The following is a 72,089-nucleotide window of genomic DNA, read 5'->3' on the forward strand; positions in this document are numbered from 1 at the left end:
GATAAAAACAGCAGCAGCAGCAGCAGCAGCAGCAGCAGCAGCAGTAGCAATCAACAAGGTAACGAGAGCGTACAGGCGGCCGTGGTGCTGGAAGCTTATAATTAGTCACGAACAACAGAATAAAGTTAATGAATGTAAATTAAAAAGACTAATTAGAAGTTGACGCAACTAGCATGACGAGCTTACTTGTTTACATGTGTTTTACGACTTGTTTACGAGGTTTACAGGAGAGACGAGGGAGGAGGTGGTGGTGGTGGCAGGGAAGGGGAGGCAGCGCTGACTTAAGGTGTCACAGGGAGACGTCAAGATAATGTGTCAGCTGCGCGTCGCCAAACACTCAGTGAGTCGCAGGCTATGGAGAGACAAGGCGGCGAGGCGCTGTGGATGAAGGGGCGCTGGATGTTGGTGTGGGTGATGCAGAGGAGCATACGGAGGATACTTCAGGCCCTCTTGTATATCCCGTATCACGCTGTGTTGTGATGGGTGAGGAACAGACGGTAGGAATAGGTGTGCTAACATGTAGACGAAAGGGTGACTCTGGCAGGTATTCGGAAGGAGGACTTGTTAAATTCAGACTACAGAGAATCCTAAGGCTGCTAGCACAAGTTGATACCAATACTGACGTGTCATTTTCAAGAACGACATTGGAACAGATACTTGTGGTGATATAGCCATTGAAGGATGAAAAGTAGGTACTGGAAAGGAAGACTTATTAAATTCAGACTCCGGATGGGAATAAAGTAGTGGCAACAGGCTGATGGCACTACTGACTCGGCTTCTTCAGGTGATATGCGGCTACTTGAGATGAAATAGCCATTAAAGGTGATGCAAAGCAACCTACACTACTTGATGCTTCAGGGCTGCAACTTGATCACGGAGAAGCGAGGTGGTTTACATAAGGCTGATCCTTATGTTGATCCTGATCCTTACATCCTACGCTCATGATACCACCCTGCACTTTTCCACGTCTTTTCATAGACGTCCAACCCTTCAGGAGGTAAACATATCACGCAGGGAAGCCACCGAACGCTTGAGTTCTGATCTTTCTAAAATTTCTGATTGGGGCAGAGCAAACTTGGTATTGTTCAATGCCTCAAAAACTCAATTCCTCCATCTATCAACTCGACACAACCTTCCAGACAACTATCCCCTCTTCGTCAATGACACTCAACTGTCCCTCTCTTCTACACTGAACATCCTCGGTCTGTACTTTACTTATAATCTGAACTGGAAACTTCACATCTCATCTCTAGCTAAAACAGCTTCTATGAAGTTAGGTGTTCTGAGACGTCTCCGCCAGTTTTTCTCACCACCCCCCCCAGCTGCTAACTCTGTACAAGGGCCTTATCCGTCCATGTATGGAGTATGCTTTACATGTCTGGGGGGGGGGTTCTACTCATACTGCTCTTCTAGACAGGGTGGAATCAAAAGCTTTTCGTCTCATCAACTCCTCTCCTCTAACTGACTGTCTTCAGCCTCTCTCTCACCGCCGCAATGTTGCATATCTAGCTGTCTTCTACCGCTATTTTCATGCTAACTGCTCTTCTGATCTTGCTAACTGCATGCCTCCCCTCCTTCCGCGGCCTCACTGCACAAGACTTTCTTCTTTCTCTCACCCCTATTCTGTCCACCTCTCTAACGCAAGAGTTAACAAGTATTCTCAATCATTCATCCCTTTCTCTGGTAAACTCTGGAACTCCCTGCCTGCTTCTGTATTTCCACCTTCCTATGACTTGAATTCCTTCAAGAGGGAAGTTTCAAGACACTTATCCACCAATTTTTGACCACTGCTTTGACCCTTTTATGGGACTGGCATTTAAGTGGGCTTTTTTTTATTAGATTTTTGTTGCCCTTGGCCAGTGTCCTTCCTACATAAAAAAAAAAAAAAAGGCGCTGCGCTCTTAAAACTGGTGATGGTAATGCTGGTGGCCGTATTACGTTCCCGCTAACTTGGTGATGTACTGCTCTGAAGTTGGTGAAGTCTTGGAGCCCAGTGTTGATCTTGGCGCGAGGTTGTAAGGTTGTTAGTGTAATTTCAAAGGTAAAGTGTATCTTAAAGGGTGAGTGTACTAGGTGATAATGATGATGTATGTATGTTGTGATGTTGGTGGTGGTGGTATCATTATTATTATAATTAGTAGTAGTAGTAGTAGTAGTAGAAAAATTATGATGGTGTGTGTGTGTGTGTGTGTGTGTGTGTGTGTGTGTGTGTGTGTGTGTGTGTGTGTGTGTGTGTGTGTGTTTGTGTGTGTGTGTGTGTGTGTGTGTGTGTGTGTGTGTGTTTACGTTGTACTGTTCAGTGTCTTCTTTTCGATACAAATTTGCAAAGATGTTGGAAGAAAGTGTTAAGACATTACTTGGCCGCACACACACACACACACACACACACACACACACACACACACACCAAGGATTTGACCACGTAAGTCGTTCAAGCCGATTGTATTGTACTTTTCTTCCAGATTCTACATCTCTCTCTCTCTCTCTCTCTCTCTCTCTCTCTCTCTCTCTCTCTCTCTCTCTCTCTCTCTCTCTCTCTCAGACCACGCCGCCGCCTTCGTCAGCCCAGCGTTGTTCCCAGTGCCTGCCTCTCTCCCTCTTGTTTACTTGACACACCTTTCTTGCCACTTCTCTCACTTGCCTCTTATTCCCCTCTCCACTTCTCCATCCGGCACCCTCACGCCGCTCCTCTCCACTCTTTCCCTCCCTCCTCGACCCTTAGCAGATTACGTCAGGGCTAAAATCTCTCGTACTGTAAGACGAGTGGACCGTAGAAGAAGGCGTGGAAAATATTAAGTCTTCTAATGCTCCCGCCCCGTCCCCACCCCTACCCCCTCTCCCCATACAGTGGTATAAAGAGATGCATCTGCACGTGTGGCGTGAATGGAGTTGCTGACTAGGCAGTGGTTTTGTGTGTATGTGTGAGAGAGAGAGAGAGAGAGAGAGAGAGAGAGAGAGAGAGAGAGAGAGAGAGAGAGAGAGAGAGAGAGAGAGAGAGAGAGAGAGAGTTGGTTAGTCAGGCAGAAAGATAGATAAAAGATAAAGAAAGTGAGAAGGAACTAAGAAAGTCTGTCTATCAATTAGAAAGATTAATAAGACATACATAAAGTGAGAAGGAAGTGACAACGAACAAAGAAAGGCGGACAGTCAGTCAGAAAGACGTATTAAACGTACAGAATGTGGAAACGAATCAAAAGTCAGGAGGCCAGTCATTCAGAAAGATAGAAAACGTACAGAAGCTTAAAACTAAAACTCCGTAGTGCCTCCTCATAGTCAAGTTGTCTGGTGCTCGGGGCGTTTAACCTCGGCCGGTGAGAGAAACCGAACCACCGCGATACAGTTTCCCATCCTTAATTAGTTTAGTGTGTTAAATTTCATGGCCATTGGGATGAGGCTGCCGGTGAGAGAAACCGAACCACCGCGATACAGTTTCCCATCCTTAATTAGTTTAGTGTGTTAAATTTCATGGCCATTGGGGTGAGGCTGATGCACGCGTCACTGCCGTCACTCTTACCGGAAAAATACTGGAGCTTTAAACACACACACAACGAAGTATGTCCTGTATAACTACTACTACCTACACCACAAGCTGAACTGTAGAATAATGTAGGGTCATTTTCGAACAGGGAAGACAGAGGAACGTAGCAATCTCCTGAGAAATTCCGCTCGAAGCTCTTCATTGAACCAGAATAGCTCCCGTCAGGAAAGTGAAGCCTGGTAGTGGATGTGATGAAGCACTGTTACATCAAAGAGAAACGAAAATAGATTTTATGATAACAGACAATGAATGACTCGGTGAAAAATAAAAGTGTTATTGACGGAGTAAGTGCAGAAAACGGCCGTCGTGGTATTAGACAAAGGCAGAGTGAGAGTTAAAAATAAACTTTTTTTTTTTTATTATGTACATTAATAGAAAGTAAATAGGAAGAAAGAAGTACATGATATCTACAGTGGTCATAGAATTGATGCGGGATAGTGAACTGTCATTACATGTATGTGATTTTTTTTTTTTTTTGTGTGTGTGTAAGTTAAAATAAGTCAGTTTAATTTCAGAAAAACAAACCAGAAGTTATAACCAAAATAAACTCAGGTATTCTCACCGATAGTAACAAACAGAAAGGCTGAATCACTAACAAACAAATAAATTAATCCCGCAGGCTTCACAAATTGCTTCGAAACTCGTCCAGAACCAGAGGCAGTGAACACAGACTCGATGAACCCTTGTCGGCCATGCAGGTGACCACTGGGACTGTGCCGCGTGTTTGTTTGCATGTTTGTTGGCCTGCATCATTAATGAGGCATAAGAAAAGATCATTTTTTTTTCGCCAAACTGTTGATACTGAGAGAGATTTGCTCTTTCATTGCCTCGTTCTTCCATGTGATGAACGACGGTTTTGTGTTTCAGAAGCAAACGACCGAGCTCATTGTGACCCTCGTGTTTGTGCCTCTCTGTGTGCTGGCCTGGCATTCTGTGTGGACGTGGCGGTGTTGTCTACACCGGTGGTGGTGATGGTGATAGCGATGGTGAATGTGCGGGACTGTGGTGGTGATGATGATGGTATTTGCGTTTGCAGCATCTAGAAATCGTGGTGGTGTTGGTGGTTGTTATGGTGGTAAGTGAATTTTTGAAAGTTTTAATTGTTATTTCTTTTACGTATACTTTTCCCCCGTGATTGTTATTCAAAGTGAGTGCAAATTTTTAAAATCAGAGGAAGACACATACACACCATTGTGAACCTAGATGAATGCAGCGTTAGGTTATTGATGATGAACAATTTCCTTCCCGTTTGCGCTAATTAACTTATACCTGCCTCTCTCTCTCTCTCTCTCTCTCTCTCTCTCTCTCTCTCTCTCTCTCTCATGATGAATAAGAGGATTTTACCGGATTTAATCGAGTTTTAAGTTTCATCTTCACTGCAATATTTCTGGTTAACCTCGTGACCACCTTTCAACCTGAGATCAGTAACCTTTGTTGGTTGTGGATGAATAGTCGGTGTAATGAAGTGGTGGACGTGAGGCCTCACTTTAAAATCGAACTGACGCCTGGGTGGTTTTTGAATGCTCTAAATCATCTACATTTTTTGGCTAGATGCTTCAGCTTCCTTGGTTGTGTGTCTAAGTCGTAGAATATAACGTGTGTGTGTGTGTGTGTGTGTTTCTCGTCTTCGTAAGTTTTGGGTTCCCTTCGTGGTCATGATGAAACAGATTCCTGGACTTACAATCTTCTTACCTGCAGGCGACACCCTTAGGAAATTAGTGCACATTTTTTTTGCTTAGTTTGTATATTTTCACAGTAAGAGAAATTATATTGTATACACTTCATTGAAACCTGAAAATGTGCAAGTCTGATCAGTGGGTATATATTCTCAGTTTTGTCTTTATATTGATAGCCGATTTTTTCCTTCACAGAATAGCCTCTCGTGTACCGAGGCTTCGTGGCCTAGAGGAGGCACAGCGTACAGCGGATGGCATATTTGTGATATTTACTTGTAGCCCTTGACCTTTATCCTTGTGCTGTCAGAGAAACACGTAAAACATGATAGATTACCATGACACACACACACACACACACACTCACTCACACTCACAGAAGCCACTGCTAGGACTCCCACAGCAACTTTCCCAGTCAGTCTTCAGGGACGAGACAAAGCTTTTGGTTGTGTGCCTCTGAGATGCTTCCTGACGTCCTGGTTTCCGGCGGAGAGTGGTGTAGGGAAGGCCCTTAGGAATGTCACCATATGTGTGTGTGTGTGTGTGTGTGTGACTGAGCAAGAGAGAGAGAGAGCAGTTTCAGTAGCGTAAATGCAATGGTAAGTGTTAGCCACGTAGTTCAGTTAACAGCTATTAAGATGAATACTCCCATCACACCTTTATTAAGTTGTCGGGCTTGAATGAAACCAATCACGGAGTTTGCAATAAGCTGTATGTGAGCCGCGCTATCGAACGCTGTTTCAGGAAAAGATTTCGACTTTTTTTTTATATTCTGCATTAATTATTTGATACCGTATATTTAATGGTGCTCTTACTAATCATGTTTTTTCTTTGGATTCTTTCATCTTTGCACATCACCTAAATATTCCTGGATTACTTTCTAGTTAATGGTATCTAGTTCTTTTTAACGACAAATAGTTTTTTTTTCTATTTTTTTTTTTCTTTACCATTTATCTTTTGTTGTATAATAACCTGATTTGCTGCGGCGTATATAAACTTGTGGTTCACGTTCTTCCCGTCTCTGCCTCCTTACCTTGCTGATCTGCACACCGCCCACACGCAGGAGCGTTGTATTGACGCACCTTCTCGCCAGTAAAATTCATTCATGTTTGCTTTCTTGCGTGACATCAAAGGAGAGACAGGACTAGCTAGATTCGCCTGGGATTTACATAGCGTGCGTTCCTTACTCCTGACCTGCATTACCACACTTTCACTCCCGTACTCATCTCCATTACGTTCTTGGTGTACCTCATGTCTTTTCCTGGAATCTCGGGTTGACAAGTCGTCACGCAGCCCACGACCCAGCCTCACCCTTGCTACATATTTCAGTCCCTCCCAACTTTATTTTTCGTTTATCCCTCAGTTATTGATCAGTGCTGGATGACTCCCGTTGTGCGATAGTGCCTTGGTACTTCTAGGAGAGGGAAGTAGCCCTTATGTAGACGAAATTGCAGACAGGTAGGTAGGTAAGCAGGACAGTTGTATGTATGTATATAGGAAAGTTAATAGGCTTTGTAGCTGGGCAGTAGAATAAACAGGCTATAATTAGGTAGGTGGATAGGTGGTAAGTAGGGTAGGTTGATAAGTAAATAGGAAATGAAGTAAGTAACTAGTAGCAAAGAGTGGGAATCGCTTGTCTGGAATAAGTTTCATCCGTAACCTACCAAGATTAAGGGAGTAGATACGCTTCGATGCTCCGCAGACTTGTTTTACGGATCACTTGTCGTCCTGCTGGATGTGGCAGAACAGTCATGGAACACTTACAGCTGTTAATTGTTCGTCTGATATTGGTTTATTGTTGGTTTTAGTAGTTTACATTCGCTTAAAATTATTTCACATTCTACTATTCATTTAAAAAGATATCTGGCGACTACCAACTATTACTTTCTTGTTCATTGTGGAAATCTTAATAAAAAACAGGTCGTTAGGTCACGTACTAACTGGTATTTGAGATTTAGATCACTAATACATCACTTTGGGTAAATTAACTTGTTCTTACCTAAGCATGTAGATAATTAAAGTAAGTGGGGGCTGTAAATAATATGTCATCACGGGTTTCCATCTGTCTGTCACGAAAAGTAAGGAAGAGAACATGCCTCGGTGTTCTCAGAAAGGTGTTGTGGCTCAGATGCCAGTAAGGGAGTGCTGCAGGACAGTAAGGAACAGAACATACCTCGGTGTTCTCAGACCGTTGTTGTGGCTCAGCTACCAGTAGGGGAGTGTTGCAGGACAGTAAGGAAGAGAACATGTCTCAGTGTTCTCAGACCGGTGTTGTGGATCAGCTAACAGTAGGGGAGTGTTGCAGGACAGTAAGGAACAGAACATGCCTCGGTGTTCTAGGACCGGTATTGTGGCTCAGCTACCAGTAAGGGAGTGTTCCAGGACAATAAGTAAGAGAACATGCCTCGGTGTTCTCAGACCGTTGTTGTGGCTCAGCTACCAGTAAGGGAGTGTTGCAGGACAGTGAGGAACAGAACATGAATCGGTGTTCTCAGACCGGTGTTGTTGCTCAGCTGCCATTAAGGGAGTGTTGCAGGACAGTAAAGAAGAGAACATGCCTCGGTGTTCTCAGACCGGTAGTGTGGGTCAGGTACCAGTATAGGAGTGGTTCAGGACAGTAAGGAACAAAACATGTCCCGGTATTCTCAGATCGGTGATCTGGCTCAGCTACCAGTAGGGGAGTGTTGCAGGACAGTAAGGAACAAAATATGACTCGGTGATCTCAGACCGGTGTTGTGGCTCAGCTGCTGGTGAAGGAATGTTGCAGGAAAGTAAGGAATAGAACATGTTTCGATGTTCTCAGACCGGTGTTGTGGTTTAGCTATCAGTAAAGGAGTGTTGCAGGACAGTAAGGAACAGAACATGCCTCGGTGTTCTCACACCGGTGTTGTATCTCAGCTACCAGTAGGGGAGTGTTGCAGGACAGTAAGGAAGAGAACATGACTCGATGTTCTCAGACCGGTGTTGTGGCTCAGCTGCCAGTAAGAGTGTGTTGCAGGAAAAAAAGGAACAGAACATGCCTCGGTGTTCTCAGACCGATGTTGTGGCTCAGCTACCAGTAGAGGAGGGTTTCAGGACAGTAAGGAATAGAACATGCCTCGTTGTTCTCAGACCGGTAATGTGGCTTATCTACAAGTAAGGGAGTGTTGCAGGACAGTAAGGAACAGAATATGCCTCGGTGTTCTCAGACCGGTGTTGTGGCTCAGCTACCAGTAGAGGAGTGTTGCAGGAAAGTAAAGAAGAGAACGTGCCTCGGTGTTCTCAGACCGGTGTTTTGGCTCAGCTACCAGTAGAGAAGGGTTGCAGGACAGTACGGAATAGAAGATGCCTCGTTGTTCTCAGACCGGTAATGCGGCTTATCTACAAGTAAGGGAGTGTTGAAGGACAGTAAGGAAGAAAACATGCCTCGGTGTTCTCAGACCAGTGTTGTGGCTCAGCTACCAGTAGGGGAGTGTTGCAGGACAGTAACGAAGAGAACATGCCTCGGTGTTCCCTGACCGGTATTGTGGCTCAGCTACCAGTAGGGGAGTGTTGCAGGACAGTAAGAAAGAGAACATGCCTCGTTGTTCTCAGACCGGTAATGTGGCCAATCTACAAGTAGGGGAGTGTTGCAGAACAGTAAGGAACAGAACATGCCTCGGTGTTCTCAGACCGGTGTTCTGGCTCAGCTACAGGTAAAGGAGTGTTGCATAACAGTAAGGAACAGTACATGCCTCCGTGTTCTCAAACCTGTGTTGTGGCTCAGCTAGCAGTAGGGGAGTGTTCCAGGACAGTAAGGAACAGAAGATGCCTCGGTGTTCTCAGACCGGTGTTGTGGCTAAGCTGCTATTAGGGGAGTGTTGCAGGACAGTAAGGAACAGAACATGAATCGGTGTTCTCAGACCGATGTTGTGGCTCAGCTACCAGTAGGGGAGTGTTGCAGGAGAGTAAGGAAGATAAAATGCCTCGGTGTTCTCAGACCGGTGTTGTAGCTCAGCTACCAGAAGGGGAGTGTTGCAGGACAGTAAGGAACAAAACATATCTCAGTGTTCTAGGACCGGTGTTGTGGCTCAGCTACCAGTAGGGGAGTGCTGCAGGACAGTAAGGAACAGAACATGCCTCGGTGTTCTAAAACTGGTGTTGTGGCTCAGCTACCAGTAGCTGAGTGTTGAAGAACAGTAAGGAAGAAAACATGCCTCGGTGTTCTCTGACCGGTATTGTGGCTCAGCTACCAGTAGGGAAGTCAAGCAGGACAGTCAGGAAGAGAACATGCCTCGGTGTTTTCAGACCGTTGTTGTGGCTAACCTACCAGTAGGGGAGTGTTGCAGGACAGTAAGGAACAAAACATGCCTCAGTGTTCTCAGACCGGTGTTGTGGCTCAGCTACCAGTAGGGGAGTGTTGCAGGACAGTAAGGAACAGAACATGCCTCGGAATTCTCAGACCGATGTTGTGGCTCAGCTACCAGCAGATGAATGTTGCAGGACAGTAAGGAAGAGAACATGCCTCGGTGTTCTCTGACCGGTGTTGTGGCTCAGCTAGCAGTATGGGAGTGAGGCAGGAGAGTAAGGAAGAGAACATGCCTCGGTTTTCTCAGACCGGTGTTGTGGCTAACCTACCAGTAGGGGAGTTCTGCAGGACAGTAAGGAACAGAACATGCCTCGGTGTTTTCAGACCGGTGTTGTGACTCAGCTACCAGCAGGGAAGTGTTGCAAAACATTAAGGAATAGGACATGCCTCGGTGTTCTAGGATCGGTGTAGTGGCTCAGCTACCAGTAGGGGAGAGTGGAAGAACAGTAAGGAAGAAAACATGCCTCGGTGTTCACACAAAAGTGTTGTGGCTCAGTTACCAGTAGGGGAGTGTTGCAGGACAGTAAGGAAGAGAACATGCCTCGGTGTTCTCAGACCGGTGTTGTGGATCAGTTACCAGTAGGAAAGTGTTGAAGGACAGTAAGGAGGGGAATATGCCTCGGTGTTTTCAGACCGGTGTTGTGGCTCAGCTACCAGTAGGGAAGTGTTGAAGGACAGTAAGGAAGAGAACATGCCTCGGTGTTCTCAGACCAGTGTTGTGGCTCAGCTACCAGTAAAGGAGTGTTGCAGGACAGTAACGAACAGAACATGCCTCGGTGTTCTCAGACCAGTATTGTGGCTCAGCTAACAGTAGGGGAGTGTTGCAGGACAGTAAGAAAGAGAACATGTCCCGGTGTTCTCAGACCGGTGTTGTGGCTCAGCTACCAGTAGGAGAGTGTTGCAGGACAGTAAGGAACAGATTATACCTCGGTGTTCTCAGACCGGTGTTGTGTCTCAGCTACCAGTAGGATAGTGTTGCAAGACAGTAAGGAACGGAACATGCCTCGGTGTTCTCAGACCGGTGTTGTGGCTCAGCTACCAGTAGGGGACTATTGCAGAACAGTAAGGAACAGAACATTTCTCGGTGTTCTAAGACCGGTGTTGTAGCTCAGCTGCTAGTAGGAGAGTGTTGCAGGACAGTAAGGAAGAGAACATGCCTCGGTGTTCTCAGACCAGTGTTGTGGCTCAGCTACCAGTAGGGAAGTGTTGCAGGACAGTAAGGAAGAGAACATGCCTCGGTGTTCTCAGACCGGTGTTATGGCTCAGCTACCAGTAAGGGAGTGTTGCAGGACAGTAATGAAAAGAACATGCCTCGGTGTTCTCAGACCGGTGATGTGGCTCAGCTACCAGTAGGGGAGTCTTGCAGGACAGTAAGGAAAAGAACATGCCTTGGTGTTCTCAGACTGGTGTTGTGGCTGAACTACCAGTAGAGGAATGTTGCAGAAAAGAAAGGAAGAAAACATGCCTCAGTGTTCTGAGACCGGTGTTGTAGCTCAGCTTCCATTATGGAAGTGTTGCAGGACAGAAAGGAACAGAACATGCCTCAGTGTTCTCTGACCGGTGTTGTGGCTCAGTTACCAGTAGGGGAGTGATGCAGGACAGTAAGGAAGAGAACATGCCTCGGTGTTCTGAGACCGGTGTTGTGGCTCAGCTACCAGTAAGGGAGTGAGGCAGGACAGTTAGGAACAGAACATTTTTCGGTGTTCTCAGACTGGTGTTGTGGCTGAGTTACCAGTAAGGAATTGTTGCAGGACAGTAAGGAAGAGAACATGCCTCGGTGTTCTCAGACCTGTGTTGTGGCTCAGCTACCAGTAGGGGAGTGTTGCAGGATAGTAAGGAAAAGAACATGCTTTGGTGTTCTCTGACCGGTATTGTGGCTCAGCTACCAGTAGGGGAGTGAGGCAGGACAGTGTGGAAGAGAACATGCCTCGGTGTTCTCAGACCGGTGTTGTGGCTAACCTACCAGTAAGGGAGGTCTGAATGACAGTAAGGAACAGAACATGCTTCGGTGTTCTCAGACCGTTGTTGTGGTTCAGTTACCAATAAGGGAGTGTTGCAGGACAGTAAAGAACAGAACATTCCTCGGTGTTCTCAGACCGGTGTTGTGGCTCGGCTAAAACTAGGGGAGTGTTGCAGGACAGTAATAAAAAGAACATACCTCGGTGTTCTTAGGCCGGTGTTGTGGCTTAGTTACCAAGAGGGGAGTGTTGCAGGATAGTAAGAAAGAGAACATGCCTCGGTGTTCTCAGACCGGTGTTGTGTCTCAGCTACCAGTAGGGAAGTGTTGCAGGACAGTAAGGAAGAGAACATGCCTCGGTTTTCTCAGACCGGTGTTGTGGCTCAGCTACCAGTAAGGGAGTGAGGCAGGACAGTTAGGAACAGAACATTTTTCGGTGTTCTCAGACTGGTGTTGTGGCTGAGTTACCAGTAAGGAATTGTTGCAGGACAGTAAGGAAGAGAACATGCCTCGGTGTTCTCAGACCTGTGTTGTGGCTCAGCTACCAGTAGGGGAGTGTTGCAGGATAGTAAGGAAAAGAACATGCTTTGGTGTTCTCTGACCGGTATTGTGGCTCAGCTACCAGTAGGGGAGTGAGGCAGGACAGTGTGGAAGAGAACATGCCTCGGTGTTCTCAGACCGGTGTTGTGGCTAACCTACCAGTAAGGGAGGTCTGAATGACAGTAAGGAACAGAACATGCTTCGATGTTCTCAGACCGTTGTTGTGGTTCAGTTACCAATAAGGGAGTGTTGCAGGACAGTAAAGAACAGAACATTCCTCGGTGTTCTCAGACCGGTGTTGTGGCTCGGCTAAAACTAGGGGAGTGTTGCAGGACAGTAATAAAAAGAACATACCTCGGTGTTCTTAGGCCGGTGTTGTGGCTTAGTTACCAAGAGGGGAGTGTTGCAGGATAGTAAGAAAGAGAACATGCCTCGGTGTTCTCAGACCGGTGTTGTGTCTCAGCTACCAGTAGGGAAGTGTTGCAGGACAGTAAGGAAGAGAACATGCCTCGGTTTTCTCAGACCGGTGTTGTGGCTCAGCTAACAGTAGAAGAGTGTTGCAGGACAGTAAGGAACAGAACATGCCTCGGTGTTCTCAGACCTGTGTTGTGGCTGAGCTATCAGTAGAGGAGTGTTGCAGAACAGTAAGGAACAGAACATGCCTCGGGTGTTCTCAGACCGGTGTTGTGGCTCAGCTACCAGTAGGGGAGTGTGTCAGGACAAGTAAGGAAGAGAATATGCCTCGTTGTTCTCAGACCAGTGTTGTGGCACAGCTATCAGTAGGTTAGTGTTGCAGGACAGTAAGGAACAGAACATTTCTCGGTGTTCTTACACCAGTATTGTTGCTCAGTTGCCAGTAGGGAAGTGTTGCAGGACAGTAAAGAACGAAACATGCCTCGGTGTTGTGGCTTAGCTACCAGTAGAGGAGTGTTGTAGGACAGTAAGGAAGAGATTATGCCTCGGTGTTCTCAGACCGGTGTTGTGGCTCAGTTACCAGTAGGGGAGTGCTGCTGGACAGTAAGGAACAGAACATGCCTCGGTGTTCTGGGACCGGTGTTGTTGCTCAGTTACCAGTAGGGGAGTGGTGCATGACAGTCAGGAAGAGAACATGCCTAGGATTTCTCAGACCGGTGTTGTGACTCATCCTCTAGTAGGGGAGTGTTGCAGGAAAGTAAGGAACAGAACTTGCCTCGGTGTTCTCAGACCGGTGTTGTGGCTACGCTAGCAGTAGGGGAGTGTTGCAGGACAGTAAGGAAGAGAACATGCCTCGGTGTTCTGAGACCGGTGTTGTGGTTCAGCTACCAGTAGGGGAGTGTTGCAGGACATTAAGGAACAGAATATGCCTCGGTGTTCTCAGACCGGTGTTGTGGCTCAGCTACCACTAGGGGAGTGTTGCAGGACAGTAATGAAGAGAACATGCCTTGGTGTTCTCAGACCGGTGTTGTGGCTTAGTTACCAAGAGGGGAGTGTTGCAGGACAGTAAGAAAGAGAACATGCTTCGGTTTTCTTAGACAAATGTGTTGTGTCTCAGCTACCAGTAGGGAAGTGTTGCAGGACAGTAAAAAAGAGAATATGCCTCGGTGTTTTGAGAACGGTGTTGTGGCTCAGCTAACAGTAGGGGAGTGTTGCAGGACAGTAAGGAACAGATTATTTCTCGGTGTTCTCAGACCAGTGTTGTCCGACCAGTGTTGTGTCTCAGCTACCTGTAGGGGAGTATTGCAGGACAGTAAGGAAGAGAACATGCCTCGGTGTTCTTAGACAGGTGTTGTTGCTCAGCTACCATTAGGGGAGTGTTGCAGGATAGTAAGGAAGAGAACATTCCTCGGTGTTCTCAGACCGGTGTTGTGGGTCAGCTTCCAGTAGGGGAGTGTTACAGGTCAGTAAGAAAGAGAACATGCCTTGGTGTTCTTAGACAGATGTTGAGTCTCAGCTACCAGTGGGGAAGTGTTGCAGGGCAGTAAGGAAGAGAACATGCCTCGGTGTTCTCAGACCGGTGTTGTGGCTGAGCTACCAGTAGGGGAGTGTTGCAGGAAAGGAAGGAACAGATTATGTATCGGTGTTCGCAGACCTTTATTGTTGCTCATCTACCAGTAGGGGAGTGTTGCAGGACAGTAAGGAACAGTACATGCCTTGGTGCTCTCAGACCTGTTTTGTTGCTCAGCTACCAGTAGGGGAGTGTTGTATGACAGTAAGGAACAGAAAATGCTTCGGTGTTCTCAGACTGGTGTTGTGGCTTAGCTACCAGTAGGGTAGTGTTGTAGGACAGTAAGGAAGAAAACATGCCTCGGTATTCTCGGATCGTTAATGTTACTTAGCTATCAGTAGGCGAGTGTTGCAGGACAGTAAGGAACAGAACATGCCTTGGTGTTTTCAGACCGTTGTTGTGGCTCAGCTTCCAGTAAGGGAATGCTGTAGGACAGTAAGGAACAGAATATGACTCGGTGTTCTCTGACCAATATTGTAAGCAGAACAGTAAGGAAGAGAACATGCCTCGGTTTTCTGAGACCGGTGTTGTGGCTTAGCTACAAGTGGGGGAGTGTTGCAGGACAGTAAATAAAACAACATGCCTCGGTGTTCTCTGACCGGTGTTGTGGCTCAGGTACCAGTAGGGGAGTGTTGCAGGACAGTAAGGAAGAGAACATGCCCCGGTCTTGTCACACCGTTGTTGTGGCTCAGCTACCAGTAGAGGAGTGTTGCAGGACAGTAAAAAAGAGAACATGCCTATGTTTTCTCAGACCGGTGTTGTGGCTCAGCTACCAGTAAGGGAGTGTTTCTGGACAGTAAGGAACTGAACATGCCTCAGTGTTCTCAGACAGGTGTTGTGGCTTATCTACCAGTAGGGGAGTGTTATAGGACAGTAAGGAAAAGAACATGCCTCGGTGTTCTCAGACCGGTGTTCTGGCTCAGTTACCAGTAGGGGAGTGTTGCAGGACAGTAAGGAACAGAACATGACTCGGTGTTCTCAGACTGGTGTTGTGGCTTATCTACCAATAGGGGACTGTTGCAGGACAGTAAGGAACAGAAGATGCCTCGGTGTTCTCAGACCGGTGTTGTTGCTACGCTAGCAGTAGGGGAGTGTTGCAGGACAGTAAGAAAGAGAACATGCCTCGGTGTTCTGAGACCGGTGTTGTAGTTCAGCTACCAGTAGGGGAGTGTTGCAGGACATTAAGGAACAGAACATGCCTCGGTGTTCTCAGACTGGTGTTGTGGCTCAGCTACCACTAGGGGAGTGTTGCAGGACAGTAATGAAGAGAACATGTCTTGGTGTTATGAGACCGGTGTTGTGGCTTAGTTACCAAGAGGGGAGTGTTGCAGGACAGTAAGAAAGAGAACATGCTTTGGTTTTCTCAGACAAATGTGTTGTGTCTCAGCTACCAGTAGGAAAGTTGCAGGACAGTAAGGAAGAGAACATGCCTCGGTGTTTTAAAACAGGTGTTGTGGCTCAGCTAACAGTAAAGGAGTGTTGCAGGACAGTAAGAAACAGATTATTCTTCGGTGTTCTCATACCAGTGTTGTCAGACCAGTGTTGTGTCTCAGCTACCAGTTTGGGAGTATTGCAGGACAGTAAGGAAGAGAACATGCTTCGGTGTTCGTAGACAGGTGTTGTTGCTCAGCTACCAGTAGGGGAGTGTTGCAGTATAGTAAGGAAAAGAACATTCCTCCGTGTTCTCAGACCATTGTTGTGGCTCAGATACCAGTAGGAGAGTGTTATAGGACAGTAAGAAAGAGTACATGCCTTCGTGTTCTGAGACAGGTGTTGCGCCTGAGCTACCAGTAAGGGAGTATTGCAGGACAGTAAAGAATAGAACATGCCTCGGTTTTCTAAGAAATGTGTTGTGGCTCAGCTATCAGTAGGGGAGTGTTGCAGGACAGTAAGGAACAGAACATGCCTTGGTGTTTGGAGACCGGTGTGGCTCAGCTACCAGTTGGGGAGTGGTGTAGGACAGTAAGGAACAGAACATGCCTCGGTGTTCTTAGACCGGTGTTGTGGCTCAGCTACCAGTAGGGGAGTGTCTCAGGACAAGTAAGGAAGAGAATATGCCTCGGTGTTCTCAGACCGGTGTTGTGGCACAGCTATCAGTAGGGTAGTGTTGCAGGACAGTAAGGAACATAACATTTCTCGGTGTTCTGAGACCGGTGTTGTTGCTCAGTTGCCAGTAGGGGAGTGTGGTAGGATAGTAAGGAACGGAACATGCCTCGGTGTTCTCAGACCAGTGTTGTGGCTCAGCTACCAGTACAGGAGTGTTGCAGGAAAGGAAGAAACAGATTATGTATCGGTTTTCTCAGACCGGTTTTGTGGTTTATCTACCAGTAGGAGAGTGTTGCAGGACAGTAAGGAACAGAAGATGCCTCGGTGTTCTCAGACCTGTTTTGTGGCTCAGCTACCAGTAGGGGATGGATGCGGGATAGTAAGGATGAGAACATGCCTCGGTTTTCTCAGACCGGTGTTGTTACTTAGCTACCAGTAGGGGAGTGTTGCTGGACAGTAAGGAAGAGAACATGCCTCGTTGTTCTCAGACCGGTGTTGTGGCTTAGCTACCTGTAGGGGAGTGTTGCAGGACAGTAAGGAAGAGAACATGCCTCGGTGTTCTGAGACCGGTGTTGTGGCTTAGCTACGAGTAGGGAAGTGTTGCAGCACAGTAAGGACGAGAACATGCCTTGGTGTTCTCAGACCTGTTTTTTGGCTGAGCTACCAGTAGTGGAGCGTTGCATGACAGTAAGGAAGCGAATTGCAGGACAGTAAGGAAGAGAACATACTTCGGTGTTCATAGTCCGGTGTTGTGGATTAGCTACTAGTATAGGAGTGTTGCATAAAAGGAAGGAAAAGAACATGCCTCGGTGTTCTCAGACTGGTGTTGTGGCTCAGCTACCATTAGGGGAGTGTTGCATAAAAGGAAGGAAAAGAACATGCCTCGGTGTTCTCAGACCGGTGTTGTGGCTCAGCTATCATTAGGGGAGTGTTGCATAAAAGGAAGGAAAAGAACATGCCTCGGTGTTCTCAGACCGGTATGTTTGCTCAGTTACCAGTAGGGGAGTTTTGCAGAATAGTAAATAACAGAACATGCCTCGGTGTTCTCTGACCGGTGTTGTGGCTCAGGTACCAGTAGGGGAGTTTTGCAGGACAGTAAGGAAGAGAACATGTCCCGGTGTTTTTAGAACCCTGTTGTGGGTCAGCTACCAGTAGGGGAGTGTTGCAGGACAATAATGAACATAACATGCCTCGGAGTTCTCAGACCGGTGTTGTGGCTCAGCTACCAGTAGGGGAGTGTTGCAGGACAGTAAGGAACAGAACATGCCTCGGTCTTGTCAGACCGTTGTTGTGGCTAACCTACCAGTAGGGGAGTGTTGCAGGACAGTAAGGAACAAAACATGCCTCAGTGTTCTCAGACCGGTGTTGTGGCTCAGCTACCAGTAGGGGAGTGTTGCAGGACAGTAAGGAACAGAACATGCCTCGGAATTCTCAGACCGATGTTGTGGCTCAGCTACCAGTAGATGAAAGTTGCAGGACAGTAAGGAAGAGAACATGCCTCGGTGTTCTCTGACCGGTGTTGTGGCTCAGCTAGCAGTATGGGAGTGAGGCAGGAGAGTAAGGAAGAGAACATGCCTCGGTTTTCTCAGACCGGTGTTGTGGCTAACCTACCAGTAGGGGAGTTCTGCAGGACAGTAAGGAACAGAACATGCCTCGGTGTTTTCAGACCGGTGTTGTGACTCAGCTACCAGCAGGGAAGTGTTGCAAAACATTAAGGAATAGGACATGCCTCGGTGTTCTAGGATCGGTGTAGTGGCTCAGCTACCAGTAGGGGAGAGTGGAAGAACAGTAAGGAAGAAAACATGCCTCGGTGTTCACACAAAAGTGTTGTGGCTCAGTTACCAGTAGGGGAGTGCTGCAGGACAGCAAGGAAGAGAACATGCCTCGGTGTTCTCAGACCGGTGTTGTGGATCAGTTATCAGTAGGAAAGTGTTGAAGGACAGTAAGGAGGGGAATATGCCTCGGTGTTTTCAGACCAGTGTTGTGGCTCAGCTACCAGTAAGGGAGTGTTGCAGGACAGTAACGAACAGAACATGCCTCGGTGTTCTCAGACCAGTATTGTGGCTCAGCTAACAGTAGGGGAGTGTTGCAGGACAGTAGGAAAGAGAACATGTCCCGGTGTTCTCAGACCGGTGTTGTGGCTCAGCTACCAGTAGGAGAGTGTTGCAGGACAGTAAGGAACAGATTATACCTCGGTGTTCTCAGACCGGTGTTGTGTCTCAGCTACCAGTAGGATAGTGTTGCAAGACAGTAAGGAACGGAACATGCCTCGGTGTTCTCAGACCGGTGTTGTGGCTCAGCTACCAGTAGGGGACTATTGCAGAACAGTAAGGAACAGAACATTTCTCGGTGTTCTAAGACCGGTGTTGTAGCTCAGCTGCTAGTAGGAGAGTGTTGCAGGACAGTAAGGAAGAGAACATGCCTCGGTGTTCTCAGACCAGTGTTGTGGCTCAGCTACCAGTAGGGAAGTGTTGCAGGACAGTAAGGAAGAGAACATGCCTCGGTGTTCTCAGACCGGTGTTATGGCTCAGCTACCAGTAGGGGAGTGTTGCAGGACAGTAATGAAAAGAACATGCCTCGGTGTTCTCAGACCGGTGATGTGGCTCAGCTACCAGTAGGGGAGTCTTGCAGGACAGTAAGGAAAAGAACATGCCTTGGTGTTCTCAGACTGGTGTTGTGGCTGAACTACCAGTAGAGGAATGTTGCAGAAAAGAAAGGAAGAAAACATGCCTCAGTGTTCTGAGACCTGTGTTGTAGCTCAGCTTCCAGTATGGAAGTGTTGCAGGACAGAAAGGAACAGAACATGCCTCGGTGTTCTCTGACCGGTGTTGTGGCTCAGTTACCAGTAGGGGAGTGATGCAGGACAGTAAGGAAGAGAACATGCCTCGGTGTTCTGAGACCGGTGTTGTGGCTCAGCTACCAGTAAGGGAGTGAGGCAGGACAGTTAGGAATAGAACATTTTTCGGTGTTCTCAGACTGGTGTTGTGGCTGAGTTACCAGTAAGGAATTGTTGCAGGACAGTAAGGAAGAGAACATGCCTCGGTGTTCTCAGACCTGTGTTGTGACAGTGTTGGGAGTGTTGCAGGACAGTAAGGAACAGAACATTTCTCGGTGTTCTTACACCAGTATTGTTGCTCAGTTGCCAGTAGGGGAGTGTTGCAGGACAGTAAAGAACGAAACATGCCTCGGTGTTCTCAGACCAGTGTTGTGGCTTAGCTACCAGTAGAGGAGTGTTGTAGGACAGTAAGGAAGAGATTATGCCTCGGTGTTCTCAGACCGGTGTTGTGGCTCAGTTACCAGTAGGGGAGTGCTGCTGGACAGTAAGGAACAGAACATGCCTCGGTGTTCTGGGACCGGTGTTGTGGCTCAGTTACCAGTAGGGGAGTGGTGCATGACAGTCAGGAAGAGAACATGCCTAGGATTTCTCAGACCGGTGTTGTGACTCATCCTCTAGTAGGGGAGTGTTGCAGGAAAGTAAGGAACAGAACTTGCCTCGGTGTTCTCAGACCGGTGTTGTGGCTACGCTAGCAGTAGGGGAGTGTTGCAGGACAGTAAGGAAGAGAACATGCCTCGGTGTTCTGAGACCGGTGTTGTGGTTCAGCTACCAGTAGGGGAGTGTTGCAGGACATTAAGGAACAGAATATGCCTCGGTGTTCTCAGACCGGTGTTGTGGCTCAGCTACCACTAGGGGAGTGTTGCAGGACAGTAATGAAGAGAACATGCCTTGGTGTTCTCAGACCGGTGTTGTGGCTTAGTTACCAAGAGGGGAGTGTTGCAGGACAGTAAGAAAGAGAACATGCTTCGGTTTTCTTAGACAAATGTGTTGTGTCTCAGCTACCAGTAGGGAAGTGTTGCAGGACAGTAAAAAAGAGAATATGCCTCGGTGTTTTGAGAACGGTGTTGTGGCTCAGCTAACAGTAGGGGAGTGTTGCAGGACAATAAGGAACAGATTATTCCTCGGTGTTCTCAGACCAGTGTTGTCCGACCAGTGTTGTGTCTCAGCTACCTGTAGGGGAGTATTGCAGGACAGTAAGGAAGAGAACATTCCTGGGTGTTCTTAGACAGGTGTTGTTGCTCAGCTACCATTAGGGGAGTGTTGCAGGATAGTAAGGAAGAGAACATTCCTCGGTGTTCTTAGACCGGTGTTGTGGCTCAGCTTCCAGTAGGGGAGTGTTACAGGTCAGTAAGAAAGAGAACATGCCTTGGTGTTCTTAGACAGATGTTGAGTCTCAGCTACCAGTGGGGAAGTGTTGCAGGGCAGTAAGGAAGAGAACATGCCTCGGTGTTCTCAGACCGGTGTTGTGGCTGAGCTACCAGTAGGGGAGTGTTGCAGGAAAGGAAGGAACAGATTATGTATCGGTGTCCGCAGACCTTTATTGTTGCTCATCTACCAGTAGGGGAGTGTTGCAGGACAGTAAGGAACAGTACATGCCTTGGTGCTCTCAGACCTGTTTTGTTGCTCAGCTACCAGTAGGGGAGTGTTGTATGACAGTAAGGAACAGAAAATGCTTCGGTGTTCTCAGACTGGTGTTGTGGCCTAGCTACCAGTAGGGTAGTGTTGTAGGACAGTAAGGAAGAAAACATGCCTCGGTATTCTCGGATCGTTAATGTGGCTTAGCTATCAGTAGGCGAGTGTTGTAGGACAGTAAGGAACAGAACATGCCTTGGTGTTTTGAGACCGTTGTTGTGGCTCAGCTTCCAGTAAGGGAGTGCTGTAGGACAGTAAGGAACAGAATATGCCTCGGTGTTCTCTGACCAATATAGTAAGCAGGACAGTAAGGAAGAGAACATGCCTCGGTTTTCTCAGACAGGTGTTGTGGCTTATCTACCAGTAGGGGAGTGTTATAGGACACTAAGGAAAAGAACATGCCTCGGTGTTCTCAGACCGGTGTTCTGGCTCAGTTACCAGTAGGGGAGTGTTGCAGGACAGTAAGGAACAGAACATGACTCGGTGTTCTCAGACTGGTGTTGTGGCTTATCTACCAATAGGGGACTGTTGCAGGACAGTAAGGAACAGAAGATGCCTCGGTGTTCTCAGACCGGTGTTGTTGCTACGCTAGCAGTAGGGGAGTGTTGCAGGACAGTAAGAAAGAGAACATGCCTCGGTGTTCTGAGACCGGTGTTGTGGTTCAGCTACCAGTAGAGGAGTGTTGCAGGACATTAAGGAACAGAACATGCCTCGGTGTTCTCAGACTGGTGTTGTGGCTCAGCTACCACTAGGGGAGTGTTGCAGGACAGTAATGAAGAGAACATGTCTTGGTGTTATGAGACCGGTGTTGTGGCTTAGTTACCAAGAGGGGAGTGTTGCAGGAGAGTAAGAAAGAGAACATGCTTTGATTTTCTCAGACAAATGTGTTGTGTCTCAGCTACCAGTAGGAAAGTGTTGCAGGACAGTAAGGAAGAGAACATGCCTCGGTGTTTTAAAACAGGTGTTGTGGCTCAGCTAACAGTAAAGGAGTGTTGCAGGACAGTAAGAAACAGATTATTCTTCGGTGTTCTCATACCAGTGTTGTCAGACCAGTGTTGTGTCTCAGCTACCAGTTTGGGAGTATTGTAGGACAGTAAGGAAGAGAACATGCTTCGGTGTTCGTAGACAGGTGTTGTTCCTCAGCTACCAGTAGGGGAGTGTTGCAGGATAGTAAGGAAAAGAACATTCCTCCGTGTTCTCAGACCAGTAGGAGAGTGTTACAGAACAGTAAGAAAGAGTACATGCCTTCGTGTTCTGAGACAGGTGTTGCGCCTGAGCTACCAGTAAGGGAGTGTTGCAGGACAGTAAAGAATAGAACATGCCTCGGTTTTCTAAGACCTGTGTTGTGGGTCAGCTATCAGTAGGGGAGTGTTGCAGGACAGTAAGGAACAGAACATGCCTTGGTGTTTGGAGACCGGTGTGGCTCAGCTACCAGTTGGGGAGTGGTGTAGGACAGTAAGGAACAGAACATGCCTCGGTGTTCTTAGACCGGTGTTGTGGCTCAGCTACCAGTAGGGGAGTGTCTCAGGACAAGTAAGGAAGAGAATATGCCTCGGTGTTCTCAGACCGGTGTTGTGGCACAGCTATCAGTAGGGTAGTGTTGCAGGACAGTAAGGAACATAACATTTCTCGGTGTTCTGAGACCGGTGTTGTTGCTCAGTTGCCAGTAGGGGAGTGTGGTAGGATAGTAAGGAACGGAACATGCCTCGGTGTTCTCAGATCAGTGTTGTGGCTCAGCTACCAGTACAGGAGTGTTGCAGGAAAGGAAGAAACAGATTATGTATCGATTTTCTCAGACCGGTTTTGTGTTTTATCTACCAGTAGGGGAGTGTTGCAGGACAGTAAGGAACAGAACATGCCTCGGTGTTCTCAGACCTGTTTTGTGGCTCAGCTACCAGTAGGGGATTGATGCGGGATAGTAAGGATGAGAACATGCCTCAGTTTTCTCAGACCGGTGTTGTTACTTAGCTACCAGTAGGGGAGTGTTGCTGGACAGTAAGGAAGAGAACATGCCTCGTTGTTCTCAGACCGGTGTTGTGGCTTAGCTACCTGTAGGGGAGTGTTGCAGGACAGTAAGGAAGAGAACATGCCTCGGTGTTCTGAGACCGGTGTTGTGGCTTAGCTACCAGTAGGGAAGTGTTGCAGCACAGTAAGGACGAGAACATGCCTTGGTGTTCTCAGACCTGTTTTTTGGCTGAGCTACCAGTAGTGGAGCGTTGCATGACAGTAAGGAAGCGAATTGCAGGACAGTAAGGAAGAGAACATACTTCGGTGTTCATAGTCCGGTGTTGTGGATTAGCTACTAGTATAGGAGTGTTGCATAAAAGGAAGGAAAAGAACATGCCTTGGTGTTCTCAGACTGGTGTTGTGGCTCAGCTACCATTAGGGGAGTGTTGCATAAAAGGAAGGAAAAGAACATGCCTCGGTGTTCTCAGACCGGTGTTGTGGCTCAGCTATCATTAGGGGAGTGTTGCATAAAATGAAGGAAAAGAACATGCCTCGGTGTTCTCAGACCGGTATGTTTGCTCAGTTACCAGTAGGGGAGTTTTGCAGAATAGTAAATAACAGAACATGCCTCGGTGTTCTCTGACCGGTGTTGTGGCTCAGGTACCAGTAGGGGAGTTTTGCAGGACAGTAAGGCAGAGAACATGTCCCGGTGTTTTTAGAACCCTGTTGTGGGTCAGCTACCAGTAGGGGAGTGTTGCAGGACAATAATGAACATAACATGCCTCGGAGTTCTCAGACCGGTGTTGTGGCTCAGCTACCAGTAGGGGAGTGTTGCAGGACAGTAAGGAACAGAACATGCCTCGGTCTTGTCAGACCGTTGTTGTGGCTCAGCTACCAGTAGGGGAATGTTGCAGGACAGTAAGGAAGAGAACATGCCTAGGTGTTCTCAGACCGGTGTTGTGGCTTAGCTACCAGTAGGGGAGTATTTCTGGACAGTAAGGAACAGAACATGCCTTGGTGTTCTCAGACCGGTGTTCTGGCTCAGTTACCAGTAGGAGAGTGTTGCAGGACAGTAAGGAACAGAAAATGCCTCGGTGTTCCCAGACTGGTGTTGTGGCTCAGCTACCAATAGGGGAGTGTTGCAGGACAGGAAGGAAGAGAAGATTCCTCGGTGTTCTCGGACTGGTAATGTGGCTCAGCTGCCAGTAGGGGAGTGTTGCAGGACAGTAAGGAAGAGAACATGCCTCGGTTTTCTCAGACCGGAGTTGTGGTTTAGCTACCAGTAGGGGAGTGTTGTAGGACAGTAAGGAACAGAACATGCCTTGGTGTTGTCTGACTGGTGTTGTGGGTCAGCTACCAGTATGAGAGTGATGCAGGGCAGTAAGGAAGAGAACATGCCTTGTTGTTCTCAGACCGGTGTTGTGGCTGAGTTACCAGTAGGGGAGTGTTGCAGGACAGTAAGGGACAGAACATGCCTCCTTGTTTTTAGACCTGTTTTGTGGCTGAGCTACCAGTTGGGGAGTGTTGCAGGACAGTAAGGAACATAAGATTCCTCGGTGTTCTTGGACCGGTATTGTGGCTCAACTGCTAGTAGTGGAGTGTTGCAGGACAGTTAGGAATAGAATATGCCTCGTTGTTCTCAGACCGGTGTTATAGCTCAGCTACCAGTAGGGGAATGTTGCAGGACAGTAAAGAAGAGAACATGCCTCGGTGTTTTCTTACCGTTAATGTGGCTGAGCTACCACTAGGGGAGTGTTGTAGGACAGTAAGGAAGAGAACATTCCTCGTTATTCTCAGACCGGTATTGTGGCTGAGCTAGCATTAGGGGAGTGTTGCAGGACAATTAGGAACAGAACATGCCTTGGTGTTCTCAGACCGGTGTTGTAGCTGAGCTATTATTAGGGGATTGTTGCAGGACAGTAAGGAACAGAACATGCCTCGGTGTGTTTAAAACGGTGTTGATGGTCAGCTACCAGTAGGGGAGTGTTGCAGGAAAGCAATTAAAAGAACATGCCTCGGTGTTCTCAGACCGGTGTTGTGGCTCAGTTATCAGTAGGGGAGTGTTGCAGGACAGTAAGGAACAGAACATGTCTCGGTCTTCTCAGACCGTTGTTGTGGCTGAGCTACCAGTAGGGGAGTGATGCAGGACAGTAAGGAAGAGAACATGCCTCGTTGTTCTCAGACCGGTGTTGTGGCTGAGCTACCAGTAGGGTAGTGTTGCAGGACAGTAAGGAACAGAACATACTTCAGTGTTCTCAGACCAGTGTTGTGGCTGAGCTACCGGTATGGGAGTGTTGCAGGACAGTAAGAAACAGAACATGCCTCGGTGTTCTCAGACCGGTGCTGTGGCTCAGCTATCAATAGGGGAGTGTTGGAGGACAGTAAGGAACAGAACATTTCTCGGTGTTCTCAGACCAGTGTTGTGGCTAAGCTGTCAGTAGGGGAGTGTTGTAGGGCAGTACTAAAAAGAACATGCCTCGGTGTTCTCAGGCCGGTGTTGTTTCTGAGCTACCAGTAGGGGAGTGTTGCAGGTCAGTAAGGAAGAGAATATGCCTCGGTGTTCTCAGACCGGTGTTATGTCTCAGCTACCAGTAGGGGTGTGTTGCAGGACAGTAATGAACAGAACATGCCTCGGTGTTCACCGACCGGTGTTGTGGGTGAGCTACCAGTAAGGAAGTGTTGCATGACAGTAAGGAAGAGAACATTTCTCGGTGTTTTCAGACCGGTGTTGTGGCTCAGCTGCCAGTAGGGAAGTGTTGCAGGACAGTAAGGAACAGAACATGCCTTGGTGTTCTCAGACCGGTGTTGTGGCTGAGCAACCTGAAGGGGAGTGTTGCAGGACAGTAAGGAAGAGAACTTGCCTCAATGTTCTCAGACCGGTGTTGTGGCTTAGTTACCAGTAGGGGAGTGTTGCAGGACAATAATGAACAGAACATGCCTCGGAGTTCTCAGACCGTTGTTGTGGCTTAGCTACCATTAGGGGAGTGTTGCAGGATAGTAAGGAAGAGAACATGCCTCGGTGTTCTCAGACCGGTGTTGTGTCTCAGGTACCAGTTTTTTTTTTTTTTTATATATATAGGAAGGATACTGACCAAGGGCAACAAAAATCTAAGAAAAAAAATGCCCACTGAAATGCCAATCCCATACAAGGGTCAAAGCAGTGGTCAAAAATTGGTGGATAAGTGTCTTGAAACCTTTCTCTTGAAGGAATTCAAGTCATAGGAAGGTGGAAATACAGAAGAAGGCAGGGAGTTCCAGAGTTTACCAGAGAAAGGGATGAATGATTGAGAATACTGGTTAACTCTTGCGTTAGAGAGGTGGACAGAATAGGGGTGAGAGAAAGAAGAAAGTCTTGTGCAGCGAGGCCGCGGAAGGAGGGGAGGCATGCAGTTAGCAAGATTAGAAGAGCAGTTGGCATGAAAATAGCGGTAAAAGACAGCTAGATATGCAACATTGCGGCGGTGAGAGAGAGGGCTAAAGACAGTCAGTTAGAGGAGAGGAGTTGATGAGACGAAAAGCTTTTGATTCCACCTTGTCTAGAAGAGCAGTATGAGTGGAACCCCCACAGACATGTGAAGCATACTCCATACATGGACGGATAAGGCCCTTGTACAGAGTTAGCAGCTAGGGGGGTGAGAAAAACTGGCAGAGACTTCTCAGAACACCTAACTTCATAAAAGCTGTTTTAGCTAGAGATGAGATGTGAAGTTTCCAGCTCAGATTATAAGTAAAGGACAGACTGAGGATGTTCAGTGTAGAAGAGGGGGACAGTTGAGTGTCATTGAAGAAGAGGGGATAGTTGTCTGGAAGATTGTGTCGAGTTGATAGATGGAGGAATTGAGTTTTTGAGACAATGAACAATACCATGTTTGCTCTGCCCCAAACAGAAATTTTAGAAAGATCAGAAGTCAGGCGTTCTGTGGCTTCCCTGCGTGATATGTTTACCTCCTGATGGGTTGGACGTCTATGAAAAGACGTGGAAAAGTGCAGGGTGGTATCATCAGCATAGGAGTGGATAGGACAAGAAGTTTGGTTTAGAAGATCATTAATGAATAATAAGAAGAGAGTGGGTGACAGGACAGAACCCTGAGGAACACCACTGTTAATAGATTTAGGTGAAGAACAGTGACCGTCTACCACAGCAGCAATAGAACGGTCAGAAAGGAAACTTGAGATGAAGTTACAGAGAGAAGGATAGAAACCGTAGGAGGGTAGTTTTGAAATCAAAGCTTTGTGCCAGACTCTATCAAAGGCTTTTGATATGTCCAAGGCAACAGCAAAAGTTTCACCAAAGTCTCTAAAAGAGGATGACCAAGACTCAGTAAGGAAAGCCAGAAGATCACCAGTAGAGCGGCCTTGACGGAACCCATACTGGCGATCAGATAGAAGGTTGTGAAGTGATAGATGTTTAAGAATCTTCCTGTTGAGGATAGATTCAAAAACTTTAGATAAGCAGGAAATTAAAGCAATAGGACGGTAGTTTGAGGAATTAGAGCGGTCACCCTTTTTAGGAACAGGTTGAATGTAGGCAAACTTCCAGCAAGAAGGAAAGGTATATGTTGACAGACAGAGCTGAAAGAGTTTGACTAGGCAAGGAGCAAGCACGGAGGCACAGTTTCGGAGAACAATAGGAGGGACCCCATCAGGTCCATAAGCCTTCCGAGGGTTTAGACCAGCGAGGGCATGGAAAACATCATTACGAAAGTGTGTTGCAGTATAGTAAGTAACAGATTATGTCTCGGTGTTCTCAGTCCGGTGTTGTGGCTCAGCTGCCAGTAGGGGAGTGTTGCAGGACAGTAAGGAACAGAACATGCCTCGGTGTTCTCAGACCGGTGTTGTGGCTTAGCTACCAGTAGGTGAGTGTTGCAGGACAGTAAGGAACAGAACATTTTTCGGTGTTCTCAGGGTAGTGTTGTGGCTCAGCTGCCAGTAGCGGCGTGTTGCATGACAGAAAGGAACAGAACATTTCTCGGTTTTTTTTAGAACGGTGTTGTGGCTCAGCTTCCAGTAGGGGAGTGTTGCAGGACAGTAAGGAAGAGAACATGCCTCGGTGTTCTCAGACCGGTGTTGTGGCTGAGCTACCAGTAGGGGAGTGTTGCAGGACAGTAAGGAACAGAACATGCCTCGGTGTTCTCAGATCGGTGTTGTGGCTGAGCTCCCAGTAGGGGAGTGTTGCAGGACAGTAATGAACAGAACATTCTCGGTGTTCTCAGACCGGTGTTGTAGGTCAGCTGCCAGGAGGGGAGTGTTGCAGGACAGCACGGAAGAGAACATGCCTTGGTGTTCTTATACCGGTGTTGTGGCTTAGCTACCCGTAAGGGAGTTTATTAGGACTCTAAGGAACAGAACATGCCTCGGTGTTCTCAGACCGGTGTTGTGGCTTAGCTACCAAGTGTTGTAGGACAGTAAGGAACAGAACATGCTTCGGTGTTCTCAGGCCGGTGTTGTGGCTCAGCTACCAGTATGTGAGTGTTGCAGGACAGTAATGAACAGAATATGCCTCAGTGTTCTGAGACCGGTTTTGTGGCTTAGCTACCAGTAGGGAAGTGTTGCAGGACAGTAATAAAGAGAACATGCCTCGGTGTTCTCAGACCGGTGTTGTGGCTTAGCTACCTCTGATAGATATTGCACCACTTTTCCATTGTCTCTTCTTGATGTATCTTGTGAGCTCGCCTATCAGATGCTTCCTCCTCGATTTCCATTCTGCACCTGAAAAGAAAAAGAATTCGCATTATTGATCAATGTTATATCTTTTGCTATGTTTTCAATTTTGTTTGCATTTTACGTTAAATTGTTTTCTTCTTCTAATATTATTAATGTGTCTCTTGTTTACTAATTTTCTATTATTTAATGTATGTGTCTTTTTGTAGGTTGTTGGCAACAGGAATGTCATTCTCGGCACTACAATTTGAGTTCTGTCGGGGTGTCTCAACAATAAGTGAAATTGTAGGGGAAACTGCCGAAAAAGTGTGGTGTGCCCTTCAATCACAGTACATGTCTTTTTCAAGAAGAGAAAAGTGAGGGGCAATTGCACAGTGATATTTTGAACTTTGGAAGATGCCTAACTGTTTAGGATCATTGGATGGGAAGCATATTAGAATCAAGTGCCCTGATTCCTCTGGTTCTACCTATTATAACTAGAAATGCTTTTTTTTCACTTGTCTTGATGTCATGTGCTGAAGCAGATGGATCTTTTTAACTTTTATCAGCGTTGTTGATTATGGATGCAACAGTGACGGTTGAGTACTACGAGGATCAGGCTTCTTCCACAGCCTTGCCCAAGGCGCAATGAACATTCCACCGCCTGCTATCCTCACAAATGAGGATAGCAGGCTATCCTCGTATTTCGTCAATGATGAAACGTTTCAGCTACAAGAAAGCTAGGAGAAGCCTCACGAATCCAAAAAGAATGTTCAACAAAAGGTTATCAACAGCAAGAAAAAGTGTTGAGAGTGCATTTGGCAAAATTCAGAGTGTTTGAGGGACCGTTCAGTTGTAATCCAAATAAGGTCGACAGCATCACAAAGACTGCATGTGTCTTGCATAACTACATTCGACATCACGATGGAGTGCTGTCAACACCACGTACTGATCAAGAGCTAACCAGTGCATACAACTTAACCCCTCAGGCTCCACGACAAGTTCTTGGCCGCACAGCCACAACAGGCCAGCAAATGAGGGATAGGCTATATGAACACATTTTAGACCCAAGAAATGCCCTAGCTTCATAGTTTAGTACAAGTGTATAAATATGCTTCCCAATATCATTTATAGCACTATATAATGTAACTGAAAAAGGAAATAAACACCAGGTCTTTTTACATGGAATAGGCTATGTGAACACTTTTTAGATCTAAGAAATGCCGTAGCTTCACAGTTTAGTACATGTGTATAAATAAGCTTCCCACTATAATTTACAACACTATATAATGTAATTGAGAAAGGAAATAAACACCAGGTTTTTTTTTTTACAAGGAATAAGCTATGTGAACACTTTTTAGATATAAGAAATGCCGTAGACAAAAACACTTTAGTACATGTGTATAAATATGCTTCCCAGTATCATTTATAACAATATGTGATGTAATTGAGAAAGGAAATAAACACCAGGTCTTTTTACAAGCATCTTGTCTTTCAGTCTTTATTAATGAGTATTGAAATTCCTTAACTATAACTATGATCTCTTCATCTGAAGTTCTCAAGTTGTTAGGCTGATTTGATTGCACGTAATAGTCACGTATAACTTAACACATAATAATCAACGCTTAACACACCGCTATATATAAAACAAATTCAGGGGACATACCTGTAGGGCAAGACGTCTCTACTATGCAGTTCCATGCCTTGTCTGGTTCATCCTTTCGAGATGTACTGAGGTGATGTTGTGTCATACAAACATCTGTATTTCTCCACAGCTTCTAAAAATTTTATGTTAAATAGTTCGTTGTCTGGAAGAAACATCTTGTAGTTGAGCACGAGAGCAAGCAGAACAGACAACTGACAACAAAAAAGACAACAGTTTCCTACAAGACTGTGTGTCCCTCTCATCAGGCAGTGTTCTCACATGTGCTGGCGCAAATCTGTCTAGTCTCTTGAAAACTAATCAACATGTGCCATTCATGCAAAAGTTTTCATTTTATTGTTTATTTTGTTATTAAAAAAAAATGTAATACTACATCGTCTAATAATAAATTTGCAAGTGAAAGTTCCATTAAAATTTGGCATAACAGCCCAGGGTGGCAAGTCGCACACTTAAAAAAAAAACGGACATGTTCAATGTCGGAGTGGCATATAAGTCGCATGTGGCACATGCGTTGAGTAACGCCACCTCGGTGAGAGAGGTTTCATAGATTTCTTCATGTTCGTTTTCAAGTGGCGTGCTACGTGCCATTCCACGTACGAAGTGCCACCTTGGTGTGAAAGTGATAATGTGCACTATCTAGATAATTCACCAGCACTTGTGTCACTGACACACACCACTCTGAACCTAACATGCGCTAGCACTTTAAATTTCTAAACCCCACACACAGCAACACTTAGGACATCCGGTCACATATGTGAGACTACAAAACTGTTCCACGACTTTAAGTACGTTTGTATAAACTAGTGGTTCTCAACCTGAAGGCCATGCCAAGAATTTATGGGGGCCACAGCGGACTGTTACAAATTATACATTTCCGCTAGTCTGTTGTAGTCTAGTGATGTAATTTAAGTATATCACAGCAATCTGTCAAATACAAGGTAATGATGACAGTCAACTTTGTAAAAGAGCAAAGGAGTTCTCATCAACGTTTAGTTATTTATTTATATTAAAATAATAATGATAATAATAATAATAATAATAATAATAATAATAATAGTTATATTATTATTATTATTATTATTATTATTATTATTATTATTATTAATAATAATAATAATATAACTATTATTATTATTATTATTATCATTACTATTTATTTTTTATTTATTCATTTTATTTTATTTTATTTTTTTTTACCTTTTTGTCGTGGTAAGATTTCGGAGAAAAATGAAAGAGAGCCACATGAATGTTGAGAATTCATGAAGATGGTATTTCAGAGAAAAAAGTTGACAACCACTGGTATAAATTGTCTTTGGTGATGGGATGTGTATGAGCGCGGTGTGGCCAGGGCAGCTGGGGCTCTATCCACTCCATGGCGTAAGCTGAGTGGGGACACAGAAGACAATAAAACAAATACCAAACAACTCTCTTCTACGCATTCCTGGCGAGGTTGCCAATTTCTTTTATGACTGCAAATCCCGCAGCAGTAGGGAAAATGCCAGGGGAGTCGCTCATTGCCATGAGAGACTCCCATTTCATGGGGACTCCCATTGCAATACCATTTTACGATGGGCAACACCCAAGGCATTTTTCCGGAGGCCTCAGTGGCATTCCATTTCAGGATGGCGTCCCTGGCTGTAAATTAATGCCGAGGGGTGGGAGGGGATCATTCACGGCGACGTCACCAGGGACTATGTTAAGAGGGGGGGCTACGGTGATGGCTGCGCTGAAGGGGAGAGGTGGGAGCGTGCGTCCTTATCCTTCGGCGGCTATGAAATGACTAAATTAATCAATAATGATGGGTGGGAAGTAATAGAATGGTAAGAAGGAGGGATGGGGGAACCTGAACGCTTAAGGCAAGGCAGGCGATGGGGGTCGCTGACGGCTTGACGTCAGGGTCACCATCATAGGCTTAGCGGTTTGGGGTCGATGGTGGCTTGCCACCACAGTCCCCTTCACTCGCGTTGGTCCTGGGTGGCCAAAGTGATGAGTTCTGCCATCACACGTTCCCTCCGACATCTCCGTACATTTCAATGTCTCCCACCACTCGATGGTCAAGGTCAGCCACGCTATACCGTTATAACCTCCAGCCTATCGACGTATATATGACATGAAAAGGTGAAGTTTAAAGTCAGTCTGTTAGTTGACAGGACATAAAAAAAACAAAAAAACATGTCGTTCAGAAATAGTAACGATATATACGTATACCTATCTTCTCTTGCAGGTGGCAGGTCATTTCCCAAAAAACACAACAACATAATTTGAAAACAGAATCTTACCCAACCTTACATCACTCCTACGCAGATGATAGCACCCTGCTCTTTTCCACGTCTTTTCATAGATATTCAACAGTTCAGGAGTTAACATTTCACGCAGGGAAGCCACAGAACACTTGACTTCTGATCTTTCTAAAATTTCTGATTGGGGCAGAGCAAATTTGGTATTGTTCAATGCCTCAAAAACTCAATTCCTCCATCTATCAACTCGAGACAACCTTCCAGACAACTATCCCCTCTTCTTCAGTGACACTCAACTGTTCCCATCTTCTACACTTAACATCCTCGGTCTGTCCTTTACTTATAATCTGAACTGGAAACTTCACATTTCATCTCTAGCTAAAACAGGATAGAGGAGGATAGAAGAGAATAGAGAAAGTAGGAGGGAACAGAAAAGGGGCTACTGTCAGTTGCCTCAGACACCAGAGTTTCAGTAAAGAAAAGAAGATGAGGTTTAGAAGAGGAGATGTGGTGCTCTACAGACTGAAAATTAGATCTTTGACCATGAATGTTGCGAACGTTAATGAAGAAAAAGTTGAGGGGGGTGTCAAGACACTTAGGGTCGTCGACAGAAAGGCAGTCCGACGTGGGGACATTTATAGTCCCCTTCCCAGATTGGGACTCTGAGGCTGGTGTAAGAGTCGCCATTATGATTTAAAAATTTTTGAGTGAAGGGTGTGTGTGTTATTAGGTGCTTGTAGTTTTGTGTGGAGGAAGAGAGTTGTCTTTAGAAGGCAGGCTGTGACTACTCCTTTGTGTTGTGAGACACAAAGGGAAACGTTCAGTGAGGTCAGAGCTGGGTTTAATAAGTTCACATAAAAAAAAAAAAGAAGACACTGGCAGGGATTATGAAGTCAGCCTGTGTAATATCTTATTCACTAAATATTTCTACTGCATTACGGAAGGGGATTCAAATTCCAGTATATCGTTTTATGGTCGGGTTAAGCAGTCGGAGTTTGATACGTGTCTGAGGCAACTGACAGTAGCCCCTTTTCTGTTCCCTCCTACTTTCTCTATCCTCCATTTCAATCCAAAGCTGGATGCTGCGTTTATGTGCGCAATGACTTAATCTGCTCTCGTGCCCACGCTCTTGAATCTTCCGAGTTTTCCACCATCTGGCTACGACTACAGAGTCACTCTCACACTAAATTTATCTGTGCTGTATACCTCTCACCTAACTCCTCTGATTATAAGAAATTCTTTGACTACTTAGCTTCCAAAGTGGACCACATTTTGACCCTCTTCCCTTTTGCAGAAATCTCCATTCTTGGAGACTTCAATGTTCGCCACCAGCTTTGGCTTTCCTCTCCCTTCACTGACCATCCTGGTGAACTAGCCTACAACTTTGCTATCCTCCATGACCTAGAGCAATTCATGCAACACCCTACTCGTATTCCTGACCGTCTTGGAGATACGCCCAACATTCTTGATCTTTTCCTGACTTCTAATCCTTCTGCTTATGCTGTCACCCTTTCTTCTCTGTTGGGCTCCTCCGATCACAATTTCATATCTATATCTTGTCCTATTGCTGCAATCCTTTCTCAGGATACCCCTAAGCGAAGGTGCCTCTGGCGTTTTGCCTCTGCTAGTTGGGGGGACCTGAGGGAGTATTTTGCTGATATTCCTTGGAATAACTACTGCTTCCGCGTCAGAGACCCGTCTTTGTGTGCTGAGCACATAACAGAGGTGATAGTGTCTGGCATGGAGGCGTACATTCCTCACTCTTTTTCTCGTCTTAAACCTTCTAAACCTTGGTTTATCACAGCTTGTTCTCGTGCTATACATGATAGAGAGGTGGCCCACAAAAGGTACTTAAGCCTTCCATCACCAGAATCTCATGCACTTTATATTTCTGTCCGGAACCATGCCAAGTCTGTTCTCCAACTCCAACTGTTGTCCAAAACTCCTTCATTAACTTCCTTCATTAAATGTCAAAACCTTTCAAGATCTAACTCCCCTCGTGATTTTTGGCATCTAGCCAAAAGATCTCCAATAACTTTGCTGCTTCTTCTTTCCCTCCTCTATTTCAACCAGATGGCACCACTGCTATCACATCTATTTCTAAAGCTGAACTCTTCGCTCAAACCTTTGCTAAAACTCTACCTTGGACGATTTTGGGTTTGTTCCTCCCTCTCCTCCACCCTCTTACTACTTCATGCCACCTATTAAAATTCTTCGCAATGATGTTTTCCATGTCCTCGCTGGCCTAAACCCTCGGAAGGCTTATAGACCTGATGGGGTCCCTCCTATTGTTCTCCGAAATTGTGCCTCCGTGCTTGCACCTTGCCTAGTCAAACTCTTTCAGCTCTGTCTGTTAACATCTACCTTTCCTTCTTGTGGGAAGTTTGCCTACATTCAACCGGTTCCTAAAAAGGGTGACCGTTCTAATCCCTCAAGCTAATGTCCTATTACTTAAATTTCCTGACCATCTAAAGTTTTTGAATTTATCCTCAACAGGAAGATTCTTAAACATCTATCACTTCACAACCTTCTATCTGATCGCCAGTATGGGTTCTGTCAATGCCGCTCTACTGGTGATCTTCTGGCTTTCCTTACTGAGTCTTGGTCATCCTCTTTTAGAGATTTTGGTGAAACTTTTGCTGTTGCCTTGGACATATCAAAAGTTTTTGATAAAGTCTTGCACAAAGCTTTGATTTCTAAACTACCCTCCTATGGTTTCTATCCTTTCTGTAACTTCATCTCAAGTTTCCTTTCTGACCATTCTATTGCTGCTGTGGTAGACGGTCACTGTTCTTCTCCTAAATCTATTAACAGTGGTGTTCCACTCTCTTCTTATTATTCTTTAATGATCTTCTAAACCAAACTTCTTGTCGTATCCACTCATACGCTGATGATACCACCCTGCACTTTTCCACGTCTTTTCATAGACGTCCAACCCTTCAGGAGGTAAACATATCACGCAGAGATGCCACAGAACGCTTGACTTCTGATCTTTCTAAAATTTCTGATTGGGGCAGAGGAAACTTGGTATTGTTCAATGCCTCAAAAACTCAGTACCTCCATCTATCAACTCGACACAACCTTCCAGACAACTATCCCCTCTTCTTCAGTGACACTCAACTGTCCCCCTCTTCTACACTGAACATCATCGGTCTGTCCTTTACTTATACTTTACTTCACATGTCATCTCTAGCTAAAACAGCTTCTATGAAGTTAGGTGTTCTGAGACGTCTCCGCCAGTTTTTCTCATCCTCCCAGCTGCTAACTCTGTACAAGGGCCTTATCCGTCCCTGTATGGAGTATGCTTCACATGTCTAGGGGGGCTCCACTCATACTGCTCTTCTAGACAGGGTGGAATCAAAAGCTTTTCGTCTCAACTCCTCTCCTCTAACTGACTGTCTTCAGCCTCTCTCTCACCGCCTCAATGTTGCATATCTAGCTGTCTTCTACCGCTATTTTCATGCTAACTGCTCTTTTGATCTTGCTAACTGCATGCCTCCCCTCCTTCCACGGTCTCGCTGCACAAGACTTTCTTCTTTCTCTCACCCCTATTATGTCCACCTCTCTAACGCAAGAGTTAACCAGTATTCTCAATCATTCATCCCTTTGTCTGGTAAACTCTGGAATTCCCTGCCTGCTTCTGTATTTCCACCTTCCTATGACTTGAATTCCTTCAAGAGGGAGGTTTCAAGACACTTATTCATCATTTTTGACCACTGCTTTGACCCTTTTATGGGACTGGCATTTCAGTGGGCATTTTTTTATTGGATTTTTGTTGCCCTTGGCCAGTGTCCTTACTACATAAAAAAAAAAAAAATATATAACATGTATACTATCTACCGGAAAGGAATATCATCTCCAATTTTACCGATAAAAACATACCGGCCATCATTAAGGCGATCAATGATGGATAGAAAGTGAGAGAACTTAAAACTATTTTGAAGTAGTTCTTTAAGATTTATTTCCCATACTCGGAAATAATCTATTACGACCGCGACTTGGAGAGAGTCGTAGTTAACAATGCGATCGTGCCTCCTAATGACAATCGTATTTACAGTGATATAAGTATAAAATTTGCCTTGCATATAGCTCGCATTCTGGGTTTCAATCCAAATTTTCGCTACACCGTCTACCTTCAAAGACCTGGCGACACCATTTCATCTTCCAGTGCGAGCGAAGCTTCCCCCTCGATCCCCATAATATTATTCGTTCAATACGTACCGCGAGCTGATGCGGGGACGGATTATATGTATGTTTATACCGACATCATTTCTCCCACGCGATTTGGTAACCAACTAGTTAATATATTAGACGTCATACCATTCCCCAGCGACAGCACCCGTAAAGGTATAACGTATCCAATTACGTATAAACCACTTTCCATATGAACTATACAGAGTGTGACCATCAAAATTACCAATCAAATCAAAGAGGTAAACCTATTCAGTTTGAAGATGGGGAAAACAGTGTTACTTGTGTATTACATATAAGACCACGTTAACTTTTGTGTCTCGGACGTAAAGTTTTGAGTATTGATCAAGGCAGGATAAGAGTAGGGGGCGGAGATAATGAAACAGGCAGGGGTTGCCTACTTCCGAGTCAATCCACGCGCCTCGCGGTCATCTGCGCGGGAAACTACAGCGTGTCCCCGCGCGCAATAGCGGGCGGGGTGCAAGTGTTGACAGTATTATAAAAAAAAAAAGAAAAAAAAAGAAAAAGAAAAATGGGTGTTCACTGTAGGCCAGCAGAGACACGGCTTTTATGTGAAGTGTGTGGGAGATGGCACACTAGTCCACCCTGCTCCTCATGTGTGGAAGACCAGTGTGATTTATGCGAGCGGTGTGGTGTTCTGCTTCCATATATATCCTCGACCAGAACACACCTGCGAAGTTGGAGATCCTGATTCTTCTGGTAAGCATTATTATTTATTTTGGCGAGAATGAATAATAATAAAAATAAAATGACTGTCAATCTTTACAAGTTTGAGCTCTGAGTACATCTGTTCAGGTTCACACTCGATTGAGTAGAGCGGTGATGTAGAACACATATGTCGGCAAGCGTCACAAGTCTACATCGCACGCGGAGGTGGGGGAGGAGGTGAGGAAAAAAAAAAAAAAATACTACAAATAATAAATCAATAAATACGGTACCACCTCCACTACTACGAGCTACTACTAATATATATTTTTTTAAGACTCCCCACAGCCGGGTCCGAGTGGATTTTCGGAGAGTGTATTAAATTCTTTCGAGACTTCAAGTCCCCTGCTAGCTACACAAGGTAAATATGAATTTAATAATAATAATAATAATAATAATAATAATAATAATAATAATAATAAACAGTCGCTGCTACTTCAGTTTTTTTTCGAAGAGTGTATTAAATTCTTCCGAGACTTCAAGTCCCCCGCTAGCTACACAAGGTAAATATGAATTTAATAATAATAATAATAATAATAATAATAATGATAATAATAATAATAATAATAATAATAAAAATGATAAAAATAATAATAATAATAATAATAAACAGTCGCTGCTACTTCAGTTTTTTTCCCCGACACGCCATAAGCGGAGTCAGGCCACAATGAGTGTGGGACGACGGAAGAACCGAGCTTAATTGATTCCACGGGAAATTTTATGAGGAGCTTCACCAGACATCAATATGATCCACTCGGTCTACGTACCGAATACAGGGAGTTCTTTATATGGGAAATTAGATCATATTCAACGTCACATGTCTCGCCATTCCCCACCACCCTGAAAATATTTTCACACATTTCTCTGTTACTAGTTAAATTCTCTACCTTAAGCGAAGATGATGTTCGAATCAATGATATGGCTTTTAGAGCACGTCTGATCACTTATCAAGATGTGCCTGACCTTCTTGATTTATGGATTCATCAGCTGAACAGTCGGTTGGAAAGCCTTACCAGCGAGACTGAAGGATCAGATTTTATCATTTCAAGAGTAGATAATTTTTTCATCAACTATTGCTTGCATGTCACGTGCAGTGGCATAGGAGATTATGTTGCATATCTTAGAGGCGTGCGAGAATGAAATTTTCAATCCTGATGGCCGACATTCGTCCTGTGTTATTCAGTGTTTGTTGGCATTCAGACTTCACGCCCGAGGTGGACCTTGGGAAAAAAAAAATATTGCGGAGACGGCATGGCGGAGAGAAATACGTCACGCTCTGAAAAGTAGAGAGTCCTGTGACTTGGGAGAACTTGATTCAGTTAGAAATGTTAAATCGCCTGTCTCTGGATGTTTATAGACTGACCAAAAGCGGTGATATGTACTATTTAACATTATCAAGAAAAGGCTCGTGCAAGTATAAAACTGTAATCCCACTCCTTTATTTGGCGGAAGACATAAGACGCTCATTAGAGAAGTGGAGAAGCTGCACCGGAAAATGACGAGAAGCCCTCCCACCCTAGAGGGTCATCAGTTTTCCAAAATATGTTTCAGCTCAGTTCCCAAGTCTGTGAATTTGAGCGATCACGAGTGTCATTGCGACTTCACTCAAACTCTTCTCTTTCCAGGTGATGCCGAAAAATTAAAATTCAAAAATTTTGCCTACACATATCAGCCTGCCTACTTAGCTTTTTTTTTTTTTTAAACTATAATAAAACCTAAGGAAAGTAGGAGTGTGATAGCTGAACATGAACCAATTGGTTACTCGTATCTCATCATCAATAGGTATGGAGATGTCGTGGAAAAAGAGAAGTTATTTCGGGGAAGATCCCATGAATAATTTCATTGAAAGCATATCCGAAGCTTCGCGAATCATCAAGGAAAGTGTAGGTTAGCTATCCAATTAGCACGTCTGCGGAGGATGAAGTCCACTTCAAACGTCAGCGCCACTGCGAGCTCTGCCGTCAATCTTTTAATGTGAAAACCCCGTCTCATAAACATCACGACCACTCATTACCGCAAAATAATTACAAGGGGGCATTGTGCGCGCGATGCAACCTCCAGTGTCATGACATGAGGAAATATCTCATCTCTCTGGCGCATAATATGAGCTTTGATGTCTCCTTAATCATAAAAGACCTTTAGTTGCCGGACTCGCACGTGGACATCCTTGCCAAGTCAGAATAGCATTTATTGAAAGTAAGGATTAAGGAATTCCAGTTTCAAGACGCGCTTTCCATTATGAACACCGGCCTCAGACATCTCGCTCAGAGTCACGTGCAGGCGGGCTATGACACGCGTTACGCCCAAGAGATGGTGAATTATCGTAAACGTAATTAATTAAACGTAATTTGCGCTCTAAAACAGTTTCTTTGTTATGGGTACATCACCGACTTTGGCTGCTTAGAAGATCGGCAATTGCTGCCTCGCGAAGCATTTTATGACACGTTCAAGGAGAAGACTCTGTCACCTGGAGAGTATGAACACGCTCAAAGCGTGTGGAGTATGGTGTCCTGTCGCACTTTAGGAGATTACATACGGGTGTATTGTGAAATTGATGTGGTGTTATTAGCCGACACATATCTCAAATATAGATCATACCTGCATGAATTTTATGTACTGGACGTGGCACATGACGTGTCACTGTCTTCTTATGCTTATGACGCTTTTTTAAAGTCGACAGGCGTTCAACATGACCCACCTTACGACTCTAACATGTATCACCTCATCAAAAGAAGTGTACGATGAGAGTTTGTAACTTGCATCAGACCTCACCTGCAGTCAAACCACGAACCCAACGGTGGTCCCGGCACCTATGTTTTCTATCTGGACTATAATTCATTATATGCAACCGTTATGTGTTCCCCCCTGCCTATGGGTCAGAGATGGATGATTTTTTTGAAGTTGGCATCCAGAATCACGCGACAGATGGCGACATCGGTTATTGGCTAATTTTGGACACCTGCGACGTTTCCCCCGACGTGGTCCAGGCCACAGACGAGTTCCCTCTCTGACATATGACTATTACAGAAGATGGCATCTCGCCGTACTGTAAAAGCTTGTTAGAAGCTGAGGGTCGTAAGCTGGGGAAGAAAAATCGTTAACTTGTGGCAAGTCATAAGGGACTGAAAGATCATCTGATCAGTCTGGAATTGCTGCAACTCTCACTTGGACTGGCAAAACAATGTGTCCATGCTATATATAGCTTCAGACAGGCTCCATACCTGAAACCTTTCATAGAAAGGAACGTTACTCAGCGTAAAAATGGGACATGTGTCATTAAAAATCGCATTTGCAAACTGATGTCAAACGCAATCTGTGGCAGATCCATGTTATCTGAAGTGAAGTATGGCCTCCAATAGAAATTAGTGACAAAAAGAAAATCTCTCCTGAAGTATGTAAGAAATCCATCCTTTAAAAGGCAAGGACCAAGTCGTATGCATCAACAGTGAGAATATGATTAAAATCAGGCAGCCAAATTACTTGGGATACCACATTTTAGAAGTGGCAAATAAGTACATGTACAACTTTTGGTATCGAGTCATCAAAGCTAATTATGGGGAGAGCTAAATTAGCTTATGAAGATACGGACATTGTCTTATTTAGTCTACACATACTTACAAGCTTAAATGATGAACTGAAACGTGGACCCATGGCAAATTTCCTTGACACCAGTAACTTTGCTTCAGATCACCCATGTTTTAAAGGGAGTGGAAGGGTCAACTAGGCTTGCTGAAATCTGAAACCGGATCCACTCTCATCAAAGATGCGATCATATTAAAGCCAAAGATGTATTCGCTGCTGTTGGAAGATGACAAGCAAGTATCTCGAGGTAAAGGTATTCAACTCACCATCAGCAAAATATATTGCATCAGCAGTATAGGGAAACACTTAATAATGTCGCATGTGGTATGGTGGATTGCTATAATATCAGGTATGTGAAAGGACAAATTTGTACCACTTGAATGAGAAAGCGTACGTTGTCACATTTTGATAACAAGCGGTTTCACATCGATGGCTATACCTCAAGGGCATATTATTACCCCGACAATGATCAGCGAGAAAGAGATGTGGAGGATGAGGTGGATGAGGAGGGGGCGGTGGATAAGAAGGAGGATGTGGAGGTGGATGAGGAAGAGGAGGAGGATGAGGAGGAGGAGGAGGGGTAAGAAGAGGAAGGGGAGGATGGGTTAATGAGTGGACTGTGGCGTGATCGAGACTTTCCACAACATTATTTACATCATAATTAAAGGGTAGAGAAAGAGAAAACGCCGCTGGTAGCAGCTGCCCTTCATGTAATGTAAAAAACATTTGCACTGACTACGTAGGATAATGAAGAGGAGGAGGAGGATGAGTTAATGTGTGGTTTGTGACGGAATCGGGAGAGACTTTCCAAAACATTATTCACATCATAATTAAGGGGTGGAGGGAGACACCGGCTGTTAGCAGCTGATGTTCATGTGATGTAAGGATATTTGTTTAAAGAGGGGGATGAGGGGGAATTGTTCATGTAATGTAAGAACATTTGTACTGTCCACGTGGGTTAAGGAGGAGGAAGAGGAGGAGGAGGAAGAAGAAGAAGAGGAGGAGGTAATGTAAGAACATTTATACTTAGGCTAAGGAGAAGGAAGAGGAGGTTAAGGAAGAGACATTAGTCGGGAGACATCCACTTCATAATTAGAGGGCAGGGATGAGGATGCAGCTGGTAGGCTAGTTATGCTGTTACCTACATGGCCATGTAAATAAAGGTTAAGAAATAAATATTGTAAACATATCGTAGTGTGTTTTAGTGCCCCTCTGAACTTAACATGGACAAAACATTTTAGCGAAAAGATGTTGAATTTCTTCAAATATCCTGCACGCATAATTATCGCATGTTATACAAATTCCTGTAAAACACACCTCTGCAATAAAATTATAGAGAAATATCAGCATGGATTTAACAGAAGTATTATTTGTGGCGTCTCATCACATTCGCTGCAACAGAATTCCCCTTTTCAAGATAAGGTCGAAGTGCATGGGAAAATTATTGATCCCGTATTGGATGACAGGTCATATGCCGATTACAATTTCCTCATGACTGGCAATTCTCGAACGATAGCAGAGTCCTTTACCAAAGAGAGACATAAAAATTTGTCTTATAATGATAGCGCAGAATGTCTTTTTCCCCAGAAAGTATGCTAGAACGATAACTTTAAATGCCTCGCATTACATTTTTATGAAAAACAGAGATATGTATCAAATTGAATGTTTGGGCAGGCAACTTTATGGAAAGGAGCGCGCCAAACACTTTGTGGAAATTTATAAAAATGTCGTGCTTAGACGAGATCACGGTTATTTGTTGTGTGATTTATCCCCGAACACACCCGAAGAAATTCAACTGCGAACGAATATTGTGGATGAGCCGCCCTATGAGAAAGACTATCTGCTATGAACGCCGTTTTGGACGAATTTTATCGGTATATAACGAATCCTGCGGCTTTAGGAGGTGTGCAAGCACTCTACAGAGAGGGGAAGAAAAGGGATAAGAATATAACGCTCCACGATGCGAGGGCATTTTTGCAGAGTGTCCGCACTTTTACGCTTCACAAACCGACACTGAAACGTTTTCCGAAGCGAAAAATTCTCACTCCTAAACCGTCCGTCACTTTAACTTGCGATTTGGCAGATTTTACGAAGCTGCACAGACACAATGGCGGCGTTCGATACATCATGTTTTGCATGGAAGTTTTCAGCAGGTACTTGAAGGTGGCAATGCTGACAAGTAAATGCAGTCGCTGTAGTCAGCAAGCGCTGGAAAAAAAATTTGAGTCGAGAAGTTTTACAGACGTGTCGCGTCTTTTTATTGATCAGTGATCTGAATTTTATAATCAAGCAGTGAAAAAAAATATCTAACTTTGAAAGGTATTACCTTTTATTCCAATTACTCACGCGTTACTCACGAGAAAACAAAGGCGAGTTTGGCAAAAAGGGTCATCCGAACCATAAAGGCGAAAATATATAAATATCTCATGCAGAACAATACACTGACGTATATTAACGTCTTCCCCATCCTAATAAACACGTACAATCACACCCCACACCACGGTTTTGGTGATAACCAAACACCGGCCCAGGTTCACCGCCTCCGCGACCTGCCACAAGTCAGGAGGCAATTTAAACGAATGTATTTGAATCGACCAAGAGGAAAGAAAGTCGTCAGTCATAAATTAGACGTGGGAGACATTGTAAGCATGCAACGTGATTACCGAACGCAATTTAAATTCAATAAGGGTTATACCGTCAACAATACCGAGGAGCTTTTTAAGATAAGTCGTGTGGATTACTCACATTAAAACCTAATTTATTACATAAGGGATTTGGTGGGTGAGGATGCGACCGGTGCATTCTACAAGGAAGAATTAATCAAGTCCTCTTTTCCGGTACATTACCAGGTCGATATATTACGATCGAAGGTCGAGCGAGGTAAGAGAAAGTATTTCATTCACTGGCGTGGATATCCAGATAAATTTGACGGCTGGATAGATGTAGTTTGGCACCACTGTGTTGATCATGTATGTGTGCACACTGTCTCTAGCCTCTGTGGCGACTATGTGTCGGTGGGCGTAGCTTGGTATCGGAGACGACGATTTTCTTTCTCGATAATCATCACTCACAACATCCTTGTGCAAGTGGGTTATCAAAGTTAGTCTGGCGTTTTGCAGTTTATTTAGAAAATATAAATTGTCTTTACAGCTCAACAACAGTGCACTTCTTTACTACTCAATCACACGACTAAGATTATAAGCAAAGTTATTAAAACTCTTGCGTCTTGATCAGAGTCTAAATCTTTGAGTAACTCAAGTCAGAGCGACACGGGTTGTGCGTCTGTACTATCTTGGTGACTGGCTGCTACTCCTGCTAAAAGTGACTTGAGGATTGTCCGAGAGGTGTCTAGGCATACGTCATAGATTTCCATAGCCAATAATATCAAGCAAAATGAATGACGTTTTAATCTCCACCCAATGGGAGGTAAGCCTTTAACAAGCTGAATGGGCATAAAACAAACCGGCTGTTTATAGTTAAGCTTGGCTGTTATCAATTCAACGTCCTGTTCACCTCTTGCACAATTCTTCTAATACTAGCGTTAGATTCTCTAACGCGTCTCTAATTTCCTTCTAATTCTACTCTTATATCTATTCTTTTCTTCATGCAAAGTAGTGCCTATTACAGGGCTCGGCAGCTACCGTTTGTCGTCCCGACAAAATTGTTATGCAATAAATTCTATTTACAGTATTTCATGCTTGCTGTTCTTTACATACCTATTCTATTTACAATATTACATGCTTGCTGTTCTTTACATACCTATTACAGGGTTACGGCTCGGAAATGTGTTTCATTTCGATGGATGAATTCTTGAGTTTCTTGTACATAAGTATCATTGATATTGTGCTCAATGTGACTATCAAGACAAATGGAAGTACATATATTATATACCACATAGTACCTGTGTGTGTTTTTGACACTTGCTTTACAAGTCTTTTCTTGTTAATCTTTCTGATTTTCAAAGGAGGAGCTCTGTCTGGGAATTTCATAGTAATGTCCTGTAAAACATTTTCTCTATTAAGTACAATAGTCTTTTTCCTATTTGCTACAGTTGTGAGTGTGGGGCTATGAAGTTCACATTGATCTGGTACACGATATAAGCCTTCTATTGATGCTATCTGAGGTTGAAATCCTGGGCATATGACTGATACAGTTGTCTTGTTTGGAAAATATAAGTAGTGAGATTCCTGGATAGTTTCATGACGTGTTATGGGAGTTTCTTCCTTAAAATGACAAGTACGTACAATGGATATATTTTTCACCAAGGATGCGGCACATGAGTGACTCAATGCTTCATTGAAAGTAAAATAAGTAGCTGAGCAAATGTACAGGTCTACGTTAGTTTTCTTACAGTGCAATAGATCATCATTTACTATAACACTTTCTTTCAAACCATTTATGGATAGGATATAATTTGTTGGAGATGTTATATCAGTATCAACTGTTATAATGGAACTATTAAATTTCATTGGGAAAGGAATCAGATTATACATGTGATATTTCAATTCTGATGAAAATGGTATGTCAATGAGTACTCCAGTATCATTTATGAATGAATTAAAAATGGGATAATATAGAGCAATATTATTTGAATCAAAGAAAGGTTGAAAATTCCACTCATATTTTGCTTGTTGAGTTATGTTTAGAAGTTGTGATATTGAAAATAATGTGTATGTAACATGTCCAGCATTAGCCATAACTAAGTCTTGAATTAACTGTTCCATTTCAGCATTTAGTTCATTTATCTTAATGTGCAACTGATCCAAGACCATGAAAATTTCCAGGGATTCCTTCAAATTAGAGTTCTCTGTACTTAAAGTTTCTATGCTATTAATCATCTCATCTATGGTAAGTTGTATATCTTCTGTTTCTTCTTGTAAGACATCGATTCTGGACACTGAGTTTTGTAGATTATTTACATTTGAGCGAAGTTCTGCATACAAACCAATATTTGTTACTCCAAGACCTACTAACGATCCGATCGCTATTGCGATACCTACTCCTCTCTTGCTTTTGCTATGTAGGAAGTTATTTTCTATTTTGGTGACCTTCGTCTGTATAGCATCTAATTTCTTCTCTAATCTCACATTGGATATCTCACTGATTATCAATTTGTCTTTTACCATCTGTAACCCATTATTGATATGTTTGACATTTTCTCTTACAGCATTTATATTGTCAAATTTCAATAATACTCTTACTGAGTGGTTCACAATGATCATGTCGCCGATTTTCCTTACTAAAGCTCCGGGCCTCACAGGGTCCCAGGCTGTTACTACATAGATGCAGACGACTTAGTAAGATATGGATGAAGAAAAACCATTGATATTGAAGTAAAAGGATTTGGTTTTCCTCCTCCCTCACTTCTCTAAATTGCGGAAGCAGGTCTTGCAGAGTTTGAATAAGCGCGAAGTCAATTGCATTTCGGAAATATTTGCCAACTTTTTGAAGAAACGCATGACGGACGACGATACCATCATTAACCGGCTGAAAAAAAATCAAGAGTGATATTCGCACTGTTACCTTGAAAAAGACGCCCGTGTACAAGAAAAAAGCCATTCTTATCTCCAAAATGCAGGAAGAGGCAGTAGACACCTGCAGAAACGATAAATACTCCCAGTGAGGTCAAGGCACTGTTCAGAGAGTGCTGTGAAATATATTTAAACACAATTGTGACCTCACTGAACGTTTTCCTATGTGTCTCACAACACAAGAGGGCAGTCACAGCCTGCCCTCTAAACACAACTCTCTTCCTCTACACAAAACTGCAAGCACCTAATGTCACACACACCCTTCACTCAAAATCATCATGGCGACTCTTACACTAGCCTCGGAGTCCCCATCTGGGGAGGGGACAATAAATATCTCCAGGTCGAATGGCGTTTCTGTTGACGACCCAGTGTCTTGACATTCTCCTCAACTTTTTCTTCATTAACTTTTGCAGCATTCACGGTCTAAGATCTAATTTTCAATCTGTAGAGCAGCACCTCTCCTCTTCTAAACCTCATCTTTATTTCCTTACTGAAACTCAGGTGTCTGAGGCAACTGACAGTAGCCTCTTTTTGGTTCCCCCCTACTTTCTCTATCCTCATTTTCGATCCAAAGCTGGATGTTGCGTTTATGTGAGCAAATATTTAACCTGCTCTCATGCCCATGCTCTTGAATCTTCCGATTTTTCCACCATCTGCTTACGACTACAGAATCACTCTCAAAGTAAAATTATCTGTGCGGTATACCTCTCAACTAACTGCTCTCTGACTTCTTTGACTAAACTTCCAAAGTGGAGCACATTCTGACCCTCTTCCCTTTTGCATAGATCTCCATTCTAGGAGACTTCAATGCTCACCACCAGCTTTGGCTTTACTCTCCTTTCACTGACCATCCTGGTGAACTAGCCTTCAACTTTGCTATTCGCCATGACCTATAACAATTGGTACAACACCTTACTCGTATTCCTGACCGTCTTGGAGATACGCCCAACATTCTTCACCTTTTCCTGACCTCTAATCCTTCTGATTATGCAGAATATTTTCTTCTCCGTTGGGCTCCTCCGATCACAATCTCGTATATGTATCTTGTCCTATCGCTCCGAACCTTCCTCATTATCCCCCTAAGCGAAGGTGCCTCTGGCGTTTTCTCTTTGTTAGTTGGAGGGACCTGAGGACCCCTGAACTACCTTGATCGAGTCATGCTTTGTCCGACCGCCGTTTACCCGCGCTTGGTGACCAAGCAGCCGATAGCAGGCGGCCAGGACAACCCCTTGTGAGGGGACGACAGCGTATTGGGCAGAGCCAGCACCACTCACACCTACCGTCTTCAACGGCACAGGTGATGCGAAACCTACCTGCCAAAGTCGCCCCCGACAGGATTCCAGTCTGAGGATGCCACCCTCAGACCAGGCGGTTGGCTACCTGATTTACTAGATCCGCCTCAGTACGAAACACCAGTTCGCAGACTACGACTTTTGCTGGAACGCCCTTGATCCTCAGGACGAACACAGAGGTTCTATGCCCGCACCTCGGACCCGGGGAGGAGTGGTACCGCATCCGCACCGTGTACCCCATTATCAAAGCCATGAACCTGCTGGTCTTCAGGCAGGAGAACTACCTTCCCACCAGCGGGACTGTCATCCCGGAAACGCCAGAATGACTACCGATGTCGAGGGTAAGTGGGTTTGGCCCACCGACGCGGCAAATCACCCTGACGGCCCCCACCCCAACGAGATAGAAAACTCGAAGGAGCAGAAGGACTCCGGATCAGTGAGGTGTGCTGAGGTCATAGTGTGTGGCATGGAGGCGTATATTCCTCATTCTTTTTCTCGACCTAAACCTTCCAAAACTTGGTTTAACACAGCTTGATCTCGTGCTATACATGATAGAGAGGTGGCTCATATAAGGTACTTAAGCCTTCCATCACCAGAATCTCATGCACTTTATATTTCTGCCTGGAACCATGCCAAGTCTGCTCTCCAACTAGTCAAAAATTCCTTCATTAACAGAAAGTGTCAACACCTTTCAAGATCTTACTCCCCTCATGACTTTCTTTTTTTTTTTTAATGTAGAAAGGACACTGGCCAAGGGCAACAAAAATCTAATAAAATAATGCCCACTGAAATACCAGTCCAATAAAAGGGTCAAAGCAGTGGTCAAAAATTGATGGATAAGTGTCTTAAAAACCTCCCTCTTGAAGGAATTCAAGTCATAAGAAGGTGGAAATACAGAAGCAGGCAGGGAGTTCCAGAGTTTACCAGACAAAGGGATGAATGATTGAGAATACTGGTTAACTCTTGCGTTAGAGAGGTGGACAGAATAGGGGTGAGAGAAAGAAGAAAGTCTTGTGCAGTGAGGCCGCGGAAGGAGGGGAGGCATGCAGTTAGCAAGATCAGAAGAGCAGTTAGCATGAAAATAGCGGTAGAAGACAGCTATATATGCAACATTGCGGCGGTGAGAGAGAGGCTGAAGACAGTCATTAGAGGAGAGGAGTTGATGACACGAAAAGCTTTTCATTCCACCAGGTCTAGAAGAGCAGCATGAGTGGAACCCTCCCAGACATGTGAAGCATACTCCATACATGGACGGATAAGGCCCTTGTACAGAGTTAGCAGCTGGGGGGGGTGAGAAAAACTGGCGGAGACGTCTCAGAACACCTAACTTCATAGAAGCTGTTTTAGCTAGAGATGAGATGTGAAGTTTCTAGTTCAGATTATAGATTATAGATTAAAGGACAGACCGTGGATGTTCAGTGCAGAAGAGGGGAACAGTTGAGTGTCATTGAAGAAGAGGGTATAGTTCTCTGGAGGGTTGTGTCGAGTTGATAGATGGAGGAATTGAGTTTTTCAACTGGAGCCATTTTTTGAGGCATTGAACAATACCAAGTTTGCTCTGCCCCAATCTGAAATTTTAGAAAGATCAGAAGTCAGGCGTTCTGTGGCTTCCCTGCGTGATATGTTTACCTTCTGAAGGGATGGACGTCTATGAAAAGACGTGGAAAAGTTCAGGGTGGTATCATCAGCGTAGGAGTGGATAGGACAAAAGTTTGGTTTAGAAGATCATTAATGAATAATAAGAAAAGAGTGGGTGACAGGACAGAACCCTGAGGAACACCATTGTTAATAGATTTAGGAGAAGAACAGTGACCGTATACCACAGCAGGAATAGAACGGTCAGAAAGGAAACTTGAGATGAAGTTACAGAGAGAAGGATAGAAACCGTAGGAGGGTAGTTTGGAAATCAAAGTTTTGTGCCAGACTCTATCAAAAGCTTTTGATATGTCCAAGGCAAAAGCAAAAGTTTCACCAAAATCTCTAAAAGAGGATGACCAAGACTCAGTAAGGAAAGCCAGTAGATCACCAGTAGAGCGGCCTTGATGGAACCCATACTGGCGATCAGATAGAAGGTTGTGAAGTGAGAGATGTTTAAGAATCTTCCTGTTGAGGATAGATTCAAAAACTTTACGTAGGCTTGAAATAAAAGCAATAGGATGGTAGTTTGAGGGATTAGAACGGTCACCCTTTATAGGGAGAGGTCGAATGTAGGGAAACTTCCAGCAAGAAGGAAAGGTAGATGTTGACAGACAGAGCTGAAAGAGTTTGACTAGGCAAGGTGCAAGAACAATAGGAGGGACCCCAACAGGTCCATAAGCCCTCCGAGGGTTTAGGCCAGCGAGGGCATGGAAAACATCATTGTGAAGAATTTTAATAGGTGGCATGAAGTTGTCAGAGAATGGAGGAGAGGGAGGAACAAGCCCAGAATCGTCCAAGGTAGCGTTTTTAGCAAAGGTTTGAGCAAAGAGTCCAGCTTTAGAAATAGATGTGATAGCAGTGGTGCCATCTGGTTGAAGTAGAGGAGGGAAAGAAGAAGAAGCAAAGTTATTGGAGATATTTTTGGCTAGATGCCAGAAATCACGAGGGGAGTTAGACCTTGAAAGGTTTTGACATTTTCTGTTAATGAAGGAGCTTTTGGCTAGTTGGAGAACAGACTTGGCATGTTTCCGGGCAGAAATATAAAGTGCATGAGATTCTGGTGATGGAAGGCTTAAGTACCTTAAGTAAGAGTGAGGAATGTATGCCTCCATGCCAGACACTATCACCTCTGTTATGCGCTCAGCACACAAAGAGGGGTCTCTGACATGGAAGCAGTTGTCATTCCAAGGAAAATCAGCAAAATACCTCCTCAGGTCCCCCCAACTAGCAGAGGCAAAACGCCAGAGGCACCTTCGCTTAGGGGGATCCTGAGAAGGGATTGGAGTGATAGGACAAGATAAACATATGAGATTGTGATCGGAAGAGCCCAACGGAGAAGAAAGGGTGACAGCATAAGCAGAAGGATTAGAGGTCAGGAAAAGGTAAAAAATGTTGGGCGTATCTCCAAGACGGTCAGGAATATGAGTAGGGTGTTGCACCAATTGCTCTAGGTCATGGAGGATAGCAAAGTTATAGGCTAGTTCACCAGGATGGTCAGTGAAGGGAGAGGAAAGCCAAAGCCGGTGGTGAACATTGAAGTCTCCAAGAATGGAGATCTCTGCAAAAGGGAAGAGGAACAGAATGTGCTCCACTTTAGCATCTAGCCAAAAATATCTCCAATAACTTTGCTGCTGCTTCTTTCCCTCCTTTATTTCAACCAGATGGCACCACTGCTATCACATCTATTTCTAAAGCTGATTTCTTCGCTCAAACCTTTGCTAAAAACTCTACATTGGAAGATTCAGGACTTGTTCGTCTCTCTTCTCCACCATCTGACTACTTCATGCTACGTATTAAAATTCTCCGTAATGATGTTTTCCATGCCTTTGCGGTTATGGAAAACCCTAGGAGGGCTTATGGACCTGATGGTGCCCCTCCTATTGTTTTCCAAAACTGTGCATCCATGCTTGCACTTTTTTTTTTTATGTAAGAAGGACACTGGCCAAGGGCATTTCACGTAGGAAAGCCACAGAACGCTTGATTTCTGATCTTTATAAAATTTCTGATTGGGGCAGAGCAAACTTGGTATTGTTCAATGCCTCAAAAACTGAATTCCTCCATATATCATCTCAACACAACCTTCCAGACAACTGTCCCCTATCTTCAATGACACTCAACTGTCCCACTCTTCTACACTGAACATCCTCAGTGTCTTTTACTTATAATTTGAACTGGAAACTTCTTATCTCAGTTAGGCGTTCTTACGCGTCTCCGCCAGTTTTTCTTACCGCTCCAGCTGCTAACTCTGTACAAGGGCCTTATCCATCCATGTATGGAGTATGCTTCACATGTCTGAGGGGTTCCACTCATACTGCTCTTCTAGACAGGGTGGAATCAACAGCTTTACATCTCATCAACTCCTCTCCTCTGACTGACTGTCTTTAACCTCTTTCTCACCACCGCAATGTTGTATCTCTAGCTATTTTCTACCGCTATTTTCATGGTAACTGCTCCTCTGATCCTGCTAACTGCATGCCTCCCCTCCTCCTGCGGCCTTGCTGCACAAGAGTTTTTTTCTTTCTCTCACCCCTATTCTCTCTACCACTCTAATGCAAGAGTTAATCAGTATTCTCAGTCATTCATCCCTTTCTCTGGTATACTCTGGAACTCCCTGCCTGCTTCTGTATTTCCACCTTCCTATGACTTGAATTCCTTCAAGAGGGAGGTTTTGAGACACTTATTCATGAATTTTTTTTTTTACCCTTTTATGGGTCGTTTTATGGATCGTCGCTATTATATTGCTTACGCGGTGAATGCGGTCTCCACCGAACCGTACGGGATTGCGCAGGACCTCAAAACGATTTATTCATACGAGAATACGCATGCGGCTAGAAAGAGACTTTACTCGCTTAATCGGTCCACGGCAGACATGAGAGATGAACCAGGACGAATCATTATCCACGCGCCTCCCACAGGAAGCGTAAATCTCCCCCACCTGGTGGCCTGCGTGACTCAGTAAGGTTGGGGCGAGGACATCGAGGGTAACGAGAAGGCATGACAGGCTATTGCGACATTGAAGGATTTACTTTACGTGGAAGGACTCAAGATGGATACAAGCGTGAACCGACGTCAACACTTCCAGAATTGCCTGAAAAAGATTGCTCTGCTAGCCATGGAGAACAATGAAGTGGAGCAGATTATCATTCCGGAAATAATGGGCTGCAGAAGTCGCTGCCAGGATGAGTGAATGTATAATTACCTGCCTATGGTGGAAGGGTTGGCGATGCGGCTTCAACCTTTTGGAGTTGAAACTATTCTGGTGAGGAAGTCTGAATAAACTATATCATGTAAATTTTTAAAATAAATTTGATGTATGTTTGACGAACCGAGAATAAATAAATTCTTTAACTTGGATGGTCGTTATTATTTATTTTGATCATGGCGGGAGAGGAGCATTATCTGTATTTGACGAGTCTCGGCAACGCCGACCTCTACCCCCATAAGAAGCCTCATCACTTTGAAAATAGAATCACTCCTCCCATCCATCTTGATCCAAATAAAGAATATGAAGTAGGTGTGATAAACTGCTTTTATCCAAAACAGTTCTTGGGTCTAGTGGCTGCTGATTATGCTTACAGGATTGAGATTTGGGCCATAGCCCACGTCGATGAAACACGCATGTATAAACTCCATATATACACACCTATGAACGAGTACGGAGGTGGGCGATGCTGGGTACATAGTTGACATCATTAATGTCGAATTGGCCGAAGAATTAAAAAGCAATATGAGTATATAAGTATGACCAATATTTTAAGGATGATCAATTTTTTAACTATAATGAAAAAACGCGAAGGGTGCGTCCTTCAGAATGGCCTAGAGTGCGACAACAATGGCCATTTCTGCTACTTGACTGCGAAATTTGGATCCAGGATGGCTCAAACCTTGGATTATTACACCAAGTATAATTTATACAGTTCAAATGCCGAAAACGACTCCACCTTCATTCCTGCCTCGAATGGATGGGAGAATAGATTTCGCACTATTTTACGCGGACTGTGTTTCACCGACGATATATAGCGGTCAGCATGTCAACTTGTTAGAAATCATTACCATGGAATCCTCCGGCGGTAAAGATTTTCATCAAACTGCGTATAAATCGCTCAGTAAAACTATTATCAATTCGATTGCGATTAAACCCGCGGATCAAGTTGGCTGGCCTATTCACTTCGAGAGGGCTAAATCAATTACACTCTTACTGCATATCAGACAGAAATAAATAGGCGGTGATTATGCTCGGCGTCTAATTCGTGGTCTGGCGGTCATCATGACGAGAGCGTTCACACCTCCCATTTGAGCGGAATATGACTTGCTTTTTATGCAAGGCAAAGGTTAGACGACATCTAGGTTTTTATTCAAGAAGAGGTGGTGGTCTATGTTGAGCGGCTTTGCTACAAGAGCAATTCCCTTTTTCATGTGCACTGTGGCACCAGAAGCACTCCAAATGGGAAAAGGTTTATTATAAGATGTTTTAGAGGGAAACGACTTCGCGAATCATTAAAAAATAGAGGCGTCGCCGCCGTGAAGGGTGTGGGCGAAAAGATTGTTCAAGGTGAACGAGTAATGAAAAAGAGGAAAGTTGGATTCACAAAAATAAAAAGAGAGAAAGCAGCCCACCAGGCAATTGAAAAGAAAGACTTGCTATAAAGCAGATATCTTCAATATTTAGCTTAGTCGAGAAGATGACTCATTACAGGCTGGGTGTACAGGGGGAGCGATCTCCACCCTCTTGAGCAATTATCTGAGAGCTGTGAGTGAGAATTTCCCGCGGATGAATCGCTTGTATACCATCAAATCGTCAGTTGCTGCAAGGCGAAAGTTGGACGTATTACCCGTTAATTTAGACGCTAATGCTAATAATCATGCGGGGATTAACGACCCTTACATTGAATTTAGACTGCCTGGCATTCCAGGACAATTTCTTGATCTATCAACACTGTCTCTAGAATTGCTAGTTAGCGTGACGAAGGTGGATGTCACGCCACTAGACGACGACGATCACGTCGTCTTTAGTAATGGTTTGATTAATATGATGTTTAAGTCTTGTGCTTGTTATTTTAACGAACAGCTTGTGGAGTCATCCTCTTTGCTCAACTATCACGCCTTCATTAAAATGATTACAACAATCCCTCAGGATAAAATTGACTCTATCGGTCTCGTCGCCTTCTACCACCGCGATTATTATGAATCAAAAGGCAAAACCAATAAATTTCATGAAGACTATTTCACGGGTGGGAATAAAGACAAGAAACAAATGATAAAAGATTGTAAAACGCACAGCCTTTCGATGACTGCGCCTTTGTTTTCAGTATATCAAGTCTGGACGCTTACCTACTTGACTCTGTCGATGTGAGAATTCGATTAGAATTAGCTAACAAAACATGGATTCTTAATTCACATCAGGACGCCAGCAGTTTCAAATTTAGCTCGAGATGGCTAAGTTATGGATTGACCGCGTCGCGCCGCATCCGCCCGCCTTAGAATTGTTAAATAACTCCTTGACTCTAAATCCAAAGCAATACACTTTCAATATGACACTCAGTAAGACGTATCTGTTAGGCGCTAATGAAACGTCTCTGATTGTCGAATTACCTTTCGCGCAAATCATAACTCAAGAATAGTTTATATTTTCATCACGCCGATCTGTCACATGTACATATCATCGTGAATGGGGCGACCATTTATAACGTTCGTAGCTCTTTCCCGCATCATGCATCAAAATTATTTTACATGACCCCTGAGTTACTATGATTGGACACACATAATTCCCTAACGGACCTAACAGACAGTATGTTTCTTAAACTTTGTAACGGAGGACGTGCACAATGCCATCCCTCTGGATAAATAAGGCAATCTAAGAATTAATCTGTCTTTTGTTAATTCACGTAATCACAACCGCGTCATCATGTTTTTCGCCGAAACTACTGGCGTCATAAAAATTTATCATTATCGTCACGTTCGCTGCATTGTCCGCGCATAAGTCGTCATGAATGCATGTGAAATAGAAGTCGGTCTAGCAGGCATCTAGTGCGATCGAGTTTATTTTTTAGGCTGTTACGACCAGCGCCGTGTGACAGAGCTGAAAAATCTTGCAAGAAAACAGGCGAAGCCATGCGTTTTCATCCTAAATACATTGAGTGGGTCGAAGACCATGGGTCACTGGATTACTGTTTATCTTAATTTTCAAAGTCAGACCATAGGCTATTACGATAGCTATAACTTACATCCCAAATACAATTCCACTGTCTTACATCATTTTATGCAAACTTGTCCACATATGAAAATTACCACATTAAATTATCGACTTCAGGGGTTGAATTCCCTTGTGTGTGGCATTCATTGCATGTTCTTTTGCCTTCTACTGAGTTGGCATATATTAAAACGTGCAATATGCATTATTCACCCCACCTTCAAAAAGCATCAATATCCATATAATGAGAAAAAAAATTACTCGTATGGCTTACATACTATTTCGTGAAATGAAATGCCACATTGCATGCCTACCTTTTGTCCGGCTGGCAACCGAGCGAGATGTTATCACATCTGTAAAGCAGTAAGAAGGTATATGGGGAAAGGGGTGGGGTGGGGGAAAGGCATGCAAAGCTAATAGCTTTGCATTTCATCTTGAGGACCGTGGGTAAGTACGCCATTACCTTGCATGCATCACGCACCTTCGCCATTGTATGTTACATTAACATTCTCTGCCAATGAATAAGAAGAGGGGGGAGAAAAAAAAACTTTTCCATTGTTTTCATCGTTTTTTTTTTTTTTTTTTGTCTCTTATAGAACATATCTCTTTCCGCTTTGATATCTATTTGGGCGATGTTGGGGGTAAGCGATGCCGCGCCGACCATGAGGATGTCGATGTGGAAAGAATGTCGGAGCCTGCAAAGAAGAAATTGATCTTTAGCGATGACGACATGTCACCGCTGCCAGCGACCCCACCTCCTGATGCCCCGTCAGGCTAGGAGCTGCAGCAGTCGCAGCAGCAGCCACAGCTTCAGCGGCAGCCGCAGCAGCAGTCGCGTTTGCTACTTCTTGAGTTGGTGATGCCGCCGCCCACCGAAACACAGCTGCGGCGGTCAGTTGAGGCGGCTGTAGGCGGCAATGAGCTCAGTAGGTGAAGAAGTCGCAGGAAAACAGAAAAAAAAAGTAAGGTGATTCCTAGAGTTATTAAAACTACGCCCGTCATTGACAGCAATGACAATGATATCTTCTTCAATTTGCAAATGTTTAGAATGAATGAGATGTATTTGTCCTAATAAATCAATGAGCTGTATTTGCCTTAATAAAAATATAATATCCCATCGCCTCTGCATAACCTCTCTAGTAGTAATAATAATAAGATGACCATCCTTCACAAATATTACGTCAGCGACCTCACCCACACCGCAGGAGGTCAACGAAAATGAAGGTGACCGCCGCCGCTCCCACCATCACAGACACTTCATCCAGGTACAGGGATCGCAGGTAACGGAACCGCGTGGGTACTCACGACGACCTTGACCATCGCGAAATAGCAGGGCACTGGAATGTATTGATTGACCCATCCTGAGATGGTAGGGCGGAGTCAGCGGCGGCGGTAAGATCCGCCCACGCTTCCTTGACCACCCTGGCTAGCGCGTGGCGGTCACATGGCGGCCCATCCTATAGCCCTCAACCTCCCTTTCCCGTTCAAAACGAAGGTAGCATGGCCCCTGATGGCGTCACCACCCACTTTCCTGATGCATTCAGTCCTCCCCCCCATCCCTTTCCTTCCATCGACATTGACCAACGAGTGTTGGGAGACAATGGAATGTACTGAGATGTCGGAGGGAACACGTGATAGCAAGACTCACCACCCTGGACGCCCAGAACTCACGCGAGTGAAGGGAACCGTGGTGGCAAGCCACCAGTGACCCCAAACCGCTGAGCGTGTAATGGTGATATTGACGTCAAGCCGTCAGCGACCCCCACCGCCTGCCTTGCCTGATGCGTTCAGGTTCCCCCCCCTTTACCATTCAATTACTTTCCACCCACCATTATTGATTCATTTAGTCATTTCATAGCCGCCGAAGGATAAGGACGCACGCCCTCACCTCTCCCCGTCAGCGCCGCCATCACCGTGGCCCTCCCCACCTCCTCATTATAGCCCCTGGTGACGTCGCCGTGAATGATCCCCCTCCCCCCCGCGTTAATTTACAGCCAGGGTCGCCATCCTGAAATGGATTGCCACTGAGGCCTCCGGAAAAATGCCATAGGGGTCGCCCATTGTAAAATGGTATTGCCACGAGTCCCCCATGAAATGGGGTACTCTTATGGCATGCCATTTTACAATGGACGACCCCCATGGCATTTTCCCTACTACTTCCCGCCCCTTTCACGGCTGTTTTTATCTCAGCGACCCTCTCTAAGATACCACCTATGTAACTTAGTGCAGGGACCAGTTATATGTCACAAGGTTCTTTTAGTCTTTTGCACCCTATTAATCAACAGGCAGTCATAGCACAAGGTTCTGCTCCCTTTTACGGCTGTCACTACCTAGGATCACCCTCTCTACCCTGCCAAGGCTACGCAATGTGGTGCAGAGCTAGTTTCACCTTCATAGGGTGCTTCTGGCTTCCTGTGATGAACTACAGAAATGAGGTCGTCAGCCTTTTTCATCCATCAACAGGCAAAGGAATATTACTGCTGCCAAATCACTCCAACAGGTGGGAAAGAATCACCAGTCATGTCCTAGGAGGGGACAATTACAATAAAGGATACACTTAATCGGTTAAGGTATAATACCTTGTCAGACAAACTGCCCTCGATCACGGACGGCCCACAGCCAAACAAAGTATTGTATCCCCCTGTGGATAAATTTTGTTTACAGCATCATGGAAGATAGACATCTACCACCTTGAGGAAAGAATAAACTTAACTGCACGCCAGTTTTTATATATTCCTCTGAGTTTAGCCACTTGACAACAGCACAGGAACACAGTAACATTTGACAAAACAGAATACAGAAACAAACTGCTCAAACTGAAACTGAACGGGTAGGGTTCACTGATCACTCACCAACACGCCAACAAACTTTACTATCAGGAAGTATCTATTTACTTATGAGGTATTACAATCACATGCAAGCTCTGAAAGACAAAAAAACAAAACTATAAGAGTTTTATGTAATAAAAATGAAATACTAACCCTGAATATATGCTTAACATGTAAATGTGATATAAATTGTCTATAGTCTGGCAAGTAGAGATTATTAGTTTTGGTTCTGGTGGAATCTCGGTTTTACTCTCTATAGCTAATGAAATATCTCGTTTATAGTTTATTTATTTATCTATTTATTTTATTTTTTTTATTTATTTATTTTTTCTTTTTCTTTTTTTTTTCTTTTCAATCTCCAGCAGTCTCAATCAATATGGTAAATGTGGCTTGGCAGTAAGTGCATAGCTGATAGATTTTTACATATATTAATAATCTTACCTATGCAATTTTTTTTATAAATTATTGTGAACTTTCTGCAGTTAACTTAAACAAATTCAAGCTTATACAAGTAAGGAGCATAAAGCAAATAAATAAATAAATAAATAAATAAATAAATAAAAATAAATAAATTAATTAACAAATAAATAAATACAATAAATATATTGATAAAAATAAATAAATAAAAATAAATAAATAAACAACTTTTCTTAACTAAATAAATAAATGAATTATCCGTAGCATTGTGGTAAAGACCACAAGCTATCTTTCTGAAACGGTTTTTCACATCTCTCTTCCCAACGACTTTCTGTGTTAGCCAGCTTTCTTCTTTCACCCCTGTTTTCTCTCTCTCTCTCTCTCTCTCTCTCTCTCTCTCTCTCTCTCTCTCTCTCTCTCTCTCTCTCTCTCTCTCTCTCTCTCTCTCTCTCTCTCTCTCTCTCTCTCTCTCTCTCTCTCTCTCTCTCTCTCTCTCTCTCTCTCTCTCTATATATATATATATATATATATATATTTGGTTGATGACATCGCCGTAGCTAGTCATACATGCTAATATCACGATTTCAGGTTCTTTAACCCTTCCTCAGTAGTTGTGAAATGACTGGATTATATATATATATATATATATATATATATATATATATATATATATATATATATATATATATATATATATATATATATATATATATATATATATATATATATATATATATATATATATATATATATATATATATATATATATATATATATATATATATATATATATATATATATATATATATATATAATGTGTGTGTGTGTGTTTATAACAGGTGTTATTACAACTATTGGCTTAAAAGAAATACAATAAATGTTCTATAAAAGTAAGTCTGGGAATATGAAACAAGTTTATTGATTTTTTTTATTACAGTATAACAATAATATACAGTTAGTCATTTAAATATAATCTTGAAGAAAAGCCAACAAGTCTGGAAAAAAAAAATAATGAAAGCTGTAATTGTGACGTAAATATCTTAAAAATAAAGTTTGTGTTATTGCCAAAAAATCCCTAAAATAAAGCTATAATTCTTGCCTAAAATATTAAAATAAATTTCAGTCATTGCCCAAAATTTTCAATGACGTGTAATTCATTACCCAAAGTTCTCAATATAAAATTATTAATATTGGCCTAAATGTGTTGGAAGTGCAGTCAAAGAGTGATGGAAATGATAAAGACAATGATAATAATAGCAATAGGTCCTAAATATATGAACTACTTTTTTTTGTTTTTAACTGGCCAGAAGTGATTTTTTTTTTTAACAGGCAGAAGTGACAAGTCTTCCGATGAAAGATGTTAACGTCATCATCATCATGGAAGCACAAAATTAATGTTTTTTCAGTTGCAGCCTTATCATCTCAATATCAATATTTTTGTGCTGTGGCCTTCGAGTCTTTAATGGAAAGGTCTTGTGATACTAGGCTGAAGAGCAAAAAAAACAAGCCATTAACAGCTTGAAGGAAAGAGTCAATGTTTTAGACATGGTGGCCTAATAATCATAATTCTGGAGTCTTAGATGTGTCCTAAGTGTCTTACAATCAATGCTTTTGATTTTGAAAAAAAAATAAGAGTAAAGTTTTAACTGTAATCTAAGAAAAAAACTCTTGTTTGTCGAGAATAACTCTTGTTTGTCTTAACATTAAAGTTTTGACTTTATATTAAAAGATCAAATCTTGTGAGTTTTACTATAACCTAAAAAAAAAAAAAAACTGAGTCTTAAAATTTTAACTATAACCTATGATGATTATTAGGCCACCTAGATAGTGGCCTAATAATCATAAATATGGAGTCTTAGATGTGTTTTAAGTGTCTCACAATCAATGCTTTTGATTTTGAAAAAAAAGAGTAAAGTTTTAACTGTAATCTAAGAAAACAACTCTTCTTTGTCGAGAATAACTCTTGTTTGTTTTAACATTAAAGTTTTGTCTTTATCCTAAAAGATCAAATCTTGAGTTTTACTATAACATAAAAAAAAAAAAAAAAAAAACTAGGAGTCTTGAAATTTTAACCATAACCTATGTCCTAAAAGAAAAAATCTCAACCTTTTAAATAAAAGTTTTAAAATAAATTATACATTCAAAACATATATATCTCTTAAATAAAATTTAAAAGAACAATATATGAAATACTGAAATTATTATTACTATTTTTATGTTAACATGATAATACTCAAATAAAAGTTTAACTGTTAGCATCATAGTTTTTTTTTTGTCCTCTTTCTCTTCCTTCTCCTCCCTGTCTTCTTCATCATCATCTTCATCTTCATCAGACTCATCAGACTCACCAGAAACATGCCTCATCAGGGTACCTGCAAGAAAGAAACCAACAGCAATTAGAAACACACACACACACACACACACACACACACACACACACACACACACACACACACACACTCAAACTCTCTCTCTCTCTCTCTCTCTCTCTCTCTCTCTCTCTCTCTCTCTCTCTCTCTCTCTCTCTCTCTCTCTCTCTCTCTCTCTCTCTCTCTCTCTCTCTCTCTCTCTCTCTCTCTCTCTCTCTCTCTCTCTCTCTCTCACCTCCACACCCTGCACCGCCACAAAGTTATAGCAAGACCACCCAGCTCTCGCCACTCCTCCCTTGTGATGGTTTCTGCTGGTATCACAATACCTCCCCCTGTTACCCTGACCCGTGCTGCCGCCAGGAGGTGAAAAAGGTTCCGCCACTCTGTTGCCTCCATTCTGCACCAGGGGAACCCAATGCCATGATACCTAGGAGAAAAAACGAAAAAATTATTTAATTTTCATTTATTCCCTTGAGTTTGCTGGTTTTTGCTTACAGGAATGAATTTCTTATTTTGTTCTGATTTTCATTTTCATTTATTGTTAGATTTTATTAATGAATATTAATATATAAACATATTAATGAACGTTTGTATTTTTTTGTGGTACTTTATTTTCCTCATCATATATTTTTCACCTTTTTTATTGTATTTTACTTTTTATTTCATTTAAAAAAAAAATTTTTTTTATTAATTTTATTGTTCATTATTTTTTTTTGTTTTTGTGTTCATTTGTTTTCATATATTTTTTGTATATTTTTAATCTTGATTGTATATATATATATATATATATATATATATATATATATATATATATATATATATATATATATATATATATATATATATATATATATATATATATATATATATATAGTCACGATCGCTTACTTACTTACGATCGTACGATCCCAGTAATCTTTCCAAGAAAGTGAACGTTACACTGGTCCCGGAAAGTTTTAAAAGTCTGGATTTTTAAAGGCTTCGAATGCCTACCCGACCTATCCGAAATCGCTAGAATTACACCCCCTCACTCTACCTTTACCTTGACACAGCACACCTGGAATCATCTCTAATACCAGATTAATGTTGAGGGAGTAGAAAACACGATTATTCTATGTTACAAGCGCATATATTAATAATAATTCGCAAACAATATGAGGTAGTACACGTTACTACATGATGTTCTCGTCACTTCCAACGACACCAGAACCCGTTTGCACCTCCAACAGTCACATAAATATTCCCCTCAACCATAGGAATTTACTCAGACGCCTTTTCCGCGTCCCCAGACAATAATTTCCGTATTTCATCTCCTCAAGCCTCACAGGAGATCACCATCATCACCAAAGATTACCCATAACACCATAACATAATCCACAAAATCACCAACACACCACAACACCAGCTTCCAAGGTCAACACCACAACCTCCACTCACAAAATGGCTGCCAGTTTGACCTATGACCCCTTCGAACAGTGTCACCGGCACAACTCAACAACCGAATTTCAGCGGACAAGAGCTCTTGGTAACACAAAAGACTCACGAACCTGATCCTGGATATCAAGGTTATACCGCTACACCACTAATACCTCTACACACCACTCCATCACCAGTCCACACCAAGATTCTTCCCTGAGAAACGCCTTTCCTCTGATATACCTCACGACCTAAGGCGCTCTGCCTTCCCCTCCTTGGAATGTGTTGTTGCCCACTCAAGCTCCCGTCGTTTCAACATATTTCCACCTCAATTATGCTTCCTCCCCTATACATACAAAGATATAGAGAACTTAAATTATGAAGAGAATAATACTACATGATATAAAATGGATAATGCCCGAATGGCAGGTAACCGGAACACGAGGGACACTAAGAAAACGTGATCCCATTCAAGGTAAACTCCGCCAATAACATGGCATCCCCTTCCCAAAAGAGGCGTGAGGCACCTGATTAAGATGCCTCACGACTAGATGGTGCGCGGGACAAGGCATCGGCAATTATATTCTCACAGCACTTTCCATAGTAAATCTCTAAGTCATAGTCCTGTAAGACCAGGCACCACCTCATCAGCCTCTGATTGGTGTTTTTCATTTTATGCAAGAAAATGAGCGGATTGTGGTCGGTGAAGACCTGCACAGGCTGTCCCGTCCCTTTGACATACACTTCAAAATGACTCAAACTCAGCACTAGGCCCAAAGCCTCTTTCTCAATAGTACTGTAAGCTCTTTGATATGGTAACAAATTTTTAGAATAATAGCCTATGGGGTGCTCCATTCCCTCATGTTCCTGCATTAACACACCACCCACACCATTCTGACTGGCATCCACATACAATACAAATGGTTTTTCGTAATCAGGCATGCGCAGCACTTGGGCAATGACTAACATTTTCGTAATCTCCACAAAAGCTTCCTCACAATGCTTATCCCAACAGAATTTTGACTTCTTATTCAACAACTTGGTCAGGGGTATGGCAACATCAGAAAAATTTTTACAAAATCGCCTGTAATATCCGCTGGCCCCTAAGAATCTCAGTATCTCCTTCCTATTGGTGGGTGGAGGGAGATTTACAATATCTTTCACCTTGGGTTCCACAGTTCTCACTTCACCTCTCCCAACCTTGAAACCTAGGTACTCCACGTCAGCTTGCACGAAATTACTTTTTTCTAAGTAAGGTTGCCATCATCCAGCCTTCTGAACACTTCCTCCAGCAGCTGCACATGCTCTTCCCAACTCTCAGTGTACAACAATATGTCATCTATGTACACAGAACATCCCTTCAAACCCATTAGTACTCTGTTCATTAATCTCTGAAAAGAACTCCCACTGTTCTTCATCCCAAACGGAAGAACTTTGTACTGGTACAATCCATCCATGGTGACAAAAGCTGATATGGCTTTTGCCCTCTCAGTGAGTCCTACTTGCCAGTATCCCTTTAACAAGTCAATTTTTGTTATGAAGTTGGCACTTCCCACATGATCTATACAATCATCAACTCTAGGGATAGGGTAAGCATCAGGTTTTGTCACCATGTTAACCCTCCTATAGCCCGTACAAAACGGAAACTCTCTTGACCAGGCTTGGGCACCAGTACACACGGCGAGCTCCGTAGGCTCTCACTGGGCTCAGTCAAGTCATGCTCTAGCATATACTCTTCTTCCTTTCTCATGATCTCCCTTTTCTGTGGGTTAACTCTGTAGGGATGTTGTTTGATGGGTTCAGCCTCCCCAACATCCACATCATGCACCACCACATTCGTTTTCCTAGGTGCATCAGGGAACAAAGAACTGAATCTTTCAATTATCTCCCTAATCCTTTCCTTGTTTTCCAGCTCCATGTGTCCCAGTTTATTATTTAAATTCCCTAACACAGCTAAATTCTCGAGCACCATCCCTTCACACCTGCTCAGTTTCACTTCAGACCACTTCTCTTCCGCCTCAGTGGTTACATTTACAACAGTTACGGTTCTTACTCCTTCTACTACATCACCTCCATTTTCTCTGTCCCTTTCATGAAAATGGCTTCAACATGTTTACATGACACAACTGGTTCTTTTTCTTCCTCCCTGGAGTTTTTACAATGTAATTCACATCACTCATTTTCCTCTCAATCTCCCAAGGCCCGCTGAACCTGGCTTTGAAAGGATCACCCTGCAATGGGAAAAGAACCAAGACCTTGTCCCCAGCCTGGAAAGATCTGGCCCTCGCCTTCTTGTCATACCAGCCTTTCTTCTCACTCTGACTACTTTTCAAATTTTCCTGAACAATTTCCCTAGCTCTCATCAATCTGTCCTTGAAATCAGATACATACTTCACCACAGTAAGGGGCTCCTCTGCCCCTAACCATTTTTCTTTCACCATCCTCAAAGGACCGTTCACCTCATGCCCATACACTAACTCAAATGGGCTGAAACCAGTTGACTCTTGCACACTGTCCCTTAACGCGAACAAGGCTAGTGGCAATGCCTCATCCCACTCAACACTCATCTCCTCACAATACACCCTGAGAGTGTTTTTAAAAGTTTGGTGAAATCTTTCTACACAACCCTGAGACTGAGGATGATAAGCACTCGACAGTCTCTGTTCAATCTTTAGACCCCTTAGGATTTCCTTGAACGTGCGAGAAGTGAAATTACTTCCCTGGTCTGACTGCAACACCTTAGGAATTCCCACCCAGGAGAAAAATTTCACCAGTTTCCTCACAATGTTCTTAGAGTTTATATTCCTGAGGGGAATGGCCTCAGGAAACCTGGATGACATACACATAATAGTCAGCAAATACTGGTTTCTCCTCCGGGTCCTTGGTAAAGGACCTACACAGTCTATCACCACCTTACTGAATGGCTCCTCGACCACAGGTATAGGATGAATGGGGGCAGGGCGAATCACCTGGTTCGGCTTGCCCACCTTCTGACACAAACCACAAGTTTTACAAAATTCTTTCACATCACCTCTCACTCTGGGCCATAAAAATGACACAGGATTTTTCCTAGGGTTCTTCTGACCCCCAGGTGTCCTGCCAGATTACCTTCGTGTGCCATCTGCAAAATTTTCTTCGTATACACCCGTGGCACCACAATCTGCCTTTTTACCATCCAGTGATCAGAGGTTGGGGCTGTCAGGGGCCTCCAATTTCTCATTAATACCCCGTTATCCACATAGTAACTAACGTACTCATTGTCAAGCTCACCCAGCCTTTTAGCCTCATTCCAAATAGACTTCAAACTTTCATCACTCTCCTGAGATTTTATCAACTCGCTCTTTTCTACAAGAAAATCAAGGTTAGGTTCCACCTGGCCTACAACCGGTTCATACACTCCGGGTTAGTTCCTTTTTCATCAGGTTCCTTGAACAGAACGCCCAGGCCTTCGTCCTCCTGCGTTGCTCCCTCGGTGTCCATGTGTTCCTTCCGGGCCATCGCCTGGGTCACTGCGCAAACTGGGAACAATTCAGACACCTCTGCCTCCCCATCTGTTGAGTGAGGGACTGCTGCCGGAGTGGTGGTTTCTGTCATCCCTATCAGAGGGTTGTCTAGCATCTGAAGTTTAGGGATAACTCGACCTCCAGCCAGGTCATTCCCAACCAGCATTTCCACTCCATCTATGGGCAGTGTCTCCTTCACTCCCACCGTCACCTCTCCAGTGACGTATCCATAGTCCAGCCAAACATTGTGCAGGGGAATGCTTAACTTGCCTCCTGCACCCTTGCATGAGACCTCTATGCCAGTGCTGGTCTCCTCATTCCATGGGAGTACACTACTTAAGATCAGACTCTGGTTAGCTCCCGTATCCCGAATGATTCTGATCACCTTCTCTGGACTTCCCTCCACTTTCACTGTGCCCTTACTGGTGAAGTGCTCAAAGCCCTCATCCGTCTGCGGCTCCTCTTGTAACTCTGCAGTCATATTCTCCACATACTTTACCAGGTCTCTTTGGGCAGCAACTGCTCCCCCTGGCTTCGGCCGTCCCTTCGGACACTGGTACTTCTTATACCCACTACTTCCACATCCAAGGCACTTAACTGCATCTTCATCACCACTACCTTTCTGGTATTAGGTAGTGCTCCCGGACCTACTCCTTTAGGGCGTAGACCTCACGTTGTGGTCGGCTGGCGGGGGCATGGTGTAAGTGTGGGGAAAACTATAGTTGTTAAGGCGGGGCTGGTTTGATCTGTGGACTGATGTCGAGCTCATCTGGCGGTCATTCTTATGTTTCTGATGACCATCACTTTTGTTAGAGAATGACTTTCTCCCTCCATGGTGTTCATCTCCGTTCAGCCCATTTATCGCACAGTACTTGTCAGCTCTGCATCAGGCTTCCATCACATCTTTCACGTTGTGTGATACGAGCTCATATTTTAAACTGAGGGGCAATTGGCTCATAAATTGTTCCATTCGCATAACTGCTTTTATCTCCTCAGCTGTAGTGGCTTCCTCGGCCTTCAGCCACCGGTCCAGTTTAAAACCAACCTCTCGAGCCATCCCGAGATAAGTATCACCTGGGCGTTTTGTGGTCCTGCAGAACTTTTCCCGGTACACACTCGGACATAGAAGAGTTGATCCCAACACCGCTTCCTTTACCGCTTCATAATCACCCGCTTCTCTCTCACTCAAATTCACATATACCTCTCGGGCCATTCCTTCAAATTTAGACTGGACCAGTAATGCCCAATCATTTTCATCCCATTCCCTCAACTTTGCAGTTTTTTTTTTCAAATTGAACGAAGAAATTTTCTTCCTACCCTTCCATAAAGTTAGGCATACTGATGACCTTTCTCTCTAAATCCCCGTTGCCTTGAGCACCATTTCCTGCCCTGGTCTCATTTACTTTATTTCTACTTTCTACTCTAATCTTTTCTATCTCAATCTCTTTTTGCATCTGTATCTGCTCCCTCTTTATCTGCAACTGCTCTTTCTGCAACTCCACCTCTTGCTGCTTCTGCTCCCTCTGCATCTGTATTTGAAGTTTCATTAACTCAAATTTTTCACTACTAGAAAGGCCATCCGTTCCACCAAGTGCACCCAGGTTTATCTCACTGACCCCAGCACTTTCCTCTACACTCTCCCCATCATTATCCTCACTTTCACCACCATCATTTTCAAACCAGCACCTCTACACAAGAGCATTTTTCAACTACGCCTGCATTTCCTCCTTTTTCTTGGATTTCAACTCCACTTGAAACCTCTCAGCCACTGAACATAATTCCTCCCTGGTTAGTGTGTACAAATCATGCACACTCCTCGACAGAAGCAACATCTCAACACGTTTAGCGGCCATGGTTACAATCACTACACTCAACAAAATATTCCTCCAAATATTCACCACAATACATGCACAGTTTTAAAGAAATATTTCACACAGGTAGATTCCTCCCAACGACAATCACCATGTAACACTCGTTACACTCTGCAAATGTTCAAAGATCCCGGACAGGACCCCATATTCTGTCACGATCGCTTACTTACTTAAAATCGTACGATTCCGGTTATCTTTCCAAGAAAGTTGACGTTAAACTGATCCTGGAAAGTTTTAAAGGTTAGGATTTTTAAAGGCTTCGAATGCCTACCCGACCTATCCGAAATCGCTAGAATTACACCCTCTCACTCTACCTTTACCTTGACAGAGCATACCTGGAATCACCTCTAATACCAGATTAATGTTGGGAGAGTAGAAAACACGATTATTCTATGTTACAAGCGCATATGTTAATACTAATAATAATTCACAAACAACATGAGGTAGTACATGTTACTACATGACGTTCTCGTCACTTCCCACAACACCAGAACCTGTTTACACCTCCAATAGTCACGGGAATATTCCCCTCAACCGCAGGAATTTACTCGGAGACCATTTCCGCGTCCCCAGACAATAATTCCCGTATTTCACCTCCTCAAGCCTCACAGGAGATCACCATCATCACCAAAGATTACCCATAACACCATAACATCATCCACAAAATCACCAACACACCACAACATCAGCTTCCAAGGTCAACACCACAACCTCCACTCACAAAATGGCTGCCAGTTTGACCTATGATCCCTTCGAACAGCGTCACCGGCACAATTCAAGAACCGAATTTCAGCGGACAAGAGCTCTTGGTACCACAAAAGACTCACTAACCTGATCCTGGATATCAAGGTTATACCGCTACACCACTAATACCTCCACACACCACTCCATCACCAATCCACACCAAGATTCTTCCCTGAGAAACGCCTTCCCTCCGATATACCTCACGACCTAAGGCGCTCTGCCTTCCCCTCCTTGAAATGTGTTGTTGCCCACTCAAGCTCCCCTCGTTTCAACATATTTCCACCTCAGTTATACTTCCTCCCTATATAGAAAACTTAAATTATGAAGAGAATAATACTACATGATATAAAATGGGTAAATAAGCTTTACACTACTTATAACCAATGATAAGGATAATGCCCGAATGGCAGATAACCGGAACACGGGGGACACTAAGAAAACGAATAAGAGAATAATACTACATAATATAAAATGGGTAAATAAGCTTTACACTACTTATAACCAATGATAAGGATAATGCCCGAATAACAGGTAACCGGAACACGGGGGACACTAAGAAAACGTGATCCCATTCAGGGTAAACTCGGCTAATAACATGACAAAATATATATATATATATATATATATATATATATATATATATATATATATATATATATATATATATATATATATATATATATATATATATATATATATATATATATATATATATATATTACTGCTTGCCTCAATACATCCGTTCCGTCTAAGCACTGGGTAGTGACTGACGGTGGGAAAGTGTGCCAAAACTCTTCCACTTTTCTTCCACAGGGATGAGGATTGTGTACGAGACTGCGGAGGGGGGATGACATATATACATACACCCACCCGCTTCCTGCTCTGCTCCCTGTGCTGGCTTATATGAATAAAATACTTTAATTCTGAAATTTCTAATGATTAAACTAGGTGAACTAGATGGATACTGATTATTCTATTGTCAAGAGCAACGTTTCTAATAAATACTAGTTAAAACCTAATTTTAATGGACAAGTGGAAGTAAGAATATTCACTTGGGCGATATGAGTGACTGCATGGATAAATATTACATTAGGAGTTTCAGCCTGGGTAGGGTATGTGTCAGAGATGTGTTCAAGTCTCATCCCCACCCTGTCTCTTTTCTCATCTCTTTATATTTCTCATTCATTTTTTTTTCTCTCTCACTTCTTCCTACATTTTTATAACATCGCCTTACCTCGCTGCACACAACAATATCCAACTACACTCTTTACCATTCTCTCCTCAAAAAGGAAGATTCTTAAACATCTATCACTTCAAAACTTTCTATATGATTGCCAGTATGTGTTCCATCAAGACCACTCTACTGGTGATCCTCTGGCTTTTCTTACTGAGTGTCAATTGTCCTCTATTTAGGATTTTGCTGAAACTTTTGCTGTTGCCTTAGACATATCAAAAGCTTTAGAAAAAGTCTGGCAAAAAGCTTTGATTTCCAAACTACCCTCCTATGGCTCTTATCTTTCTCTCTGTAACTCCATCTCATGTTTCCTTTCTCACCGTTCTATTGCTGCTGTGGTACACGGTAACTCTTTTTCTTCTAAATCTGTTAACAGTGGTATTCCTCATGGTTCTGTTCTGTCACCCATTTTTTTCCCCATTATTCATTAATGATAATCTATACAAACCTTCTCTCTTTTCTAATCCTACGCTGATGATACCATCCACCCCTTTTCCACGTCTTTTTATAAACGTCCAACCTTTAAAGAAAATAAGCAGTTCATGCAGGAAAGCCACAGAACACCTGACTTCTGACTTCTCTAAAATTTCTGATTGTGTCAGAGCAAACTTAGTATTGTTCAATGCCTCAAAATCTCAATTCATCCATCTAACAACTCGACAAAAATTCCAGACAACTATTCCTTCTTCAGTGACACTCAACTGTTCCACTCTTTTACACTGAATATCTCTGGTCTTTCCTTTACTTATAATCTGAACTGCAAACCTCACATCTCAATTCTAGCTATAACTGCTTCTACGAACGTAAGCGTTCTGAGACGTCTCACCCTTCAACCTGCTAACTTTGTACAGGGGCCTTATCAGTTCATGTAAGGAGTATGCTTTACCTAGCGGGGGGGGGGGGGTGTTCCAATAGTACTGATTTTCTACACAGGGTGGAGTTAAAACCTTTTCGTCTCATAAACTCCTCACTAACTGTCTTCAGCGTCTTTCTCATCGCCGCAATGTTGCTACTCTTCCTATCTTCTACCGCTATTTTCATGTTAACTGCTCTTCTGCTCTTACTAACTGCGTGCCATCCATCCTCCTGGGGCCTCACTGCACAAGAATTTATTCTTTCTCTCACATCTATTCTGTCAATCTCTCTAATGCATAAGTTAACCAGTATTCTTAATCATTCATCACTTTCTTTGGTAAAAATTGGAACTCTCTATCTGCTTTTGTATTCCCACATTCCAATGACTTAAATTTCTTCAAGAAGATATGTGTTTTAAGACACATATCCTTCAATTTTTAATACCGCTTTGAAAACTGTTCAGGGACAAGGATATCATTGGACTTTTTTTTTTTTATTGGAGTTTGTTGGCATACGAGTAGGGGCATCCACCAATTACTCTAGGTCGTGGAAGATAGCAAAGATGAAGGCTGGCTCACCATGATCAATGAAGGGAGAGGAAAGCCAAAGCTGGTGGTGAACATTGAAGTTTTCAAGAATGTAATAGGGAAGAGTCAGAATGTGCTCCACTTTCAAAGATAAGTAGATGGAAATTATATATATATATATATATATATATATATATATATATATATATATATATATATATATATATATATATATATATATATATATATATATATATATATATATATATATATATATATATATATATATATATATATATATATATATATATATATATATATATATATATATATATATATATATATATTTATATATAGGAGGCACCTTGGCCAAGGGCCAAACAAAAAAAAGTGATATGCCAGTCCCAGAAAAGTATCCAAAGCGGTAGTAAAAACTGAAGGACAAGTTTTTTGAAACCTCCTTCTTAAAGAAATTCAAGTCATAGAAAGGTGTAAATACAGAAGCAGGTAGGGAGTTCCAAAGTTTATATGAGAAAGGGATGAATGATTGATTGAATACTGGCTAACTCTTGCATTAAAGAGGTGGACAGAATAGGGGTACGAGAAAGAAGAAAATCTTGTGCAGCTAGGCCACTGGAGGAAGGGAGGCATGCAATTAGCAAGATCAAAACAGCAGTTAGCATGAAAATAGCGGTAGAAGATAGCTAGTGATGCAACATTGCGGCGATGAGAGAGGCTGAAGACAGTCAGTCAGAGGAGAGGAGTTGATGAGGCGAAAAGCTTTTGATTGTACCCTGTTTAAAAGAGCGGTATGAGTGAAACTCCTCCAGACATGTGAAGCATACTCCATACATGGACGGATAATGCCTTTGTACAGAGTTAGCAGCTGCAGGGTTGAGAAAAAAATGGCGGAGACGTCTCAGAACACCTAACTTCATAGTTGTTTTAGCTAGAAATAAGATGTGAAGTTTGCAGATTAGATTATAAGTAAAGGACAGGCCGAGGATGTTCAGTGCAGAAGAGGGGGATAGTTGAGTGTCATTGCAGAAGAGGGGATAGTTGTCTGGAAGATTGTGTTCAGTTGATGGATGCAGGAATTGAGTTTTTGAGACACTGAACAATACTAAGTTTGCTCTGCCCAAATCAGAAATCTTA

The 72,089-nt window shown here is 43.5% G+C and overlaps 1 protein-coding gene and 2 long non-coding RNA genes across 7 annotated transcripts in view; 1 reads left to right on the forward strand and 2 right to left on the reverse strand.

Annotated features, from left to right (window-relative positions):
- Positions 1 to 3,808: 3,808 nt before the first annotated feature.
- On the forward strand, positions 3,809 to 29,605 carry LOC135110039 (uncharacterized). Its single transcript, XR_010273052.1, has 4 exons — positions 3,809 to 3,865; positions 4,158 to 4,236; positions 4,406 to 4,613; positions 28,351 to 29,605. It is a non-coding gene; the product is annotated as an uncharacterized LOC135110039 (long non-coding RNA).
- Positions 29,606 to 44,084: 14,479 nt separating this feature from the next.
- Positions 44,085 to 45,773, reverse strand: LOC135109599 (uncharacterized). Its single transcript, XR_010272818.1, has 2 exons — positions 44,279 to 45,773; positions 44,085 to 44,235 (listed from the first exon to the last, which is right to left on the reverse strand). It is a non-coding gene; the product is annotated as an uncharacterized LOC135109599 (long non-coding RNA).
- Positions 45,774 to 60,275: 14,502 nt separating this feature from the next.
- LOC135109600 (uncharacterized) overlaps positions 60,276 to 72,089 on the reverse strand; it is a 149,035-nt gene continuing 137,221 nt past the window's right edge. For all 5 annotated transcript variants that reach the window (XM_064021024.1, XM_064021022.1, XM_064021025.1 and 2 more), the window contains 2 exons: positions 61,020 to 61,211; positions 60,276 to 60,787 (listed from right to left, as the gene is read on the reverse strand). In XM_064021024.1, coding sequence (XP_063877094.1) covers positions 60,760 to 60,787; positions 61,020 to 61,211 — 220 coding nt within the window. In that variant the 3' untranslated portion in view covers positions 60,276 to 60,759. The remainder of the gene's footprint in view (positions 60,788 to 61,019; positions 61,212 to 72,089) is intronic.

This window comes from Scylla paramamosain, chromosome 19, assembly GCF_035594125.1.
Source record: "Scylla paramamosain isolate STU-SP2022 chromosome 19, ASM3559412v1, whole genome shotgun sequence".
NCBI lineage: Eukaryota > Metazoa > Arthropoda > Malacostraca > Decapoda > Portunidae > Scylla > Scylla paramamosain.